A 72,089-nucleotide genomic window follows, 5' to 3' on the forward strand; every position below is an offset into this window, starting at 1 on the left:
TTCCCAAGGGTAGTGGAGTCCATAACTAGATGGGATTGAACTGCAGAAGGATAAGGTGTTAGCAATTCTGGCAAGTGCAAAAAAAGGTCCCCTGGGCCAGATGGGATTTATTCTTGGCTTCTCTGGGAGGCCAGTAAGGAGGCTGCTGAGCCTTTGGCTTTGATCTTTATGTCGTCATTGCCTTCAGGAATAGTGTCAGAAGGCTGGAGGACAGCAAATGTTGTCCCCTTAACCAAGATGGGGAATAGAGACAACCCTGGGTAATTATAGAGCTGTGAGCCTTCCTTCAATTCTGGGCAAAGTGTTGGAAAGGCTTGTAAAGGCTAGCATTTATAATCATCTGGAGATGAATACGTTGATGAGGGATAGTCAGCATGGTTTTGCGAAGGGTAAGTCATGCCTTACAAACCTTGTTGACTTCTTTGAGTGGACCAAACAGGTGGATGTGGGTAAAGCAGAACTTGGTAGTGCAGATAAGCAGAGAGATTACTGTGTCCATGTACTGAGATGGCTGAAAGTTGCCACCCATTTTGATAGGGTTGTTAAGAAGGCATTCAGCGCGTGAGCTTTTATTGGTACAGGGATTGAGTGTCGGAACCATGAGATAATACTGCAGCTGTACAAAACTCTGGTGCGGCCACATTTGGAGTGTTGCCTAAGGTCCAGGTCACCGCTTTAGAAGAAGGATGTCAAAATATTTGGAAAGGGTTCCGAGGAGTTTTACTACAATGTTACCTGGTACGGTGGGAGGTGTCATGAGGAATGCTGAAGGACTTGAATCTGTTTGTGTTTGAGAGAAGAGTTGAAGGCCAATTGATTGAGACATTTAAGATAATCAGAGGGTGACATGGGTTGGACAGTGAGAGCCTTTTCCCTCGGATGGCGATGCCTAGCATGAGGCCAAATAGCTTTACATTGAGGTAGCAATTAATATTAGTATTAATTAATAGATATGGAACAGATGCCAGAGGTAGGTTCTTTACTCAGAATAGTAGCCTGGCACACTGACCTCGACACCACTGAAGCCAAACGCCAACTCGAGGACACCTCTTCCTATTGCCCCCTTGACCATGACCCCAACACCCATCACCAGACCATCGTCTCCCAGACCATACAGAACCTCATCACCTCAGGAGATCTCCCACCCACAGCTTCCAACCTCATAGTCCGGGAACCCCCCACTGCCCGGTTCTACCTTCTTCACAACATCCACAAGCCTGACCGCCCTGGCCGACCCATTGTCTCAGCATGCTCCTGCCCCACTGAACTCATCTCTACCTACCTCGATACTGTCTTATCCCCCAGTCCAGGAACTCCCCACATTCGTTCGAGACACCACCCACGCGCTCCACCTCCTCCAAGACTTCAGTTTCCCCGGCCCCCAACGCCTCATCTTCACCATGGATATCCAATCCTTCTACACCTCCATCCGCCATGACCCGAGCCTCCAAGCCTGCCGTTTTTTCCTCTCCAGACGTCCCCAACAGTGCCCAACCACTCCCATTCGTTTGGCCGAACTGGTCCTCACCCTTAACAATTTCTCCTTCAAATCCTCCCACTTTCTCCAGAACAAAGGGGTAGCCATGGGCACACATATGGGCCCCAGCTATGCCTGTCTCTTTGTTGACTACGTAGAACAGTTGATCTTTCGTAATTACACCGGCACCACTCTCCACCTCTTCCTCCACTACATTGATGACTGCTTTGGCGCCACCTTGTGCACCTGACCTTAAATTTACCTAGACCATCTCTGACACCTCCCTACCCTTCCTGAACCTCTCCATCTCCATTAATGATGCCCGACTTGACAGTGACATTTTTTATTACAAACCCACCGACTTCCACAGCTACCTGGATTACACTTCTTCACAGGAGAAAGTGAGGACTGCAGATGCTGGAGATCAGAGCTGAAAATGTGTTGCTGGAAAAGCGCAGTAGGTCAGGCAGCATCCAAAGAACAGGAAATTCGACGTTTCGGGCATAAGCCCTTCATCAGGAATGAAAGGCTTATGCCCGAAACCCACTTCTTCCCACCCTACCTCTTGCAAAAATACCATCCCGTATTCCCAATTCCTCCGCCTCCCCTGTATCTGCTCCCAGGAGGACCAATTCCACCACAGAACACACCAGGTGGTCTCCTTCTTTCGAGAACGCAATTTCCCTTCCCACGTGGTTAAAGATGCCCTCCAATGCATCTCGTCCACATCCCGCACTTCCGCCCTCAGACCCCACACTTTCAACCATAACAAGGACAGAACGCCCCTGGTGCTCACCTTCCACCCTCCAATCTTCGCATAAACCAAATCATCCTCCGAAATTTCTGCCACCTCCAAAAAGACCCCACCACCAGGGATATATTTCCTTCTCCATCCCTTTCCACCTTCTGCAAAGACTGTTCCCTCTGTGACTACCTGGTCAGGTCCATGCCCCCCCCCCCCCCAACAATCCATCCTCCCATCCTGGCACTTTCCCCTGCCACCGCATGAACTGTAAAACCTGTGCCGACACATCCTCCCTCACCTCTATCCAAGGCCCTAAAGGAACCTTCCACATTCAATGTTTTACCTACACATCCACTAATATCATTTATTGTATCCATTGCTCCCTATGCGGTCTCCTCTACATTGGGGATACTGGGCGCCTTCTAGCAGAGCGCTTTAGGGAACATCTCTGGGACACTCAGACCAATCAACCACACCACCACTCCGTGGCCCAACATTTCAACTCCCCTTCCCATTCTGTCGAGACATGGAGGTCCCGGGGCTCCTTCACCACCGCTCTCTCACCACCAGATGCCTGGAGGAAGAATGCCGCTTCTTCCGCCTCGGAACATTTCAACCCCAGGGCATCAATGTGGACTTCAACAGTTTCCTCAATTCCCCTTCCCCCACCTCACCCTAGTTCCAAACGTCCAGCTCAGCACTGTCCCCATGACTTGTCTAGACTTGTCCTACCTGCCTGTCTCCTTTTCCACCTATCCACTCCACTCTCTTCTCCCTGACTGATCACCTTCTTCCCCTCCCCCACTCACTTATTGTATTCTATGCTACTTTCTCCCTACCGCCCCCCCACCCTCCTTTAGCTTATCTCTCCAAGCTTCAGGCTCTCTGCTTTTCTTCCTGATGAAGTGCTTTTGCCAGAAACGTCGATTTCGCTGCTCCTTGGATGCTGCCTGAACACCTGTGCTCTTCGAGCACCACTAATCCAGAATCTTTACTCGGAATAGTCAGGGCATGGAATTCATGGCCTGAAACAGTGGTAGACTCGCCAACTTTAAGGGCATTTACACAGTCATTGGATAGGCCTATGGATGAGAATGGAATAGGGAAGGTTAGATGGGCTTCAGATTGGCTCCACAGATTGGCACACATTGAGGGCTGAAGGACCTGTACTGCACTGTCATGTTCTACGTTCTGTGTTCTGGAGGGCATAAGCAGGAGATGGAAGAGGAATAAACTAAAAAGGGTTTGGAGGAGAACATTTTCCACACAGAGTATGGTGCAGGTATGAAATGGGTTTCGAGGGGAACTGGTAGAGAAAAGTACAATAACAACATGTAAAAGACATTTGGGTAGGTACATGGGGAGGAGAAGGTTTGCAGGGATATTGGTCAAGTGCAGGGAAACGCAACTCGTTCAGGACTCTGGTCAGCATGGACCAGTTGGATGGAAGGAAATGTTTCCGTGCTGCATGACCCTGTCTCCTGTTATTGGAGGAGGAGACTACTGCGATAAGGCACGTTATAGACACTGAAGCAAGTTACAGCGAAAGGGATGGTAGTCTGCAATGCAGTACAATTCAAATATGTGGAGGGAGTATAGGGAAGGGAGGAGGTTACCGGGACAGGAACTGTTATAGGAGTTACAAATTATTGAAGATATTAGTCACCAACACATGCCATAGATAGAGAGTGTTGCAGAGTAGTGAGTCTTAGCACAACAGAACTTACTATAGGGGTGTTGATTGAGCCTGGCGTGTGTCTGTTCTGTGCTCCCCTTCCAGCACTGTATCTATGTCATGTTTTGTTAGCCGATGTTTGGAGGTCTGTCTTTGCTCTCTGCTGTGTTCACTGTGAGTGATCTTACCTCACTTCCAGATTTATTGAAGACTCCAAATCTCCCTTCCCTTTGTCTCCCTGGCTGATCAACCATCTTCAATGTGGCGATTAGCAAGACACCCAGCAGCTGGGAAGTCTATTGAATCAGGACCTTCGTAATACCTACAGGAGTCAGAGGAATATACAGTACGGGAAATTAGACTGATCCAGTGAGAGATACACATGAAGAATGGCACTAGGTCCAACAGAGATCTGAAAAACCCTGTCTCCATCCCTGGCCTGTGCTTTTGTGTCTCTCTGGAGTGAAGACTTCAATTGGCTCAGAATCCAGAGTAGATGCAAGAGTGAGAGATGCTGACAGAGGCAGCAATTAGACCCTCACAGTGAGGGATACCACATAGAGAGAGTCTGAGTGATATCACCAGAGGGCAGGAAGATTTCATTATGAAACAATCATGTAGGAAGAGCAGGTTTAGGTTCCTGATGCCCTGGTATCAGTGCTCAGGAATGAGCAACCTTTGAGCAGGTGAAGTGATGATCTCGTGGTCTTATTGAGAGAGCATGTATCCAAAAGCTCACCCAATGTTCAGTGGAGGCAGGTTTAAATCCCACCATCAGAAATGGTGGAATTTGCGATCATCATTTATTTTTAAAACATTGTTATTAACAATCCATGAATAAGTACAAAAACATTGCTGATGTCCAATAAAATGTTTGTTCATCAAAAGTACACTTGGGGACATCTCCCATCCTCGCGTGGTCTGTACGACATCCCCACAGCAAAGTGTTTGCCTCTGAAATGGCCGAGCATGTTACTCAGTTCAAGGGCAGCTAGGGCTGGGCAGGAAAGGCTGGTCAGCCAGAGACACCAACATCCCATACCTGAGTTGAAAAATAAACCATTCGGATGGTCTCGCTGGAAGTGTGCTGGGACCAGGGTCCTGGCCAATCACGTTGGTAGGTTTAGGGACAGGGCTTGAAATTGACAGAGAGGATGCAGGGACAGGGTTCAGGTGAGAGGAGCTTTCCAAATCCAAATAGAAAAGGTGAAGCTTTGGAACAGCATGGGGATGTGGCTGAAGGCAAGCAGAAAGGAACAGGATGGGACCAAGTTTAACCAAAACTGTACGTCAACGAATCAATTTGTGACAGGAAATTGTAGGAAACAGGAAATTATGGTGTTTTTTTTGTGGAATAGACAAAGTCTCTGCCATAAGGTAGATGGATTTGTGACACAGAGATAAAAGAGAATTAGACACCAGGGTGACGTGGTTACAGGGTGAAAAAAGGTGGACATCAATATTCAATGGTTCAAAACCATGTGCAAACTCAGGCAAAGTGGACAACGCTAACAATAATTGATAACAACGGCATTACAGGGAAACCATTTGGCAGCAGATTATGAACTAGAGTCAGTCTGAATGTAAATTCTGGCTACTACTTCCCAAGGACAAAAGCAGCAGAACAGTGTTAGGCCACTGAACAACATTTCATTGCTCATCACTGCATTAAACAGGAACTCATTGGAATTTTTAATAAAGGCATTATGACAATTCAGTGAAAATTCAAAATTCGTATAATCGTGACAATCACACTGACAACATTGATATTGGAAGGGACGTTCGGAGGTTTTTTTTTCAGTGTTTCTTTAAAGATCATATTGTGCAACTGGCTAGGGATGTAACTATGTCAGATCGACAGTTGTGTAATGAAACTTAGTGAATGAGTAATGTCACCTGGAGAGATCCTCTGGGAAATTGTGATAAAGTGCAGTTAAAGAAATATAAAATTTTTAAGTGAATCACAGAAAGGACAAGCTACAACTAGAAACAAAAATTGCCAATTACATGAGTTTGAGAGGAGAACTGACCAAGCTACACAATCTAAACAGACTGAAACATCTGTGTGCATAAATGAACAGTGGTAAACATTTGAAGGATATTGCATTGAAACAGACAAAACATCAACAAGAAACTCACACCTGTCCCTCACTCAGGACAAAATGGATCACATTAGATTATGAGGCTGAGAAGATCACCAAAAAGTACTTAAAATCCTGAAGTGCGAGTGTGCTTTAGGAGTAAGTTTTAAAGGGTTTGCAAAGGGTCTGTTAGCAGGAGGAGGGCAGTTGGCAGAGGAATCCCTGTGAGGGTATAATGTCACAATAGGAACAGGGAGAGGTGAAGGTGCTGGAGGTGGTGAGAGTGTTACAGAGAGTGGTCAGGGACTGAAGTGTGTTTCAAACTAAGTACGGGTTGTTGCAGCTGGAGGGGGTAGGGAGGGACATATGTATTTTTATTTATTCATTAATGGGATGTGGGTGTCACTGCCTGGACTAGCATTCTCTGACCCCACTCTTAATTACCCAGAGTCGGCCCTCTTGCTATGGGTCTGGAGTCAAATGTTGGCCAGACCAGGTGAGAATATTTATTGTTCTTCCCTAAAGCAGGAAGTGAACCTGATGAGTTCTTCCTACTGATCAGCAATGCATTTATGGTGGTCTCACCAATGTCTTGTACAGATACAACATGACATTCCAACTCTTACTCTCCATGCTCTGCCCAATGAAGGTAACCATCCCAAACGCCTGCTTCAACAGCCTGCCTGCCTGTGACGCAACTTTCAAAGTACTGTCTACCCGCATCCCTGGTAACTGATTGACAACACTACCCAGGGCCTGAACATTAACTGTACAAGTCCCACCCTGGTTTGTTTCACCAAAATGGAACACTTCACATTTATCTAATTAAATTCTATCTGCTATTTTTCAGCCCACTCTCCCAGCAGTGCTGTTAATCTTGTTGTATCATAGATAACCTTCTTCACTGTCCACTTTACCACCAATTCCAGTGTCACCCAAGAAACTTACTTACCAGGAAACAAATATTCCCATCCAAACCATTTACCCAAATGACAAACAGCAGGGGACCCACTACACCGCTGGTCACATGCCTCCAGTCAGAAAAACAACATGTCTCCCATCACCCTCTGTCTCCAACCATCAAGCCCAATTTTGTATCCAGTTGACTAGCTCCTCCTGAATGCCATATCCTTTTACACTGATCGGAGGTTGTTACCCATTTACCAAACAGAACATAGAACACAGAACAGTACAGCACAAGACCCTTCGGCCATGATGCCATGCCAACCATTTATCCGACTATAAGACCAAACTAACTTCCATACCCTTCATTTTACTATCATCCAAGTGCTTCTCCAAGAGTCTATTAAATGTACCGAAAGTATCTAATTTTACTACCACCATTGTCAGTGCATTCCAACCACCTACCATTCTCCATCCTTTATCCATCCTCCATTCACCTTAAAATTATACCCCTTGTATTAGCCATTTATGCCATAGGGGAAAAAGTCTCTTACTATTCACTCTCTCTCTGTGACTCTCTTCATCTTGTTCACCTTTACCACGTTGTCCCACCCCTTTCTTCACTCCAATGAGAAAAGCCTTAGCCCCCTCAACCTTTCTTCATAAGAAATACCCTCCATTCCAGGCAGCATCCTGGTAAATTTCCTGTGTATGCTCTCTAAAACTTGCACATCCTTCCTGTAAACAGGGGACCAGAACTGAACTCAATTTTCCAAGTGTGGTCTCACCAGGATGCTATAAAGATGCAGTAAAACCTCGCTGTTCTTAAAATCAATCCCCTTGCTAAGGAAAGCCAACACAATATATGCTTTTTAACAACCCTATCAATGTGTGAGGCAACTTTGAGGGATCTATGGACATGGACCCCTTAATCTCTCTGATCCTCCACACTGCCAAGTGTTCTGCCTTTCACACTGTATTCTGTATTCAAATTCCACCTTCTAGAATAAATCACTTCACACTTTTCCAGCTTGAACACCATTTGAGATTTCCAGCCCAGCTCTGTGTCCTGTCAATGTCCCATTGCAACCTACAACAGCCCTCCACATTACCCACCACTCCACCAGATTGGCAAATTAACGAACCCACTCTCCAACATCCACATACAAGTCATTTATAAAAATCACAGAGAGCAGCGTCCCAAAGCCGACTGTTACAGAACCCCACTGGTCACTGAGCTCCAGGCTCAATACTGTCCATCTGCTGCCATACTCTGTCTTCTCTGGGCCATCCAAGCATGTATCCAGACAGATAGATTTCCCTGTATCCCATGCCTCCTTATTTTCTGTATGAGCTTCAACATATTCTGCCATATCTTCAAAGAAATCAATAAGGGTTGTGATGCATGACCTGCCCCTCACAAACCCCTGCTGACTGTCTAAAATTTAACTAAGATTTTCCAATTCAGTCTGTCAGAGTCCTCTCCAATAATCTGCACACCACAGACATTAGACCAAATCTGCAATTCCCAGGATTCTACCTCCGTAACATGGCCCGGACTCTACAAATCTTCCCTCCTCTGCCATGTTCCCAAAAAGGGCACTGGAGGGTGGTGGGGGTTACAGAGATCTGGAAGAATATAAGGACAGGAGAGTTTTGCAGACCGTCGGAGGGTTGCAGTGCAAAAGGAGAATTCAGTAATTGTGTGGTTACATGGTAATGAACGCATTTGAGGAGGGAGGGAGGGAGGATTGTAGCGAATTGAAAGCTTTCAAAGTTAAGGTGTTTTATTAGGACTGCAAGAGGTTACTGAGTTGGGGAAGGTTTAAGTACTGGTGGATAATACAGAAAATGTCGTTTTGATTGCAATTTCAGGAAGAGGATGCAGGAAGCTGGAGAGTATGGGGTCTGAACGAGGTTACACAAATGAGAAGAGTTGTCAGGGGTGGAGGTGTTTACAGAGACAGCAATGGTCTGATCTGAAGCAGAGGAGCCAGATTGGGAGGGATGTGGGGACTGCAGGTGGTTTGACAGGGAGGGAGGACCATAGGCGCACAGGAGGTTGCAGAAATGTGGAGAGCTGTAGGGCCTGCAGGAGTTCATGGAGATGAGGAGGTTGGGAGGGATGGATCAGTTTACAAGGATAAGGATAGTGGGAGGACAGTGCTGGTTTATACTGACAGGTACTATTTAGGGAATGGAGCAGATTACAGAGATAATGTAGGTTGTCTAGGCTGGAAGAAAAAAAACACACATATGGAGGGTAGTCGTGACTGAACAGGTGGAGAGATGTCGAAATTCTTAGGTTCTGGTGTTATTTAGACATGGAGGATGTGGAATCGGACAGATTTTCCTGGAGATGAGAACAGCAATTTTGATTGGAGACAGTTACACAGAAAAAGGAGCATTAGTAATCTCCTCCAGTTTGGCCTAAGTGGGAAAGTGTTGTTGGGGAGGTTATCGTTAACACAGATAGGGGTGTAAGAGTTGGAGAAGTTTATGCAGATGAGTAGATGGGTGGAAATACTGGAAAAGCTTACACTGACAGGGTGGGTGATAGTGATGAGAGCATGTTACACAGACCGCAGTTCCTTTAGGAACTGAATTGGAACAGTCACAGGGCCTGGAGTGGGTTCAACAGATCGATGTGTGGCATAGACCTGATAGGGTCTCCACAGATTGATTCTGTCTTTAGGGCCGGAAGAGGTTCGGTAGATACGGAAACCTTAAACCCAATGTATACCATCTTCAATTGCCAGATCAGAGCCTCAATATCCGTCATCAGCCAGGGATCCCTAAACCTGCCATTTTCCTTTCACCCTAACAGGTACATACTGACCGTGGATTTTCAGTATCACACTTTTAAAAGCCTCCCATTTTCCAGTCGTTTCTTTTCCTTCAAACAGACTCACCCACTCAACCTCTGCTAGATCCTGCTTCATGGCCCCAAAACTGCCAGTGTTTCAGCATAGCTCCTTAACCTGTGGACCTCTCCTATCATTTTCTGTAGTTATGTTAAAACTAACACAGTTGCGGTCACTGGACCCAAAGTGCCCTCCGACTGACACTTCAGTCACTTCCTCATCTTGTTTTCTCAGGGGATGTTCAATGTTGCGCCCACCTGAATAGAGTAGGACAGCCTATATATTGGTCAAGGAAACTTTCTTGGACCCATTTGACAAATTGTTACCCATATGGTATTCTGAGGTCCCAAGTCAATCCAGGGGAAATTAAAACCTCCAATCAATACTACTCTCTTATTACTTATTCAACACCTATCTACAATCTCTCTACACATCTGCTCTTCTCATACCCGCTGGCTATTTGCGAGTCTGTAATACAGTCCCAACAAAGTGACCGCCCCCCTTCTTTCTAACTCCCAACCATATGGCCTCATTTGATTACTCTTTAGGAGTATCCTCTCTGAGCACTGTTGTTATGCTCTCATTTATCAAAAGCGCACTCCCCCTCCTCAATTACTTGTCTTTCTGTCACACTTGTACCTTCTGTATCCTGGAACACTGAGCTGTTATTCCTGCCCTTCTCTCAGCCATGTTTCTGTTATGGCTATAACATCCCAGTCCCCAGAGCCAATCCATGCTCTGAGCTCGTCTGCCTTACCAGTCAGGCCTCATGAAATAAATGTACTTTAAACCAGAAGTCTTTTCCTCCCTTGACTGTGCCCCTGGATATCCTGAATAGGAAACGTGCTCTCGGTGGCTGGTGGATTTTCCTCTGACTGGCTGATGGTCTCTTTAGTTTTCATAATCCCCATTGTCCAGGTCACTTCTACCCCAGAAGAGACCCCAATGATCCAAGACGTAAAAACCCTTCCCCCTCCACCAGCTCCTCAGGCACTCATCCATCCGACTCGTCTTTTTATTTCCATATTCACTACGAGCGGCACTGGGAGTAATCTGGGGCTCACTACCTTTGTAGTCCTGCTTTTTACCTTCTTACCTAACTCCTAATACTCACTTGACCAGATCCCATCCAACTGTATCTATGTCATGTGTACTGATGTGCACAATTACCACTGGTTGCTTGCCCTGTCCCTGGAGAAAGTGGCAAAACCTGACCTCCCTTTGGGAACAAGGCAGGGAAAGGGACTGAGGTGTAAGTTGGGAAGCACTTTGACAAAGTGACCACAACTGTATTAATTTGAAAACAGTTATGGAAAATGACAGGCCTGATCCACAAGTGAAAGACCAAAATTGGTCTGCTCCAATCCAGACGGTATTGGGCAAGAACTTTTAGCAGTTGATTGTGGAGAGTATTTGCAGGTAAATGGACCTCAGGCAGGTGGGAAACTATCAAAAGAAAGATAAAATGAGAGTTCAGTGTGAGGATATTTCTGTTAGTGTGAAGGACAATGCTGATTACAAGAAGGAAATTCTGGATGATTGGGGGTATTGAGGTTCTGGTCAAGATAAAGGCGTCCATGTCACATATGGCCAGCTGGATTCCTCAAAGAACATTGTGGGTTCAGTAATACACTGAAGAGGGAGAGCAGGAGGGCAAGCAGGAGACCTGAGAAACCTTTGGCTGATAATGCTGAGGCAAATCCAAAGGAATTCGACATGAATACTAACGAGAGACGATTAACTAGAGACAGAATATGTCCCTTGAAGATCAATGGGATAATCCATGTGTGGAACCACAGGAGATGGGTGAGATTCTTGACGAAAATTTCACATCAGAACTTAAAGACTGGGGAAGTCAGGGAAATGAAGTCTTCAAAAGACTCCGCATAACAAAACGGGAGGTGCTGGAAATTTTAAAACGCCTAAAAAAAAGTCAAATTCCTGGAGCTAATCATGTATATCTGAGGACACTGGGGGAAACTCTGGAAGAATTGTCCCTTAAAGAGATATTTATATCAGTGACAGCCACGGGTGATGAGCTGGAAGCCTGGAGGGTGTTTCACGTTGTGCCATTATTTAAAACTTTTGCGAGGGAACTCAAGGCACCTAAAGACCAATTGGCTTGATGTTAGTGGTGCGTACGGTGTTGGAGGGGGCTCTGAGGGACAGTAGTTACATGCATTTCGAACGGCGAAGGTTAATTAGGGACAGTTGACACAAAGTACACAAGTAGTGTCTCACAAACTTGCCTGAGTTTGTTGTAGAGGTGACTAAGAAGATAGAAGAAGACAGAACAGGAGACTGTGTCTATACTGACCACAGCAAGGCATTGGACAGGGTTTAGCGTGGAACACTGGTTAGTAAGGTTAGATCACATGGTTTCAGGGAGAACTAGCCAACTGGATACAACATTGGCTTGACAATAGGAGACAGAGTGGTGGGAGAGCGTTGTTGTGCAGACTGGGGGCCTATGACCAGCAGTGTGCCATAAGGAACAGTGCTGGGTCCACTGTTATGCATCATTTACAGAAAACATTTCAGTAAGAGCATAGGAGTCATTGTTAGTCAGTTTGTTGATAAACGTCCGGATAGAACACGGGTTATAGTGGGCAGGGAATACAGTTCTTGAAGGGGATCTCGAACAACTGAGCCAGTGGCCAAGGAATGACCGATGGAGCTGAATTCAGGTGATGGATTCTGTCAAGACAAACCAGGGAGGACTAACACAGTTAATAGTCGGGCCCTGGGCAGTGCTGTCGAACATAGATAGACCAAGGAATGCAGTTCCTTGGATGGTGCATCACAGGTGGACAAGGTGGGGAAAGTGGAATTTGGCACACTTGCCCTCATGGGTCAGAGAATTGAATACATACGTTGGCACATCATGGTACGGCTGTACAAGGCATTGCTGGGTCCCCAGTTGGAGTACTGTGGAGAATTCTGATCATCCTGCTTTAGGAAGCATTTCCGGAAACTGTAAATGGAGCAAGGATTGACGAAGATGTTACTGATACTGGAGGGTTTTAGAGAAACGGAGAAGCCGGATAAAGCTGGAAAGCAAAATGGGGGATGAGATAGCTTTGGCAGATAAGGTTAAGGAGATTGCAAGAAAATTCTACAGCACACAAGTACAAAAACGCAACTAGAGAGACAATAGGGCCCTGCAAAGATCAATAAGGACATCCATGTGTGGAAACCACAGGAGATTGGTAAGACCCTAAATGAACATTTTGTCAGAAATTACTGCAGACAAGTCAGTTAAAGAGACAGTGATGGCTTGAAAAGAGTTCCCATTATAGAAGAGGTAGTGCTGGAGGTCTTCAAACACAAAGGTAGAGAATGCCTTAAGTCCTGAATAAGTGTATCCCAGAACATTGTGATAAGTAGTGGCAGGGACAAGAGCAGAACTATTTGTATCATTGTCCTTCGATGATACAAGTCGCAGGACGATGATTAAAAACACGAGGGATACAGGTAAGGTGATTAGCCAGGGCAGTGGAGTCCATAACTAGATTGAATTGAAGTACAGAAGGGGGAGGTGTTAGCAATTCTGCAAAGTCTAAAAATAGATAAATCTATTGGCCGGATGGGATTTATCCTCGGATTCTCTGGGAAGCCACGAAGGAGATTGCCAAGCCTTTGATTTTGATCTTTTTGTCATCATTGTTTACAGGAATAGTGCTAGAAGGCTGGAGGATAGCAAATGTTGTCTCCTTAGATTAGATTACTTCCAGTGTGGAAATAGACCCTTCGGCCCAACAAGTCCACACTCACCACATCTGATGAGATTTATTAGAAAGTTACCTGGTACGGAGGAAAGGTCTTATGAGGAAAGGCTGAGGGACTTTAAGCTGTTTTTGTTCAAAAGAATGTGTTTGAAGTCAATTAATAGAGACATATAAGATAATCAGCAGGTGAGATGGGTTGGACAGTGAAAGCCTTTTCTCTTGGGTGGCGATGTCTACCAGGAGGGGAGATAGCTTTAAATTTAGGTTGATGCTAATATTAATAAATAGATATGGGACGGATGCCAGAGGTAGGTTCTTTTTTCAGAATAGTCGGGGCATGGAATGCATTGCCTGCAACAGTGGTAGACTCGCCAATTTTAAGGGCATTTAAACGGTCGTTGGATAGGCATATGGACATGAATTTGAATAGTGTTGGCTACTTGGGCTTCAGATTGGTTCCACAGGTTGGTGCAAAATCGAAGGCCGAAGGGCCTGCATTGCGCTGTCATGTTCTGTGTGCTAGTGGGCATAAATATGAGATGGGAGAGGAAGCACTTAAAAGAGATTTTAGGAGAAAATTTTCTACACAGACGATGGTGCAGTTATGGAATGAGCTTCCAGGGGAAGTGGTAGAGAAAAGTACAATTACAACATTAAAATACATTTGGGCAGGTACTTGGGAGGAGAAGGTTTGAAGGGATCCGGTCAAATACAGGGAAACGTGACTTGTTCATGGACTCTGGTCAGCATGGACTAGTTGGATTGAAGGATTGTGCTGCATGCCTCTGTCTCCAGTTATTGGAGGAGGAGACTACTAAGATAAGGCATGTTGTCGACACTGAAGCAAGTTACAGCGATAGGGATGGTAGTCTGGAATGCAGTACATTTCAAATATATCGAGGGACTATTGAGATAGGAGGAGGTTACAGAGATATAAACTGTTATAGGAGTTACAAATTATTGAAGACACTGGTGTACAAGACATGCCATAGATAGTGATGCAGAGTAGTGAGTCTTAGTACAACAGAACTTAGAATGGGGCGATGATTGAGCCTGGGGTGTGTGTGAACTGTGCTCACCCTCCAGCACTGTATCAGTGACATATATTGTCTGCCGATGTTTGGAGCCCTCTCGTTGCTCTCTGCTCTGTGCACTGTGAGTGATCTTACCTCACTGCAGGATTTATTGAAGGCTGCAGATCTCCCTCTCTTTTGTCTCTCTGGCTGACCAACTATCTTCAATGTGATGATGGACGAGACACCCAGCAGCTGGGAAGTTAATCGAGTCTGAACCTTCCTGAGTACCTACACGAGACAGGAATAGGCAGAATGGGAATTGTGCTGCCTCGTCTTTCTTCAGAAGAGTGAAACAGACAGAGACAGAGACAGACAGAGACAGACAGAAAGCAAGATCCTAAGTGATATCACCAGAGTGCTGGGAGATATCAGGATCACACAACTGTGTTGGATTGACAGGTTTTGCTTCATGATGCACTGGTATAACCGGTCAGGAATGAGCAACCTGTGAGCAGGTGAAGTGATGGCCTCGTGGTATTATTGCTGGAGCATGTATCCCAAACCTCTGCTAATGTTCGGGGGATACAGGCTGGAATCCCAGCATCAACAATGGTGGAATTTGAAATCACTAATTTTAAAAATAGTAATTAACAATCGACAAGTAAGTATGAGACCATTGCTGATGACCAAAAAACCCAAACACTTGCCCTTTCGAGAAGGACATCTGCCCATCCTCACCTGATCTGCACGACATACCCACAGCAAAGTGGTTGCCTCTCACTGACCCGCTGAACTGGCTGAGAAAGATATTCAGCTCAAGGGCAGCTCCGGCTGGGCAAGAAAGGTTGGTCAGCCAGAGATACTTCATCCCATGCCTGATTTTAAATATAATCCTTTTGGATGGCCCCACTGGAACGGTGCTGGGACCATTGTCCTGGCCGATCATGTCGGTAGGTTAATGGCCAAGGGTTTAAACTGCCAGAGAGGATGCAGGGACAGCGTTCAGGTGAAAGGAACTTTCCGAATCTAAAGGGAAAATGTGACACACGAAAACAGCATGGGGATCTGGCTGAAGATAAGCAAAAAGGAACAGGATGGGACAGAGTTTAAGTAAAATTGTACGTCAGTGAATAGATTTGTGACAATAAATTAAGGAAAGGAATACTTTTAATTGAATGGACAAAGTCGATGCAATAAGGTGGATTTGTGACAGAGATAAAAGAGATTTAGACACCAGGGAAATATGGATACAGTGTGAACAAAAATATTCAGTGGTTTACAACCTTGCCGATACTCGGGCAAAATGTGTAATGCTAACAATAATGGATAACGAAGACATCACAAAGAAAGCATTTGGCATCAGAGCATGAAGTCGAGTCAGTCTGAATGTAAATTCTGGCTACTACTTGCCAAGGACACAAGCAGCAGAACAATTTTAGCCAACGAACTTTATTCCATTGCTCATCACTGTATTACACAGGAACTCATTGGATTTTTAATAAAGGCATTGTGATAATTTTGGAAAACTTCAATATTTGTATAATCTGGACCAATCACACGGAGAACATTGATATTGGAAGAGGAGTTCGGTTATTTTTTTTTCAGTGTTTCGCTGTGCAACAGGCTAGGGATGTAACTATGTCAGAGCGACCGTGTGATGAAACTTAGTGAATGTGTAACGTCACCGGGGGAGATCCTTCGGGAAATTGTGATAACGTACAGCTAAATACACAAAATGTTTTAAAGTGAATCACAGAAAGGACGAGCTGCAACTAGAAACAAAAATAGCCAATTACATGAGTTTGAGAGGAGAACTGACCAAGGTAAACAGCCTAAACAGACTGAAATATGTGTTTGTAAATGGACAGTGGAAAACATTTCAAGGAACAGTATAAAACACTCAACAGAAGGACATTCCATTGAAACAGTAAAACCCTCAGCAAGAAATCCCCACTGGTCCCTCACTCAGGACAAAAGGGATCATACTAGATTATGAGGCTGAGAAGATCAGCACAAAATACTTAAAATCTTGAAGTGAGAGAGTGCTTTAGGAGTAAATGTTAAATGGATTGCAAAGGGTCTGGTAGCAGGAGGAGGGCAGTGGGAAGGGGAATCATTGTCAGGGTTTAATGACACGATAGGAACAGGGAGAGGTGAAGGTGGGAGGTGGTGAGAGTGTTATAGAGAGTGGTCAGGTCTAGAATGGTGTTACAAAACCAGTACGGATTGCTGCAGCTGGACTTGTTTCCAGAGGTACGGAAGTGCATAGGTCTTTTTATTTATTCATTCGTTGGATGTAGTTGTCACTGCCTGGACGAACATTCTTTGACCCGACTGCTAATTACCCAGAGGGTAGCTTAGAGTCAGCCATATTGCTGTAGGTCTGGATCAGATTCCTAAAAGGAGGTAAGTGAACCAAATGAGTTCTTCTTACTGAACAACAATATTTTTATGATAGCCTCACCAATGTATTTTACAGATGCACCATTACATGCCAACTCTTACTCTCAATGCTCTCCCCAATGAAGGTAAACATCCCAAATGTCTGATTCACCAGCCTGTCTACCTGTGACAACACATTCAAAGAACTGTGTACCTGCATCCCTCGGTCTCTGACTGACAACACCACCCAGGGCCCAAACATTAACTGTACAGGTCCCACCCTGGTTTGTTTCACCAAAATAGAACACTTCACATTTATCTAATTAAACTCCATCTGCTATTCTTCAGCCCACTATCCCAGCAGTACTGTTCATCATGTTGTAATATATACGATCTTCTCCACTAACCACTTTACCTCCAATGTCAGTATCACCCAAGAAGCTTACTTACCAGGAAACCAATATTCCATCCAAACCATTTATCCAAATGACAAACAACAGGGGACCCACTACACCGCTGGTCACATGCCTCCAGTCAGAAACACATGTCTCCCATCACCCGCTGTCTCCTACCATCAAGCCAATTTTGAATCCAGTTCACTAGCTCCTCCTGAATGCCATATGATTTTACACTGATCTGAGTTTATCACCCAGCTTACCAGACAGAACATAGAACGCAGAACAGTTCAGCCCAAGACCCTTCGGCCATGATTTCATGCCAACCTTTTATCCAACTATAAGATCAAAATTACCTACATACCCTTCATTTTACTATTATCCATGTGTCTGTCCAAGAGTCTATTAAATGTCCCGAATGTGTCTAATTTTACTACCACCATTGGCAGTCCATCCAACCACCTACCATTCTCTATCCTCTTATCCATCCTCCATTCACCTTAAAATTATGCCGCCTTGTTACAGCCATTTATTCCATAAGAGGAAAAGTCTCTGACTATTCACTCTCTTTGTGCCTATCATCATTTTGTTCACCTCTACAGGGTTGCCCCACCCCCTTCTTCACTTCAATGAAAAAAGCCTTAGCTCCCTCAAACTTTCTTCATGAGAAATGTCCTCCATTCCAAGCAGCACCCTGGTAAATTTCTTGTGTACCCTCTCTGAAACTTGCACATCCTTCCTGTAAACAGGGGGCCTGAACTGAACACAATATTCCAAGTGTGGTCTCAGTAGGAGGCTATTAAGATGCAGTAAAACCTCACTGCTCTTAAAATCTACCCCCTTGCTAAGGAAAGCCAACACAATATACGCCTTTTTAACAACCCTACCAACGTACGTGGCAACTTGAGAGATCTATGGACATAGACCCCATGGTCTCTCTGTTCCTCCACACTGCCAAGTATTCTGCCTTTTAACCCTGAATTCTGTATTAAAATTCAACCTTCCAGAATGAATCACTTCACACTTTTCCAGATTTAACTCCATCTGCAACTTTCAGGCCAGCTGTGTACTGTCAATGTCCCTATGCAATCTACAATAGCCCTCCACATTACCCACCACTCCAACAATCTTCGTATGATTAGCAAACTTACATAAAACATAGAAAAATACAGCGCAGTACAGGCCCTTTGGCCCTCGATGTTGCGCTGATCCAAGCCCACATAACCCACACTCGTCCACTATCCTCCATATGCTTATCCAATGCCCGTTTAAATGCCCAGAAAGAGGGAGAATCCACCACTGCTACTGGCAGGGCATTCCATGAACTCACAACTCGCTGAGTAAAGAATCTACCCCTAACATCTGTCCTATACCTACTACCTCTTAATTTAAAGCTATGCCCCCTTGTAATAGTTGACTCCATACGTGGAAAAAGGTTCTCATGGTCAACCCTATCTAAACCCCTAATCATCTTATACACCTCTATCAAGTCACCCCTAAACCTTCTTTTCTCCAATGAAAACAGCCCCAAGTGCCTCAGCCTTTCCTCATATGATCTTCCTACCATACCAGGCAACATCCTGGTAAACCTCCTCTGCACCCGTTCCAGTGCCTCCACATCCTTCCTATCGTATGGCGACCAAAACTGCACACAATACTCCAGATGCGGCCGCACCAGAGTCTTATACAACTGCAACATGACCTCAGGACTCCGGAACTCAATTCCTCTGCCAATAAAAGCCAGTACGCTATATGCCTTCTTCACAGCACTATTTACCTGGCTGGCAACTTTCAGAGATCTGTGTACATGGACACCAAGATCCCTCTGCTCATCCACACTACCAAGTATCTGATCATTAGCCCAGTACCCCATCTTCTTGTTACTCTTACCAAAGTGAATCACTTCACACTTAGCTACATTGAACTCCATTTGCCACCTTTCTGCCCAGCTCTGCAGGCTGATCTATATCCCGCTGTAACCTGCCACATCCTTCCTCACTGTCAACAACTCCACCGACTTTCGTATCATTCACAAACTTGCTCACCCAACCTTCTAGCCCCTCCTCCAGGTCATTTATAAAAATGACAAACAGTAATGGTCCCAAAACAGATCCTTGCGGAACACCGCTAGTAACTACACTCCAAGATGAAACTTTACCATCAACTACTACCCTCTGTCGTCTTCCAGCCAGCCAATTCCTAATCCAAACCTCCAACGCACCCTCAATGCCATAACGCCGTATTTTTTGCAGTAGCCTACCATGGGGAACCTTATCAAATGCCTTACTAAAATCCATATACACCACATCTACTGCTTTACCCTCATCCACCTCCTTAGTCACCTTCTCAAAGAATTCAATAAGGTTTGTGAGGCACGACCTGCCCTTCACAAAACCATGCTGACTATCCTTGATCACATTATTCCTATCCAGATGTTCATAAATTCTATCCCTTACAATTCTCTCTAAGACTTTGCCCACAACAGAAGTGAGACTCACCGGACTATAGTTACTAGGGTTATCCCTACTCCCCTTCTTGAACAAGGGAACCACATTTGCTATCCTCCAGTCTTCTGGCACTATTCCTGTAGACAACGAGGACATAAACATCAAGGCCAATGACTCTGCAATCTCCTCCCTTGCTTCCCAGAGATTCCTAGGATAAGTGCCATCAGGCCCAGGGGACTTTTCACCCTTTCCAGAATTTCCAACACCTCTTCCCTACATACCTCAAAGCCATCCATTCTAATTGTGACTCAATATTCACTTCGGCAACAATGCCCTGTTCCTGAGTGAATACTGACGAAAAGTATTCATTCAGTATCTCCCCAATCTCTTCAGCCTCCACATGCAACTTCTCATTACTATCCTTGACTGGACCTATTCCTACCCTAGTCATTCTTTTATTCCTGACATACCTATAGAAAGCCTTTGGGTTTTCCCTAATCCTACCAACTCAGGACTTTTCATGTCCCCTCCTTGCTGCTCTTAGCTCTCTTTAGATCCTTCCTGGCTACCTTATAACTCTCAATTTCCCCAACTGAACCTTCACGCCTCATCTTTACATAGGCCGCCCTCTTCCCTTTAACCAGGGTAACCAATTCCATATTAAACCACGGCTCCCTCACATGACCCTTTCCTCCCTGCCTGACAGGTACATACTTATCAAGGCCACTCAATAGTTGCTCCTTGAACAAGCTCCATATATCGATTGCACCCTTCTCTTGAAGCCTACTTTTCCATCCTAAGTCATGCCTCACCGCACATAATTTCCCTGCCCCCAGCTATAACTCTTGCCCTGCAGTGCACACTTATCCCTCTCCATCACCAGATTAACAGTCACCGAATTGTGATCACTGTCCCCAAAGTGCTCACCTACCTCCAATTCTAACACCTGGCCTGGTTCGTTACCCAGAACCAAATCCAGTATGGCCTCACCTCTTACTAACCCACTCTCCAAACTCCACATCCAAGTCATTTATAAAAATCACAGAGAGCAGAGTCCCAGAGCCGACTGTTACAGAACACCACTGGTCACTGAGCTCCAGACTCAATACTGTCCACCTGCTGCCACCCTCTGTCTTCTCTGGGCCATCTAATCCTGTAACCAGACAGACAGATTTCCCTGTATCCCATGCCTCCTTATTTTCTGAATGAGCCATCAACGTATTCGCTCATATCCTCAAATAATTCAATAAGATTTGTGAGGCATGACCTGCCCCTCACAAACCCGTGCTGACTGTCTCTAATGAAACGATAGTTTTCCAAGTAGTCATAAATCCTGTCTTTAGAGTCTTTGCCAATAATCTGCACCCCACAGACATTAGACTAAATCTGAAATTCCCAGGATTGTACCTCTGTAACATGGCCCGGACTCTACAAAACATCCCTCCTCTGCCAGGTTCCCCAGAAGGGCACTGGAGGGCGGTGGGGGTTACAGAGTCAGGGAGGGATATCAGGACAAAAGGATTTTGCAGACATTAGGAGGGTTGCAGTGCCAAAAGGTGACTTCAGTGATTGTGATGTTTCATGGTGATGAAGGTAGTTGAGGAGGGAGGGAGGGAGGATTGTAGGGAATTAAGAGGTTTCACAGTTTAGGTGCTTTGTTAGGGCTGCAAGTGGTTACTGAGTTGGGGAGGTTTAAGCACTGGTGGATATTACATAAACATGTGGTTTTAGTTGCAATGCAGGAAGAGGATGCAGGAAGCTGGAGAGTATGGGGTCTGAACGAGGTTACACAAATGAGAAGAGTTGTCAGGGGTGGAGGTGTTTACAGAGACAGCAATGGTCTGATTTGGAGCAGAGGACCCAGATTGGGAGGGATGTGGGGACTGGAGGTGGTTTCACAGGGAGGGAGGACCATAGGCCCACAGGAGGTTACAGAAATGTGGAGAGCTGTAGGGCTGACGGGTTCAAGGAGTTGGGAATGCTGGGAGGGATAGAGAAGTTTACCAGGATAAGGATGTTTGTACGACAGGGCTGGATCACACAGACAGGGACTGTTTTAGGGAACTGAGCAGATTACAGAGATAAAGAGGTTTGTAACATCTGGCGGAACAAACAGAGATATGGAGGGTCATTGTGACTGAAGATGTTTATAGATATAGGAAGGCTTAGGTTCTGGGCGTTAAGGAGGGTGTGGAATCTGGATTCGTTTTTCAGAGATTGGGGTAGCAAGTTTGGTTGGAGACAGTTTCACAGATAAGGGAGCATTACACAAACAGGAGGAAGTTCCTGCGGTAGGGAGGGTTCGAGTGGAGAGTGATGTTTACACAGATAGGGATGTAAGAGCTGGAGAAGGTTATGGAGATGCGTAACTGGATGGAGATACAGGAGGAGCTTACATTGACACGGTGGGTGATAGTGACGGGAGAATGTTACATAGTTAATGAGTCTTGTAGGATCAGGACCGGGTGAAACACAGGCATTGGAGTGGGATCTACAGATCGGGAGTGTTGCAGGGACCTGAGAGGATAACACAGATAGGGATGCTGGTAGGGTCTCCACAGACTGATGGCGTTTTAGGGACTGGAAGAGGTTATGTACACAGGGAGGGCTGTAAGACTGCAGGAGCTTATGGAGAGTTGAAGATTTGGAGCAGTTCACAGAGGGAGGGTTCTCCGACAGGAGTAGGTCACAGATAGTGAGGGTTGTGTTGCCTGAGTAAGTTAAAGAGAGGGGAGTTTTCGGGTCCAGAAGAGATTACACTGACAGGGACAGTTGAAGAGAGCGAAGCAAAAATGCCTGGAGAAGGTTACACAGATAGGGAGGTGAGTAGGGACTGAAGGTGAATACACAAACATGGAGGGTTATATTGTTAGACGGAGCTTAGAGGGATAGGGACTGGTGTCGGGATTTACACAGATAGGGAAGGTTGTGTTTTTGGAGAAGGTTACAATGACACAGATAGTGGGAGGGAGTGTTTAATGGACTACAGAAGAGCTCAGAGAGAATGAATTCTGGGGAGTGGAATAGATTACAGACACAGAGATGGCTGGCGGGTTGAAGAGAGCTTCTAAAGATCCTCAGTGCTGTAAGGCTGGAGGGAGGTTACAATAATAAGGGTTTCCTACACTTATTGACGTTTTTGATATAGAGAAAGTCTCAGAACGGGACTGTCAAAAGGAGGTACACACAGTCCAGATGGGTTTACAGAGATATAAATGTTTTGGGGGTGGGGGGGGGGGGGTTCAGGATGGAACAGTGATTGGGAGTGATGTAACCAATGACAACAGTTATAAGGATTGTTCTAAAAGCAGGAAGAGGTGACAGTCATATCGATCATGGTAAGGACTGGAGAAGCTGACATCGCCAAGGAGTGTTTTAGAGACTGTTGGAGATTACACATATAAGGAGAGTATTGGGGATGAGGCAAGGTTCAAGAGACAGGGATGGTTGACAGGACTGGACAATAACCTGAATAGAACCTCCACAGTGTGGAAAAAGGCCATTTGGCCCAACAAGCCCACACCAACCCTCTAAAGAGCATCCTAACCAGACCCATCCCTCTCCCTGTCCATTAAACCCTGCATTTCTCACGATGAACTCACCTAAAGCACACTTGCCTGAATACTACGGTCAATTTATGATCGACAATCACTTATCGTGAAAATGTCGAGCTATGGCAGGAAACTAAAGCACCCGGAAGAAACCTACACAGTCAAGGGGGAGAACATGCAAAGTCCACACAGACAATCGGCCAAGGCTGGAATTAAAGCCAGGTTCCAGGCACAGTGAGGCTGATTATACAGAGCACTGCAGAGATTGGACTAGGTCACAAAGTTCACAAGGTTTATTGGAACAGGAAGAGAATATAGTCAGGGACAGGATAAGGTTCCATAGATGGTGTCCATGAGAGGGACAGGAGGAGGTGAACGCAATAGGTAGGGTTGTGGATTCTCTCTACAATTAGAGTTAGGGACAGTTGGGGAGACTGGATGAAGTTAGTCATACTCAGAGTTGTATACATTGGGTGAGGTTACTGAGTTAGCAAGGATTCTTTGGACTGGCTGAGGTCATCGACAGAGGCAGTTGTGAGAATGAGAGTTGTTACAACAACTGAGAGGATATTTCAGGTACATGGATGGTTTTAGTGGCTGCAGGATGTTCGAGAGCTAGGAAGGCTAGTACTGACTGGAGGTGGTCAAAGGTACGGAACATTGTAGTGTTGGGAGTTAGTCACAGAGACAGAGAAGATTGAAGAGAGAGAGAGAGGGGGCATGGTTACAGATCTCGGGAGCGTTCAGGAAGCTTCAGAACATTACATAATGGGAGGGTTGGTAGGAAACGCTGTACAAACAGTGAGGTGAATTGGATGATGGAAGGTTAGAGATAATGAGGTGCTGTAGGACAGGATGGAGGACTGCTGTTGGGATTGGAAAAGGTTACAGCAACGTGATTGGGCTGTAGTGCTGGACAAGATGACAGACATAAGGATTTTTAGAGTGTTTCGGTGATAGTAGTCCTAACACTAGCTTTCAAAGTCATTTTGGTAAAATAAGGATAGGGCAGAAGTGACGACGCCAAATTTGTGGAAGCCCCATCATCATTAGAATATTACTGTCACTGGGCATTATCACTACCACGAGACAGGATCTGGCAAACACAGACCGGGAGGAACTTTTTGATGTTGGGTTCACACTCAGAAACAGGAAGTATGTTAAATTGATACAGGGAGAATTCAAGGCCAGTGTGTTCTGCGAAGAGTGAATGACAAAGGCAGTAACTCCAGTGAATACTGGTCAAGCGATATCCTGAGCTTGATGAAGGAAATACAAGGCGATGAAAACAGGCAAAGACCGACCAACATATAGATAGTGCAAGGCAATCCTTAAAATGACGGGCAAATAATGAGCATGAAATATCCTTGGCAGATACTGTTAAGGAGAGGCCACAGGGAATTTAATGAGTACAGTTCGAGGAAGAGGATTCCCAGGTAAACAGCGAGGCTTGTTAGAAACCAAAGGGCCAATCTGTAATGGAGCCAGTGGAAATTGGTGAGAACTTCAATGAATACTTCCCATCTGTATTCACACAGGAGAAAGACATTGTCACCGGGGATTTCAGTTGGGACGGTGAGGTTCGAGAACAAGAAAAGATGAATAAGGAGGAGGTATTAAATGTTTTCACAGGCATAAAGGTGGAGAAATCCCCAGTGCCTAATGAAATGTATCCCAGGCTGCTATGGGAGGTAAGGGAGGAGATTGTTGGGCCCCTGGTGGATATATATAAAACTTTGCTGGCCACAGGTGAAGTGTTGAATGACTGGAGGGTCGCTAATGTGGTTCTTTTGTTCAAGAAGGGCAGCAGGGATAGGCCAGGTAATTACAGAGCAGATAGTCTGACAGCAGAGGGAGGGAAATTATTGGAATGAATTTTGAGGATGAATCAACACTTCCAAAGGCAAAGATCACCTCTGCAGCGTCATCACAGATTTGGAAGAGTGAGATACTGTCTGAGGAATTCAGTTCAGTTTTTTTGAAATGGTGTCGAAAAATATTGATGAGGGCAGTGCAGATGATGTGGTTTACATGGACTTGAATAAGGCCTTTGACAAGGTCCCTCGTGGAAGGCTGGTCCAAATGTAAAGAGCCAATGGGATCCAAGGCAAGTTGGTAATGTGGATTAAAAAAAACAGTGGATAGACTTCTCGTGTTTGGAATTCTTTCATCAGTGGGTGCACCACAGGGATCTGCGCAGGAAGCATTGCTGGTTATTTTGTGGAATAATAACTCCCATGTAAAAACAGAAGGAATCATTAGTAGGTTTGCAGATGACATGAAAGGTGAGGGATGGTCTCAGATTGCAGTCAGATATCAATCAGATGATAAACTGAGCAGAGTAATGGCAGATGGAGTTTACTTCTGATCACTGTGAGGCAATGCACTATGGGAAGTCTCATAAGTGAACGATATACATCATGAATAGTAGGTCCTCCTGGAGTACTGAGGAACACAGGGACATTGGTGAACAAGTTTCTGGACGTCTGAAGGTGTCAGCATAAGTGGACCTGAACTGGGAGCAGGAGCGGGACCCATATCCTGGTGGGGCGATTGTTAGAGCTGCTTGAGAGGATATAATCTGATCTGGCAGGATGTTGCAACTTAAACAGTTGGAAGGCCAGAAAGAAGATTGAGGTTGGTGCACAAGTTAAAGAGAGCAATTTCAGCAGACAAGGCAGGCACGAATATAGCAAGAAATGGGGGAGGGGTGGAAACTGATGATTAAGCTGCATTTACTTCAATGCAAGGGACCTGATAGCTAAGGAGAATGACCTCACGACATGGATTGGAACATGGGACTGGGAGATTATAGTTACTACAGAAACACAACTGAGGGAGGTTGAGGACTGGCAGCTCATTGTTTCAAGTTGGAGATGCTACAGGAAGCATTGAAGGGGAGGCAAGAGAGGACGTGTGGTGGTGGGTTTTGATTGCATGAATCATCCCAGTAGTACTTAGAGAGGATATTCCGATGTTATCACCCAGTGAACCTATGTTTGGGAACTGAGAAATAAGAATGGGTCATCACTCTGACACGATTGTCCCACTGACCCCGAATAATCAGTGGCAGAGTGAGGAATAAATATATCAGGAGATCTCAAATATCAATCATAATAATAGGACTGTTATGGTTGGGGTTTTCAAATCTTCCAAACCTAGACTGGGACTGTCAGTGTTCAGTGTTTGCAAGGGAGGAATTTGGTAATTGTGTTCCAGAAACTCCCAATTAATATGAAAATGGTCTGAAAAGAGAAAGGGGCAAAACCTGACCTTCCCTTGGGTATTAAGGTCGGGAAAGGGACTGAGGTGTGAGTGGGAAAGCATTTTGCCAAAGTGACCACAATTCTATTAATTTGAAAAGAGCTTCGGAAAAGGACAGGCCTGGTCCACAGGTTCAAGTCATAAAATGGGGCCTGACCAATCTTGATCGTGTTAGCCAGGAACGTTCAAAAGGTGATTGGGGAGTCTATTTGCAGGGAAAGGGATGTCTGGCAAGTGCGAATATTTCAAGATTGAGACAAATTGAGCGATCACTACCAGCAGGTTCCTGTTTGTGTGCAACTCAATGCTGACAGCATTAGGAGACACTGGCTGTCTACTGAGGGTCTGGTCAAGGAATATAGGCTACGTGTCAGGTATAGCCAGCTGGATCAAGGGAACCTCTGAGGATCACAGGGGCTGTAGGAATATACTTTGGGTGGAAATCAGGAATGCAGAAAGGGTACATGAAATAGCCTTGGCAGATAATGAGAATAAGAATCCAAAAGTGATTGTATTAATATATTGAGTAAAAGAAAACTCGAGACAAAATATTGCTCCTTAAAGATCAATGAGGGCATGGATGTGTGGAACAGCAGGATATGGCTAAGACATTAAACACATTTTTTACTCCAGAACTTACTGTGGACAAAAACTGGGGAACTCAGGGAATAAGAGTAATACGTTAGTCCATATTTGGAGTTCGCTGCAATTCCAGTATCCCCAAGATAGGAAGGATGTTGTGCAATTTGAATGTGTTCAGAAAAAAATCACAAGATGTTGACAGGGTTGTTGCTGAATAAGTTGTGGTTATTTTCTCCGGACCGTCGGAGACTGAGGGGTGACCTGACAGAGGTTTATAGAAACATGAGGGGCATGGATTGGGTAAACATTCAAGGTCTTTGCCCAAGGGTTGGGAAGTCCAAAACTAGAGGGCAGAGGTTTAAGGTTAGAGGGGAAAGGAATAAAAAGGGACAGCCTTTTCATGCACATGGCGATGTGTGTATGGAATGGGCTTAGAGAGAAAGTAGCAGATATTGATACTATGACAACTTTTAAGAGATATCTGGATGGGTTTATGAATAATAAGGGTTTAGAGGTACATGGGCCAAGCGCTGTAAAATGAGATGGATGTACTTACATCTTCTGGTCAGCATGGGCGAGTTGGACTGAAGAGTCTGTTACTATCCTGTACATCTCTATGCCTTGAAAAGAGGGCATGTTATAGAAGAGGTGGTGCTGGAGGTTTTAAAACACAAATTTATGGAAAGCCCCAGGACCTGATTAAGTGTATCACAGGACATTGTGTGATGCTAGGGAATAAATTGTGAAGCCCCGAGCAAAGATATTTGTACCATTGACAGCCATGTGTGATGGGCTGAAAGGCTAGAGGGTGGCATTGTCAGCAGTGAAGGAGGTTTTTTGAGATTACAAAGGGATCTTGATGAAATGGGTGAATGGGCTGAAAAACTGTAGATGGAATTCTATCTGAATAAATGCAAGGTAAAATAAACAATTGCAGAGCTTATACAATTAATGTTAGGGCCTCGGTTAGTGTTTTAGAGCAGAGGGACCTCTGGGTTCAGGTACATAATTCTTGAAGTTTGCATCACAGGATGGATAAGACAGTGCTTGGCATGCCTGACTATTGCTCAGTCCATTGAGTGTAGGATTTGGGACGTCATGTTGAGATTGCACAGACATTGGTGAGGCCTGTTCTGCAATACTCTGCCCAGGCCTGGTCGCCCAGTTATAGGGAGGATATTATTAAGCTGCAGGGGATTCGGAAAAGATTAACCAGGGCGTTGTTGAATATGGAAGGCTTGAGTTCTGAAAAATGATTGGATCGGGTGAGTCTTTTTTTTTACAGGAGTCTGGATGTTGAGACGTGATGTTATAAAAGTTTATTTTAAAAAATGAGTTTTTTAGATCGATTAAATGGTAATTGTCTTTTCTGTAGGATGGGGGAGTCTCAAAAGGAGAGACCACAATTTAAAGGTTAGAAGAGTGAGATGTTCAAAAAAAAGGCATGGGGGCAAATTGTTACACAGAGGGTGTTTTGATTGTGGAATGAACTTCCTGAGGAAGGGTGGATGTGTTTACAATTACAACGGTTAAAAGACAGAGATACTAAACGAGTATTTTTCATCAGATTTTACTGTGGAAAAGGATATGGAAGATATAGAATGGATGGTGACACCTTGCAAAATGTCCATATTACAGAGGAGCAAGTGTTGGATGTCTTGAAATGCATAAAGGTGGATAAATTCCCACTTCCTGATCAGGTGTAATCGAGAACTCTGTGGGAAGTTAGAGAAGTGATTACTGGACCTCTTGCTGAGATATTTGTATCATAGATTGTCATAGGTGAGACGCCAGAAGACTGTAAGTTTGCAAACGTGGTGCCACTTTTTAAGAAGAGTGGAAAGGACAAGCCAGGGAATTGCAGAGCAGTGAGCCTGACCTCGGTGGTGGGCAAGCTGTTTGGAGGGAATCCTGAGGGAGAGGATGTACATATATTTGGAAAGGCAAGGACTGATTAGGGATAGTCAACATGGCTTTATGCATGTTTCACAAACTTGATTGAGTTTTTTGAAGAAGTAACAAAGAGGATTGATGAGGGCTGAGCGGTAGATGTGATCTATATGGACTTCAGTAAAACGTTCGATAAGATTCCCCATGGGAGACTGATTCGCATGGTTCGATCTCATGGAACACAGGGAGAACTAGCCATTTAGATACAGAGGTAAAAACAATGACTGCAGATGCTGGAAACTAGATTCTGGATTAGTGTTGCAGGAGGAGCACAGCAGTTCTGGCAACATCCAAAGTGCAGCAAAGTCGACGTTTCGGGCAAAAGCCCTTCATCAGGAATAAAGGCAGTGAGCCTGCAGCGTGGAGGGACTCCCTGAGATTCTTGCAGAGAGAGGAGGAAAACTTCTTCAAGGCAGGCATCCTTGCAAGAGGATTCGCAGTCCGGTTAAAATCAATGAGGTAAAAACAATGACTGCAGATGCTGGAAACCAGATTCCGGATTAGTGGTGCTGGAAGAGCACACAGCTTCCATGTCTTTCTCCACAGTAAATCCGAACACAAAATATTTGTTCAGTATCTCCCCCATCAGCAGTGATTCCACACAGACAGCCGCATTGACCTTTCAGGGGCTCGATTCTCTCCCGAGCTCATTTTTAGCCCTTGTTGAAACTTATCGAAATTTCAAATATCCCTCTACTGCAACTAGCCTTCCCTACCCTTATCTATTCTGCATTTATGGTCACACCAAAATGCAGAATCCAACAGATTTAAAATATTCCCTTTTTCTAAAATCATGTGTCTCCCATTGTTTCTAAGCATCCAGTTATCATTTGTTGTCATATCCTTTAAAACACATTCCAGCACGTTCCCGACTTACTGTCAGGCTAACACTATTTGGTTTCAGATTGACAGCAGAAAGGGGTGAGGGAGTTCTTGTTTATCAATCTGAAAAATGTAGCTTACGGATCAGCAGGTAATAGAGAAGGCAAATCAAATGGTGGCACTTGTTACAGAGGGAATGTCTGAAAATAGGGAGGTCTTGGTAAAATGATGCAAGGTACAAGTCAAACCACACCTAGGTTATAATGAACAGTATGCGTGCCCTAAGGAAAGACATTCTTGTGTTGGAGGCAGGCCAGGGAAGGTTCACTCGGCTGATCCTGAAGATAGTGGGATTTTCCAATGAGCAGAGGTGGAGAAGATTGACTTGGAACCCATTGGGGTTTTGTAGAATAGGAGAGAAATTGAATGAAACATCCAGGATTGTGAGGGGCTTTGACAGGGTAGATGCCGTTAAGTTAGAAAATAGAACAGTACAGCACAGTAATAGGCCCTTCGGCCCACCATGGCTGTGCTGACCATGATGCTATTCTAAACTAATCCCACCTGCCTGCACATGGGCGATATACCTATATTCTCTGCCTGTTCATGTTTCTGTCTAAATGCCACTTCATAACTTTGCTCTCATTGCCGCCTCTCCCACCTCCTGAGCAGCTTCCACCCTCTCGGTAAAGAAAACTGGCCTCATTCATCTCACTTAAAACTTCTCACTCTCACCTTAAACCGAGGCGCCCTGGTATTTGATATTTCGACATTGGAAGAAGGAGTCCAACTATCCACGCCTCTCCTAACGCTATATACCTGTACCAGGTCACCCCTCATTCTCTGATATCCACGCACAACAATTCAATTGGGTCCAACCTCCTTACAGTAAACACATTCTCGTTCAGGCAACATGCTGCCAACCCTCTGCTGCAACCTCCCCAGAGCCTCCACATCCTTCCTGTAGTGTGGCGATGAGAACAACACGCAGCTTTCCAAACATGGCCGAATGAAGTTCATTCAGTCACAACATGACATGCAAACGTCTGCACTCAATACTGTGACCAATGAAGGTAACCATACCATACTCCTCCTTTACCACCACATCCTCCTGTGTTGTTATTTTCCGGGAGCTACGGATTTCCATCCAAGGTCATCTGTTTATCAATGTTTCCAATGAGTCAATTAGTGTACCTCTCTCTTCCATTTGACTTGATAAATGTATCACTTCACACTTGTCCCGATGAAATTTGATTGGCCATTTCTCTGCACAGCGTTCCAGCTGACCTACACACTGCTGCAACCTTTAACACTCCTCCTCACTATCCACAATTCCCCTAACTATCCCTAATCATTACATGCCTTTCCAAATGTATTCTGCAAAATTCGAATCAAACTGTTGACCTTTTCATCTGAATCACAGATATAAATTACACACAGACATCGTAGCACTGATCCTTGTGAAACACCATTGGTCACAGACTTCTAATTAGAAATTGATCACTCCACATGCCTCTGTCTACTATCACCAAGACAATATTGCATCCAACTTACCAACGAGCATGGATTGTGATTTGTTCTTCCAGATGCCCCTTGCTATTTGTAAGCTGTCCATTCAAAATGACTCTATGTTTTGATTCCCAGATTAAATTGGCTGTCTCACTAATGCACTGATTGCATCCTTTCTTCACAACAAAATGGGACATTGTTTGGTTTTTTGTTGATCTGCCTAAATCCGTACAACCCCTTCAATAATCACATTGCTGTCATGGTCATTGTGCAGCCACCGCTCACAATAACAGTTCGATCATATCTGTTCTCTTCTGTTAATGCTGTCGTTCCATCTGCCTTGTTGCAAATGCATGGCGCGTGTCACCGAGAGAGGGCCTTGGAGGGATGGATAGAGGTCACACAGTGGGAGGGATGTTTGGGGGCACGACAATGTTGCAGGGTTAAACATAGTTACAGTTGCTACAGAAGGTTTGCAGGAGAAAACATTTCATTGTTTGGAGGAAGTTAGAGAGATAAAGCGTCTTTGATTAGACTTCAGAGAAAGGGATGTGTGTAGGGTTGTGGATCGTTACATGGACTTTGTTGATCAGGGTGTAGAAACATTCACATGATTCCAGGATGTCATACATTTAACGACAGTTGTGGGATCTGGAGAATATCGCAGTGATAGGGAGGGTGGTATGGACTGGAGAATGTTACAGGGAAAGGGAGGGTGGTATGGACTGGAGAATGTTGCAAGCACATGGAAGATGATACAAACAGGAGAATGTTGCACGGATATGGAGGAAGCTGTAGACCGAATAAACTTAGAAGGAGAGGTAATTTTATGCACTGGAAGGTATGTCAGAGAGAGTGAGTGGTGTGCATGTTGCAAAACACTACAGGGATAAGGAAGCTTGTAGAGACTGGAGGAGAGAGTCATAGAGAGGCTTGTGAGAGACCAGCTTCACTTATGAGCATAGGATGTGCTAGAGTAAGCAGAATCTTTTGCAGATATAAACGACGATACAATGGCCACAAAGCAGTCACACCTATACATAGGTATATAGGAACTGAAGGACTTAAAGAGGTTACACAGACTGGGAGTGTTGTATGCAGTGGAGGAGATTAAACTGATAGGGACGGTTTTAGAGATTCAACAATGTTAGGAAATAATGAGAGTTGCAATGGTGATAGCGGGTTTCAACAATTCAGAGGATATAGATCTGAAGGAGCTTTGTCAGTTAGTGATGGTACAGTAGAGGGAATTGTAGTGGCTTCCGTTTCATAAGCAATCCATAAGCACTTAAAACAGCCTGTTTGACATGTGCATTATCTCTCGACCATTCATCAGACAGCACTGCAAATACTTCACTGCCTCCGCCTACCAGCTTAGACTGAACTAGCATTACCCAGAAGACCTTGGGCCACTCTATCTGTCTGTGCAATTTTTCAAATGAAATACAGAGTTCCTTGACAGTAGAGTCACAGGAAGTCACTTGGTATGCATTCCTTTACTGGTCAGAGTATTGAATACAGGAGTTGGGAGGTGATGTTGCGGCCGTACAGGACAGTGGTCAGGCAACTTTTGGCATACTGCATGCAACTCTGTTCTACTTCCAATCAGAAGAATGCTGTGAAAATTGAAAGGTTTCAGAAAAGATTTACAAGGATGTAGCCAGGGTTGAGCTATAGGGAGAGTTGAACAGCTGATGGTTGTTTTCCCTGGAGAGTCGGAGGCTGAGGGGTGACCTTATAGGGGTTTATAAAATCAAGAGGGACATGGATAGGGTAAATAGACAAAGTATTTCCCCTGGGGTGTGCGAGTCCAGAATTGTAGGGCAAGGTTTAGGGTGAGAGGAGAAAGATATAAAAGAGAACTAAGGGGCAACTTTTTCACGCAGAGGATAGTACACGTATGGAATGAGCTGCCAGAGTAAGTGGTGGAGGCTAGTACAATTGCAACATTTAAAAGGCACCTGGATGGGTGTATGAATAGGAAGGGTTTAGAGGGAGATGGGCCGGGTGTTAGCAGGTGGGATTACATTGGGTTGGGATATCTGATCTGCAGGATGAGACCGTGAATGGGTTGTGGAACCTGGATGATGTTATGATTTGAACAACAGGTAACTTTTGATTGGATCTTTCAGCCAATCTTACAGATGGTACAATTGCAACATTTAAGAAACGTTTGGATGGATATGTGAGTAGAAATAGTTTGGAGGGATATAGGCCAGGTACTGGCAGGTGGGACTAGACTGGGTTGGAAAATCCTGTTGGCATGGATGCGCTTGACTGAAGGGTCTGTTTCCATGCTGTACGTCTCTATAACTGTAAGATCGGCTGAATGCTCCATTCAAAAATTACCTGTGGTTCAAATCATAATACCCTCCAGGTTCCAAAACCCATCCTCGGTCACATCCTGAGGTTCTATGAATCCCCCAACCTCCTGCAGGTCCCAAGTCCCTTCCTACATTTGTACCACCCTCCAGGTTCTGCAGCCCTTCATACCTCGTAACATGGCCCAGACTCTCCAACTCCTCCTTTGTATGCAATGTTCCGCAGAAGGGCATTGGAGAATGGTGGGGGTTAGAGAGATATGGAGGGACATCAGGATTTTGCAGACATTAGGAATGTAAGGACCTGAGGAGGTTTCACGGTTTATGAGTGTTGTAGGGACTGGAGCAACTTACAAAGGTAGGGATAGTTTGAGATTGGAGGATTCTGAAGAAAACCTTTATGTGGTTAAAGGCAGAATTCTTAGCAGCGTGCAGGTACAAAGGGATCCTGTGTCCTTCAGGACACCACCCAAGTTGACAGGGTGTTAAGAAGGCGGATGGTGGGTTGGCTTTCATTAGCAGGGGGATTGAGTTTAAGAGATGCGAGATTTTGCTGCAGTTCTACAGAACCCCAGCTAGACCACACTTGGAATATTGTGAACAGTTCTGTTCGCTTCATTATAGGAAGGATGTGGAAGCTTTAAAGACGGTGCAGAGGAGATTGAGCAGGCTACTGTCTGGACTGGAGGGCATGCCCATAGAAGGTAGGTTGTAGAAGCTGGGGCTTTTCTGATCAGAGTGAAGAAGGAAGAATGGTGACATGATAGAGGTGTACAAGGGAATGAGAGGCATAGATGGAGTGGATAACCAGAGACTGTTTCCCATGGAGAAATGGCTATCACAAGGGGACATAAGTTTAAGGTAATTGGCGGAGTATTTAGCTTAGCTATCAGAGGGATACGGGCCAGGTGCTGGCAGGTATGGGTTGGGATATCCTGTCGGCATGGACAGGACTGGTATGTTATTACACAGAGTGTGATGGGTGCATGGAATGGATTGCCAGCCGTGGTAGTAAATTGCAGACACATTACAGACATCTAAGCAACTCTTGGATAGGCACATCAGTGACAGTAAAATGTCAGGTATGTAGGTTCGCTTCGTCTTCAGAGTAGGATAAAAGGTCAGCACAATATTGAGGGCTGAATGGCTTGTACCGGAATGTGCTATTCCTTGTTCTAAATAGCAAGGGTTATGATGGCAGCAAGAGGTTCCGGGAAGTGGGAGAGGATGTGATCTGAATGAAGTGACACAAATAGGAGGCGTTGCTAAGGTTGTATGGGGTAACAGAGACAGCAATGGTCTGATCTGGAGCAGATGACCAGACTGGGAGGTGCTTTCACAGGGAGGGAGGAGCACAGAGCCACAGGAGGTTACAGAGATGTGGAGAGCTGGCGGGCCTACAGGAGTTCATGGAGATGGGGAGGTTGGGAGGAATGGAGCAGTTTACAGGGATAAGGATAGTGGTAGGATGGGGTGTTTTACACAAACAGGAACGTTTCAGGTGAATGGAGCTGAGTACAGAGGTAAAGTGGGTTGTACAGATTGGAAAAACAAATAGACATATGGAGGGTAGTCGTGACTGAAGATGTTTATAGATACAGGAAGGCTTAGGTTCTGCCACTTATTTAGATAAAGAGGGTGTGGAATCAGACAGATTCTCCAAGTGACAAAGACAGCAATTTTGGTTGGAGACAGTTTCACAGATTAGGGAGCATTAGTAACCTCCTCCAGTTTGGTCAAAGTGGGAAGGGTTGTAGGGGAGGGTTAGGTTTACACGTGTAAGAGCTGGAGAAGATTATGGAAATGAGTAGATGGATGGAGACACTGGAGGAGCTTCCATTGACAGGGTGGGTGCTGGCAATGAAAAGATATCACATAGATAGTGGGTTTTGTAGGAACTGGATTGAAAGGGTCACAGGCATTGGAATGGCTTCTGCAGACTGGGAGTATTACAGGGACTGAGAGGATTGTAGGGTCTCCACAGATTGATCATGTCTTTAAGAATAGAAGAGTTTATGTAGATATGGAAAGCTTAAACCCAATGCATGCAGTCGTCATTTCAAGACCAGACCCTTATTATCCCTCACCAGCCAAGGATCCCTAACCCTGCCAGCTTTTCCCTTTATGCCAATGGGGCAGACTGGTCCTGGATTCTTGAGATCACACTTTGAAAAGCCTCCCATTTGCCAGTTGTTCCTTTTACTTCAAACAGACTCACCCAATCGACTGGAATCATAATATGGAGGTGCTGGTGTTGGACTGGGGATGTACAAAGTTAAAAATCACCCAACACTCGGTTCCAGTCCAACCGGTTTATTTGAAAGCACTAGCTTTCAGAGCACTGCTCCTTCATCAGGTGGTTGTGAAGCACAATCCTAAGGCACAGAATTTATAGCAACAGGATGGCAGGGTCATGGAATATAATATCAAACAAATTTAGTTGAAGCCTTTCATCTGTTACGGTGATCACCAGCGCTTCCAAAGCGAGTTGGATTATAACTGGGCATTGTGCAATTTTAAATTCACAGCATTGACGCTGGCCAGATCCTGCAGAATGGTCCCAAACCTGGCCCTGTTCCAGTTTTCCTCTTCAATCTGGGGACCTGCTGATCCTTCTCCATAACTATGTTAAAAAGAAGACAGTTGTGGGCACTGGACCCAAAGTGCTCTCCGAATGACACTTCAGTCACTTGCCCGACCTCGTTTTCTGATGTGGGGGAGGTCCAGTGTTGCACCTGCCTGAGTAGAGTAGGGCCCTCTGCATATTGGTTTAGGAACCTTTCTTGGACATATTTGAAAAATTGCACTCTGTCCAGATCTTTTATCCTCTAGGTGGCCCAGTCAATACAAGGAATATTAAAATATCCAGCCTGTACTTCTCTATTATTCCTATAGTTATCTGCAATCTCTACACACATCTGCTCCACTGGTACCTGTTGGGTCTACAACAGTCTACAATACAGTCCCAACAAAGTGACCACCCCTCTTCTTCTTTCTAACTTCTAACCATGTGGATTTTAAAGGAGTATATGTTTTGAAAATTGGAATTAACATTCCATAAATAAGTATTGGTAAATATCCAAACACTTGACCTTCAGGGAAAGACAACAGTTCACTCTCACGTGGTCTGCACGACATACCCACAGCAAAGTGATTGCCTCTCAATGACCCTGTGAGATGGGCGAGCCAGCTGCTTAGCTCAAAGGCAGCAAGGGACGGGCAATAAAGGCTGGTCAGCCAGAGACACCCGCCTCCCAGACCTGATTTAAAAAAAAAATCCATTCAGATTGGTCCCAGCACAGTTCCAGTGGAACAATGTCCTGGCCAATCACGTCGGTAGGTTTATGGACAGGACTTTAAACTAACAGAGAGGATACAGTGACAGGCTTCATGTGAAAGATGTTTTCCAAATCCAAAGAGGAAACGTGAAGCATCAGAGTAGCGTGGGAATGTGACCGAAGACAACAGAAAGGAACAGGATGGGACAAAGTTTAACTAAAACTGTAGATCAACAAAACCATTTGTGACAGGAAATTGTGGGAAAGAGTAAATTATGTTTTTTATTAATGGACAAAGTCCCTGCAACAAGGTAGATGGATTTGTGACACAGAGATAAAAGAGATTTTGACACCAGAGAGATGTGGTTACAGGGTGAACAAAAGGTGTAACATAAATATTCAATGTTTCACAACCTTGCGGAAATTCAGGCAAAATGGGTAACACTAACAATAATGGGTAAGAAAGGCATTACAGAGAAAACATTTTGCATCAGATCATGAAGTAGAGTCAGTATGAATGTAAGTTCTGGCTACTACTTGCCAAGGACACAAGGAGCAGAACAGTTTTAGCCACCGAACAGCATTTCATTGCTCATCACTGCATTAAACAGGAACTCATTGGAATTTTTAATACAGGCATGGTGATCATTTAGTGAAATGTCAATATTCGCAAAGTCTGGGACAATCACACTGACAACAGTGATATTGGAAGAGGAGTTCAGAGAATTGTTTTTCAGTGTTTCATAGAATAACACATTGTGCAACTGGGTAGGGATGTTACTGTCTCAGAGCGACTGTTGTGTGTTAAAACTTAGTGAATGAGTTAAGTCACCTGGAGTGATCCTCTGGGAAATTGTGATAAAGTGCATTTTAAAGAAATATAAAGTTTTAAAGTGAAACACAGAAAGGACAAGCTACAACTAGAAAAAAATAGCCTATTACTTGGTTTTGATTGGAGAACTGAACAAGGTAAACAGGCTGAGCAGACTGAAGTATGGGTGTCTGGAAATGAACAGTGGAAAACATTTGAAGGAACAGTGTAAAACACTCAACAAAAGGACATTTGACTGAAACAGACAAAAACTCAGCAAGAAATCCTCACCGGCCCCTCATGCAGGACAAAATGGATCACATCAGATTATGAAGCTGAGAAGATCACCAAAAAGTACTTAAAATCCTGAAGTGAGAGAGAGTTTTAGAGTAAGTTTTAAAGGGATTGCAATGGGTCTGCTAGAAGGAGGGGGGCAATGGGAAGGGGAATCATTGCCAAGGTTTATTGACACGTTAGGAACAGGGAGAGATGAAGGTGCTGGAGGTGGTGAAAGAGTTACAGAGAGTGGTCAGGGCCTGAACGGTGTTACAAAGCCTATACGAATTGCTGCAGCGGGAGGGGTTTGCAGAGTTAGGAAGGGACATCTGTATTTTTATTTATTCATTCATGGGATGTGGGTGTCACTGCCTGGACCAGCATTCTTTGACCCCACTGCTAATTACCCAGAGATTGTTGGGCCCCTGGTGGATATATATAATACTTTGCTGGACACAGGTGAAGTGCTGAATGACTGGAGGATCGCTAATGTGGTTCCTTTGTTCAGGAAGGGCAGTAGGGACAGGCCAGGTAATTACAGAGCAGATAGTCTGACAGCAGGGGGAGGGAAATTAATGGAATAAATTGTGAAGATGAATGGACACTTGCAAAGGTAAGGATCAACTTGGTTTAGTCATCACGGATTTGGCAGAGGAAGGTACTGTCTGAGGAATTCAGTTCAGTTTGTTTTTTAAATGGTGCTGAAGTATATTGATGAGGGCCGTGCAGATGATGTGGTTTACATGGACTTGACTAAGTCCTTAAACAAGATCCAACGTGAAAGGCTGGTCCAAATGGACTGGGTTCCAAGGCAGGTTGGCAAATTGGATGCAAAATTGGTGTATACAATACTTTCACCAGCGGGTATACCACAGGGATCTGTGCAAGAACCATTGAACATTAATAACTCGGATATGAAAGCAGAAGGTATCATTAGTAGGTTTGCAGATGATATGAAAGGTGAGGGTGTTATCCACAGTGAGGGGGATGGTCTCCGTCTGCTGTTCGATGTCGATCAGATGATAATCTAAGCAGAGTTTAGTTCTGATTGAAGTGAGGTAATAGTCTGTGGGAGGTACGATAAGCGAAGGACAGACATAATGAATGGTAGGACCTTGCGGAGTACTGAGGAATACAGGGATCTTGGTGGACAAGTCCATAGATCCCTGAAGGTGTCAGCACAGGGAGACAGGGTGGGAAAGGCACCTCAACTGGGAGCGGGAGAGGGACCCACATCCTGCTGGGGTGAATTGCTAGAGCTGCTGGAGAGGATATAACCTAGTCTGGCAGGGTGTTGGACCTTAAATAGACGTAAGGCCAGAAAGAAGATTGATGCTGGTACATGAGTTAAAGACAGCAATTTCAGCAGACAAGGCAGGCAACAACATAGCAGCGAATTGGGGAAAAATGATGATTAAACTGCATTTATTTCAATACAAGGGGCCTGACAGCTAAGGAAGATGAGCTCAAGGCATGGATTGGAATATGGGACTGGGATATTATAGTTATTACAGAAACACAGCTGAGGGAGGGGCAGGACTGGCAGTTCATTGTTTCAAGGTAGAGATGCTACAGGAAGGGGAGACAAGAGAGGAGGTGTGGTGGTGGGTTTTGATTCCATGAATCATCACAGCAGGATTTAGTTCTTTGAGAAGGTGACTAAGGAAGTGGATGAGGATAAAGCAGTAGATGTTGTGTATATGGATTTTAGTAAGGCGTTCGATAAGGTTCCCCATGGTAGGCTAATGCTAAAACTTCGGAGGTATGGCATTGAGGATACATTAGAGGTTTGGATTAGGAATTGGCTGGCTGGAAGGAGACAGAGGGTAGTAGTTGATGGATTATGTTCATCTTGGAGCGCAGTTACTAGCGGTGTACCACAAGGATCTGTTTTGGGACCATTGCTTTTTGTTATCTTTATAAATGATCTAGAGGAAGGACTTGAAAGCTGGGTAAGCAAGTTTGCGGATGACACAAAAGTCGGTGGAGTTGTGGATAGTGAGGAAGGAAGTGGTAGGTTACAGCGGGATATAGATAAGTTGCAGAGCTGGGCGGAAATGTGGCAAATGGAATTCAATGTAGCTAAGTGCGAAGTCGTTCACTTTGGTCAGAATAACAAGATGATGGATTACTGGGCTAATGGTAGGCTACTTGGTAGTGTGGATGAGCAGAGGGATCTTGGTGTCTATGTACACAGATCTCTGAAAGTTGCCACCCAGTTAAATAGTGCTGTGAGGAAGGCATATGGTGTACTGGGCTTTATTGGCAGAGGAATTGAGTTCCGGAGTCCTGAGGTCATGTTGCAGTTGTATAAGACTCTGGTGAGGCCTCATCTGGAGTATTGTGTGCAGTTTTGGTCGCCATACTATAGGAAGGATGTGGAAGCTTTAGAACGAGTGCAGAGGAGGTTTACCAGGATGTTGCCTGGAATGGTAGGAAAATCTTATGAGGAAAGGCTGAGGCACTTGGGGCTGTTCTCATTGGAGAAGAGAAGGTTTAGGGGAGATCTGATAGAAGTGTATAAGATGATTAGGGGTTTAGAAAGGGTAGATACTAAGAACCTTTTACCGCTAATGGAGTCAGGTGTTACTAGGGGACATAGCTTTAAATTAAGGGGTGGTAGGTATAGGACAGATGTTAGGGGTAGATTCTTCACACAGCGGGTTGTGAGTTCATGGAATGCCCTGCCCGTATCAGTGGTGAACTCTCCTACTTTATGGTCATTTAAGCGGGCATTGGATAGGCATTTGGAAGTTATTGGGCTAGTATAGGTTAGGTAGGATTCGGTCGGCGCAACATCGAGGGCCGAAGGGCCTGTACTGCGCTGTATCCTTCTATGTTCTATGTTCTATGTTCTATGATTTAGAGAGGATATTCCTGTGGGATCGCCCAGTGAAGCTATGTTAGTGGAACTGAGAAATAAGAATGGGTCATCACGTTGATACGATCTGACTGCTGACCCCAAATAATCCGTGGCAGACTGAGGAACAAATGTATCGGGACATCTTAAATATCAACCATAATAATGGGGCTGTTTTGGTAGGGTTATTGAACTTTCCAAACCTAGACTGGGACTGCCAGTGTTCAGCGTTTGCAAGGGAGGAATTTGGTAAGTGTGTTCCAGAAAACTCCCAATCAATATGTCAATGGTATGAAAAGAGAAAGGGGCAGAACCTGACCTCCCCTTGGAATCAAGGTAGGGAAAGGGTCTGAGATGTGAGTGGGCAAGCATTTTGCCAAAGTGACCACAGTTCTAGTAGTTTGAAAACAGCTTTGGAAAAGTACAAGCCTGGTCCACAAGTGCAAGTTATAAAATGGAGCCAGACCAATCTTGATCGTATTAGCCAGGAACTTTCAAAATGTGATTGGGGAAGGGAATTATTTACAGGGAAAGGGAAGTTTGGCAAGTGAGAATATTTTTAAAGTGGGATAAACTAATCGATTAGCGCCAGCATTTTCCTGTTTGTGTGCAGCTCAATGCTGACAGCATTCGGAAACACTGGCTGTCTGTTGAGGGTCTGGTCAAGGAAAAGGGGGCACATGTCAGGTATAGCCAGCTGGATCAAGGGAATCCCTGAGGATATACAGGGGCTGTAGGAATACACTTTGAGTAGAAAACAGGAATGGAGAAAGGCTCAATGAAATAGCCTCAGCAGAGAAGGAATGGGGAATCCAAAAGTGATTGTATCAGTATATTAAGAGTGCATAAGGAACTCGGGACAAAATAGTATCCATTAAAGATCAATGAGGTCATCGATGTGTGGAACTGCAGGATATTTGCTAAGATCCTAAACAATTTTTTCACTCCAGAACTTTCTGTGAACAAAGACTGGGGAACTCAGGGAATAAGAGCAATACATTAGACCACAATTGGGAGTCCTCTGCAATTCAGGTCTCCCTGCTACAGGAAGGGTGTTGTGAAACTAGAAAGTGCTCAGAAAAGATAAACAAGATACTGCCCGGGTTGTTGCTGAATAAGCTGGGGTTACTGTCACTGGAGAATCGGAGACTGAGGGATGACCTTACAGAGGTTTATAAGAACATGAGCGGCATTGAGATTGCACAGACATTTGTGAGGCCTGTTCTGCAATACTCTGTGCAGGGCTCTGGTCGCCGAGTTATAGGGAGGATCTGATTAAGCTGCAGGGAGTTCAGAAGTGATTTACCAGGATATTGCTGGGTATGGAAGGATCGGGTTCTGAAAAATGGCTGGATAGGCTGAGTCTTTTTCACTGGAGCCTGGAGGTTGAGACATTATACTATAAAGGTTTATGAAAAAAAATGAGGTATATAGATCAATTTAATGGTCGTTGCCTTTTCCTCAGGATGGGGGACTCTCAGGAGTAGGGACCACATTTTTAAGGTTAGAGGAGAGAGCTGTTCAAAAAAAAGATATGGGGCAATTTGCTACAGCGAGGGTGGTTTGAGTGTGGAATGAACTTGCTGAGAAAGGGGTTGATGCGGGTACAATTACAACATTTAAAAGATATTTGGATAATCAGGTGAATAGGAAATGGTTGGAGTAATATGGACCAGCAACAGGCAGCTGGGAAGAGTTGAGTTTTAGATGATGGTGGGTATCAGCTGAAGGGTCAGTTTCCATGCTGTTTTGCTTTATGACAAGAATATGGTTTTATTCCATTATTGAAGGAAGGATCAGGGCTGGGTCCACTGATGTGCATCATCTATATAAATGATTTGGTTGAAAATATAGGAGTGATTGTGCGAAAGTTTGTTGATGATCAAATTAATGGTGTAGTGGGCAGTAAATACGGTTATCAAAGGGGATCTTGACCAACTGGGCCAGTGGACCAAGGAATGAAAGATGGAGTTTAATTCAGCTGTTGGATTTTGTAAAGACAAACCATAGAGGACTAATATAGTTAATAGAAGGGCTCTGGCCAGGGTTGTCGAACAGAGAGAGAGAGAGAGAGAGAGAGAGAAAGAGAGAGACCAGGGGTGCAAGTTTCATTGTTCCTCGGAAGTGGCATACCAGGTGGACAGGGTGGGGAAAGCGGCATTTGGCACATTTGCCGTCATTGGCTAGCACTTTGTTACATACGTTGGAGATATTTGTAACATTGTCGTCAATATTTCCCTTGGGCTGAGGAATCCACGGGGTGACCCTAAGAATGGTGAATAACCAAGGGTAGGTGAGTCCAAAACTAGAGGGTATAAACAGTAGGTGACAGCGCAAGGATTTAAAGAGGGAGCTGAGGGGGAACGTTATCCACAGAGGATGGTGCATAGACGGAATAGGCTGCCTCAGGCACATGGGAGAAACGTGAACAATTACAGCATGGAACAGACATCTGGGAGGTACATGGAGAGGAGAAGGTTTGAAGAGATAAGGGCCAAATGCAGGCAAATGAGACTCATTCAGTTTAGGTAACATGGGCAGTATTGAGGAGTAGGACCACAGGTTCTGTTTCCGTGCTGTATCACTCTGTATCCAGTTAAAGAGGATTAGTGTACCAAAATAAGGCATGTTGTAGACACTGAAGCAAGTTACAGCGATAGGGATGGTAGTCTGGAATGCAGTACGTCTCAACTATGTGGAGGGACTATCGGGAATGGAGCAGGTTACAGGGACAACTACTGTGCACAAGCCATGCCACAGATACAGTGTTACAGATTTGTGAGTCTTAGTACAGTGTTGGCGGGAGAACACAGAACAGAAAGATCCCAGGCAGCATTCCCAACCTCTTGTCGGAGGCCTACTCTCCCCTCTGTTCTACTGATGCTCACTAAGACATCACAGGACTGGATTGATAACTATGAACTCCCGATGTGTCTCAGTGCAACTAAAGTTAAAGTAGACGTGGTGATTGAGCATGGGGTGTGTCTATACTGTGCTCCCCATCCAGCACTGCATCTATATTATGTATTGCTGGCCAATGTTTGCAGCCCTCCCATTGCTCTCTGCTCTGTGCACTGTGAGTGATCTTACCTCACTGCAGGATTTATTAAAGGCTCCAGATCTCCCTGCCCTTTGTCTCCCTGGCTGACCAACCATCTTCAATGAGGTGATGGATGAGACGCACAGCAGTTGGGAAGTCTATTGAGTCAGGAACTTCCCGAGTACCTACAGGAGACAAAGAAATGGACAGAATGGGAAATTAGACTGATTCAGTGAGGGTTATACATGGAGAATGGAAATGAGCCCCACAGATATCTGGGAAATCCCAAGCTCCACCCCTGGCCTGTGCTGTTGCGTCTCTCTGGAGTGGAGAATTCTGTTGGCCCAGGATCTGGAGTAGCTGCAAGAGTGAGAGACACTGACAGAGGCAGCAATTAGACCCACACAGTGAGGGATACCACATGGACAGATACTGAGTGATATCACCGGAGTTCTGGAAGGCTTCAGGATCACACAGTCATGTTGGAAGAATGGGTTTAGCTTCATGTATCAGTGTTCAGGGATGAGCAACCAGTGAGCAGGTGAAGTGATGGCCTAGTAACATAATTGTTAACGCATTTGTACAAAACCTCAGCTAATGTTCAGGGGAGGCAGGTTTGAATCCCATCATAAGATATGGTGGAATTTAAAATCAATAATTTTAAAAATAGCAATTAACAATCCATAAACAAATATGAAACCATTGCTGATGTACAAAAATCATAATCCCTTAGATTAGATTCCCTCCAGTGTGGAAACAGGCCTTTCGACCCAACCAGTCCACGCCATCCCTCCAAAGAGTAACCCACTAATACCCATCTCCCTCGACCTAATACACCTAACATTATGGGCAATTTAGCATGGCCAATTCGCCTGACCTGCACGGCTTTGGACTGTGAGAGGAAACCGGAGCATCCGGAGGCAATTCACGCAGACACAGGGAGAATGTGCAAACTCCGCACAGTCGCCCAGGGCTGGAATCGAACCTGGGACCCTGGTGCTGTGAGGAAGGAGTGCTAATCACTGAGCCATCCCGTGGCGCCCACTTGTCCTTTCGACAACGAGATCTGATCATCCTGACGTGGTCTGCACGACATCCCCACAGCAAAGTGTTTGCCTCTCAATTACTCTCTGAAATGGTCGAGCAAGCTATTCAGTTCATGGGCAGCTCGGGATAGGCAATAAAGGCTGGTCAGCCAGAGACACCCACATCCCATACCTGATTTATATAAAAAATCCAAGAGGATGGTCCCCCTGGAACCGTGGTGGGACCAGTGTCCTGGCCAATCATGTCGGTAGGTTTATGGACAGGGCTTTAAACTGACAGAGAGGAGGCAGGGACAGGGTTCAGGTGAAAGGAGCTTTCCAAATACAAAGAGAAAAGGTGAAGCATCGGAACAGCATGGGGATGTGGCTGAAGGCAACAGAAAGGAACAGGATGGGACAGAGTTTAACTAAAACTGTACATCAGTGAGTAGGTTTGTGATAAGAAATTTTGGGAAAGAGTAAATTATGGTTTTGTTTGAATGGACGAAGTCTAATCAACAAGGCAGATGGATTTGTGACACAGAGATAAAAGAGATTTAGACACCAGAGAGATGTGGTTACAGGGTGAACAAAAGGTGACATAAATATTCAATGGATCACAACCTTGTGGAAACTCAGGCAAAGTGGGTAACGCTAACAATAATTGAGAACAAAGGCATTACAGAGAAAGCATTTGGCCACAGATCATGAAGTAGAGTCAGTCTGAATGGAAATTCTGGCTACTACTTGCCAAGGACACACGCAGCAGAGCAGTTTTAGCCACCAAACAGCATTTCCTTGCTCATCACTGCATTAAATAGGAACTCATTGGAATTTTTTAACAAACACATTGTGATAATTTTGGGAAACATCAATATTCACAAAATGTGTGACAGTCACACCGACAACAGTGATATTGGAAATGGAGTTCAGATAATTAGTTTTCACTGTTTCTTAGAATAACACATTGTGCAACTGGCTAGGGACATAACTATCTCAGAGTGACCATTGTGTGATGAAACTTAGTGAATGAGTAATGTCACCGGGAGAGATCCTCAGGGAAATTGTGATAAAGTGCAGTTTAAAGAAATATAAAGTTTTAAAGTGAGTCACAGAAAGGACCAACTACAACTAGAAACAAAAATTACCAATAACATGAGTTTGAGAGAAGAACTGACCAAGGTAAATAGGCTAAACAGACTGAAATATGTGCCTGTAAATGAGCAGTGGAAAACATTTGAAAGAGCAGTGTAAAACACTCAACAAAAGGTCATTCCCTTGAAACAGACAAATCCTCAGCAAGAAATTCCCATCGGTCCCTCACTCAAGTAAAAAGGATCATATTAGATTATCAGGCTTAGAGGATCACCAATAAGTATTTAAAATCCTGAAGTGAGAGAATGTTTTAGGAGTTAGTTTTAAAGGGATTGCAAAGGGTCTGCTCGCAGGAGGAGGTCAGATGGAAGACGGAATAATTGTCAAGGTTTTATGTCACAAAAGGAACCGGGAGAGCTGAATGTGCTGGAGGTGGTGAGAGTGTTACACAGAGTGGTCAGGGTCTGAACGGTGTTACAAAGCCAGTACAGATTGCTGCAGCGGGAGGGGTTTGCAGAGGTAGGGAGGGACATAGGTATTTTTATTTATTCATTCATGGGATGAGGATGTCACTGATTGGACAAACATTCTTTGCCCCACTGCTAATTACCCAGAGTATAGCACAGAGTCAGCCATATTGCTGTGGGTCTGGTGTCCCGTGCAGGCCAGACCAGGTTAGAATGTCAGATGTTCTTCTCTAAAGGACGTAAGTGAACCAGATGTGTACTTCCTACTGGTCAACAATGCTTTTATGTACAGCCACAACATGACATCCCAACTCCTACTCTCAATGCTCTGCCCAAAGAAGGTAACCATCCCAAAGGCCTGCTCCACCAACCTGTCTACCTGTGACACCACTTACAAAGAACAGTCTACCTGCATCCCTGGGTCTCTGACTGACAACACTACTCAGGGCCCGAACATTAGCAGTACAAGTCCCACCCTGGTTTGTTTCACCAAAATGGATCACTTCACATTTATCGAGTTAAACTCCATCTGCTATTCTTCAGCCCACCGTCCCAGCAGTACTGTTCATCCTGTTGTATCTTGGATAAATTTCTTCACTATCCATATTATCAATTTCAGTGTCACTCAAAAAAACGTACTTACCACAAAACCGATATTCCCATTCAAACCATTTATCCAAATGACAAACAACAGGGGACCCACTTCACCGCTAGTCACATGTCTCCAGTCAGAAAAACAACATGCCTCCCATTGCCCTCTGTCTCCCACCATCAAGCCCAATTTTGTATCCAGTTGACTAGCTCCTCCTGAATAGCATATCATTTTACATTGATCTGAGCTTATCACCTAGTTTACCAAACAGAACACAGAACACAGAACAGTTCAGCCCAAGACCTTTCGGCCATGATGTCATGCCCATCTTTGACCCAACTGTAAGATCAAACTAACTTACATAACCTTCATTCTACTATCATCCATGTGCCTATTCAAGAGTCTGTTAAAATATCCCGTTCTACCCACCCACCACTCTCTGTGTAAAGGACCTACATCTGAAATCTCCCCTTACCCATCCTCCAATCGCCTTACAATCATGCCCCCTGGTACCATGTATGCCATGGGATAAAGAGGTCTCTCACTGTTCACTCTCTCTTTGCCTCACACCACCTTGTTCACTTCTACCAAATCACACCACACTCTTCTTCACTCCAATGAGAAAAGCCTTAGCTCCCTCGACCTTTCTTCATAAGACATGCCCTCCAGTACAGGCAGCATTCTGGTAAATCTCCTCTTTACCCTCTCTCAAGCATCCACATCTTTCCTGTAATGAAGGGATCAAAACTGAACACAATATTCTAATTGGGATCTAAACAGGGCTGTATAGAGCTGCAGCATAACCTCATGGCTATAAAACTCAATCCTCCAGCTAATGAAAGCCAATGCAACATATTCTTTCTTAACAACACTATCAGCTTGGTGGCAAATTTGATGGATCTCTGGTCATGAAATCCAAGATCCATCTGTTGCTCCACACTATCCAGTATTCTGCCTTTATCCCTGTATTCTGCATTCAAGTCTCACCTTCCAAAATGCATCACTTCACACTTTTCCAGATTTGACTTTATCTGCCACTTCTCAGCCCAGCTCTACATCCTGTCAATGTCCCATTGCAACCTCTAGCAGACATCCACACTATTCACCACTCCACCAACCTTCGTCTCATTGGCAAACTTACTAACCCACTCTTCCACTCTCAAATCCAAGTCATTCATAAACTCACCAAGAGCAGAGGTCCTGTAACCTCTCCGTGCAGAAAACCACTGGTCAACGAGCTCCAGGCTGAATGCTTTCCATCTGGCATCACCCTCTGTCTTCTATGGGCCAGGAATTCTGTATCCAGACAGACAGGTTTCCATGTATCCCATGCTCTGTACTTTCTCAATGAGCCGTAAATGGGTTTTGTCACATTCTCAAAGGATTCAATAAAATTTGTGAGTCATGACCTGTCCCTAACAAAGCCATGATGACTTTCTCTAATCAAACTATGGTTTTCCAAGGAATCATAAATCCTGTATCTCAGAGTCTTCAATAATTTGGACATCACAGACAGAAGACTGACAGGTCTGTGATTCGCAGGATTATCTCTATTCCCTTTCTTGAACAACGCATGGCTGATTCACCTAACCTGCACATCTTTGGGCTGTGTGTGGAAACCGGAGCACGCGGAGGAAACCCACGCAGACATGGAGAGAATGTGCAAACTCCACACAGACAGTCACCTGACGCTGGAATTGTGATCGCGCCCCTAGTGCTGTGAGGCAGCAGTGCTAACCACTGAGCCACCGTGCTGCCCCATGTAACTCTCTAGAGCCCTCCTACTGATCCTTGGTTCCTCAACCTTAAGTCAGCTTCCTTCTTCCTCTTGACTAGATGTTCTACATCCCTTGGAACCTTGTCAAATGCTTTGCTGAAGTCCATGTACACAATGCTTGACTGCTCTGCCTTCATCTATCTCTTGACTCGAAGAGTCAATCCAGTTTGTGAAACACGGTTTCCCACTCACAAAGCCATGCTGAATATTTCGAATCAGCCCTTGCCTTTCCAAATATATGGAGCTCCTTTCTTTCAGAATCTCCTCCAACAACTTACCCAGCACTGGCTCACTGGGCTGTGATTTCCTGGCTTTTCCCTGCAGCCCTTAAGTGATGGAGTAACATTAGCCACACTCCACTCTTCCGGTAACTCATTGTGTCTGTTGATAATATAAATATCTCTGTTAGGGACAATGCAATCTCTTCCCTAGCTTCCCATGAATATTCAGGCATAGACCCAATGAGCTACTGAGGATTAATTAACCTTTAATTGTTTTAAGATTCCAGCACTTTCTCTTCTCTGGAGAGGATTCTTTCCAAGACATCGCTATTTATTTCCCCAAGTTCCCGAGATTCCATGTCTTCCTCCACAGTAAATTCTGACATCACTATTTTGTATAATATCTCAACCACCTCCAGTTATGGTGCCCTATTCTCTCCCAAGTTACTCTTTAGCCCTTATTGAAACTTGTATAAAGGTTTCTGAAAATTCAAATAAATCGTATCTTCGGTACAGCCACTCCTACACCTGTATCTATCCTGCCATCTATGCTCACACCAATAAAAATACAATCCTACAGGCTCAAAGCAACATTCTCTTTTTATTAAAAGTGTTTCTAAGGGTCCAGTTATTGTTCACTGACATATCCTTTCAAACACATTCCAGCTCCCGACCTACTATCAGGCCAACACTGTTTGGTTTCAGACTGGCAGCAGAAAGGGTTATGGGAGTTCGTGTTTAACAATCTGAAAAAGGGAGCTTACAGGTTCAACAGGTAATAGATGTTTTGGAAATAAGGAGGGTCATGGGGACTGAAGGGACATTATGGAGATAGGGAGTGATGTGGGGACTGTATGAGATTATGGACATAGAGAGTGCAGTGGTGACTGAAGAACATCATGGAGATAGGGAGTGATGTGGGGCCTGAAAGAGAACAAAGAGGTCGGAGGGCTGTTGGGCCTGAAGAAGGTTGCATAGATCAGGAGGATCATGGGAATTGAAGGAGGTTACTCTGAATGGGAGGGTCGTTGGGTCAGGATGAGATTATGGAGTTAGGGAGGTTTGTGGGGAAGGATTCAGGTTACATTGATAGGAAGAGTCATGGGGACTGAAGAGTTTATGGAGATAGGGAGGACTGTGGGGACTGAAGGAGGTTATATAGATAGTAAGCTTATAGAGAACCACAGGAAAGAAGAGCAGATATCGACCATTTGACCACAGAGTCGGTCCCACCATTCAATATGATCAGGACTGATATCTAACCCAGTCCAGTGTTCCTGCTTTGACACCTAACCCTGATATTATAGTGACGACTGGCATTCAGTGATACAGCAGGCTGTAGTAACTGGGACGGGGTGGGGTGGGGGTCTTACAGAGATAGGGAGGGTTGTGGAAGCTGGAACAGATGACAGATACAGGGCGGGTTTTAGGAATGGGAGGACTTTACACGGATTTGGAGGAATGCAGGGATGGAACGTGGTAACAATCACAGGGAGGATTTTGAGAGCTTGATCTGAGACAGGTACAGCTGAGAACAGAAGTGAGTCAAACAGTCAGGACAGGCAGGGACAAGGTAGGATTAATAAATTAAATTGCATTTATTTCAATGCAAGGTGCCTAACAGGGAAGGCAGATGAACTCAGGGCATGGATAGGAACATGGGACTGGGATCTCATAGCTATTACAGAAACATCGCCCAGGGATGGGCAGGACTGGCAGCTTAATGTTCCAGGATACAAATGCTACAGGAGGGTTAGAAAGGGAGGCAAGAGAGGAGGGGGAGTGGCATTTTTAATAAGGGATAGCATTACAGCTGTTCTGAGGTTGGATATTCACAGAAATACATCCAGGGAAGTTATTTGGGTGGAACTGAGAAATAAGAAAGGGGTGATCGCCTTATTGGAATTGTATTATAGACCCCCCAATAGTCAGAGGGAAATTGAGAAACAAACTTGTAAAGCGATCTCAGCTATCTGTAAGAATAAGAGGGTAGTTACGGTCGGGGATTTTAACTTTCCAAACATTGACTGGGACTGCCATAGTGTTAAAGGTTTAGATGGAGAGGAAATTCTTAAGTCTGTACAAGACAAGTTTCTGATTCAGTATGTGGATGTACCTACTAGAGAAGGTGCAAAACTTGACCTACTCTTAGGAAATAAGGCAGGACAGGTGACTGAGGTGTCAGTGGGGGAGCACTTTGGGGCCAGCGACCATAATTCTGTTTGTTTTAAAATAGTGATGGAAAAGGATAGACCAGATCTAAAAGTTAATGTTCTAAATTGGAGAAGACCAATTTTGACGGTATTAGGCAAGAACTTTTGAAAGCTGATTGGAGGCAGATGTTCGCAGGTAAAGGGATGGCTGGAAAATGGGAAGCCTTCAGAAATGAGATAACAAGAGTCCAGAGAAGTATGTTCCTGTCAGGGTGAAAGGAAAGGCTGGTAGTTATAGGGAATTCTGGATGACTAAAGAATTGAGCGTTTGGTTCTGAAAAAGAAGGAAGCATATGACAGGTATAGACAGGATAGATCGAGTGAATCCTTAGAAGAGTATAAAGGAAGTAGGAGTATACGTAAGAGGGAAATCAGGAGGGCAAACACGGACATGAGATAGCTCTGACAAATAGAATTAAGGAGAATGCAAAGGGTTTTCACAAATATATTAAGGAAAAAAGGGTAACTCGGGAGAGAATAGGGCCCCAGAAAGATGTGTGGAGCCTCAGAAAATGGGGGAGATATTAAATGAATATTTTGCACCAGTATTTACTTTGGAAAAGGATATGGAAGATATAGACTGTAGGGAAATCGATGGTGACATTTGGTAAAATGTCCACATAACAGAGGAGGAAGTGCTGGATGTCTTCAAACGGTTAAAGGTGGATAAATCCCCAGGACCTGACCAGGTGTACCCGAGAACTCTGTGGGAAGCTAGAGAAGTGATTGCTGGGCCTCTTGCTGAGATATCTGTGTCATCGATCGTCACAGGTGAGGTGTCAGAAGACTGGAGGTTGGCAAACGCGGTGCCACTGTTTAAGAAGGGTGGTAAAGACAAGCCAGGGAACTATAGGCCAGTGAGTCGGAAGTCAGTGGTGGGCAAGTTGTTGGAGGGAATCCTGAGGGACAGGATGCACATGTATTTGGAAAGGCAAGGACTGATTAGGAACAGTTGACATGGCTTTGCGCATGGGAAATCATGTCTCATAAACTTGATTGAGTTTTTTGAAGAGGTAACAAAGAATATTGAGGAGGGCAGAGTGATAGATGTGATCTGTATGAACTTCAGTGGGGCATTCGACAAGGTTCCCCATGGGAGACTGATTAGCAAGTTTAGAACTCATGGAATACAGGGAGAACTAGCCATTTGGATACAGAACTGGCTCAAAGGTAGAAGACAGAGGGTGGTGATGGAGGGTTGTTTTTCAGACTGGAGGCCTTTGACCAGAGCAGTGCCACAAGGATCGGTGCTGGGTCCTCTACTTTTTGCTATTTACATAAATGATTTGGATGCGAGCATAAGAGGTACAGTTAGTAAGTTTACAGATTGGAGGTGTAGTGGACAGCGAAGAAGGTTAGAACAGGATCTGGACCAGGTGGGACAATGGGCTAACTGGCAGATGGAGTTTAATTCAGATAAATGCGATATACTGCATTTTGGGAAAGTAAGATTTAGCAGGACTTATACACTGAATGGTAAGGTCCTAGGGAGTGTTGCTGACCAAAGAGACCTTGGAGTGCAGGTTCATAGCCCCTTGAAAGTAGAGTCGCAGGTAGATAGGATAGTGAAGGTGGTATTTGGTATGCTTTCCTTTATTGGTCAGAGTATTCAGTACAGGAGATGGAAGGTCATGTTGCGGCCATACAGAACATTGGTTAGGCCACTGTTGGAATATTTTATGCAATTCCGGTCTCCTTCCTATCGGAAGAATTGTTGTGAAACTTGAAACGATTCAGAAAAGATTTACAAGGATGTTGCCAGGGTTGGAGGATTTGAGCTACAGGGAGAGGCTGAACAGGCTGGGTTGGTTTTCTCTGGAGCTTCCAATCGAAGGCATAGGTTTAGGGTGAGAGGGGAAAGATATAAAAGAGACCTAAGGGGCAACTTTTTCACGCAGAGGGTGGTACGTGTATAGAATGAGCTGCCAGAGGATGTGGTGTAGGCTGGTACAATTTCAACATTTAAGAGGCATTTGGATCGGCATATGAATAAGAAGGTTTTGGAACAATATGGGCCGGGTGTTGGAAGGTGAGACTAGATTGGGCTGGGATATCTGGTTGGCATGCACGGGTTGGACCGAAGGGTCTGTTTCCGTGCTGTACATCTATATGACTATCACTCATGGAAGTTATAGAAATAAACTGCGTGGTCGCGTCTGGAGGAGATTAAAGGTATAAAGGTTTGTAGTCAATGAAAGAAATTACATCAATATGGACCAGCAGAGTTTACAGAGACTGAGTGCGTTTTAGAGACAGGAAGAGTTGATAGTCATCATTAGAATTGCAGAAACTAATTTATGAGAGAAGCAGGGTCACTCTGCTTTGTGCCCAGAGACAAGGAGGAGTCTAACAGCTGGAGGTGGTTACTAAGGTACAGAGCTTTTTTGTTGGCGTGACGGGAAGGTTACAGAGATCATGAAGGTAGCAGGAGTTCAAAAAAGTCACAAAGACAGGGAGGTTTTTCAGTTCTGGAAAGGACTACACTGACAGGGATGGCTTAAGGAACTGAAGAGTTAATTTCCTTCAGTTAAGGAGAGATGTGACAGAACACAGGATTAAAGGCAAAGGCAGAAACTTGGAGAGTTTTACTGATATGAGGAGCTTACAGGGATAAGCAGGATTGTAGGGGCTGATAGAGATAGGGGAAGGTGGTATCGATGAAACAGACAGTGGAGAAGCTGGCAGACATAGGGAGGGTTCTGTGGAACAGATGAATTTACAGACAAGATGGTGATAATGAAGCCTGAGATTTTTCTCATGTTCCTTGCCCAGCATTGTTCCTACATCATGCCCTCAGGGACTGAATTAAAGCCCATGAACCCCTCCCTGTGCTGTTTACTGTGAGTGGTCTTACCGGCTGCAGGATTTACTGAAGGCTCCAGACCTCACTCTCCATCTCTCTCTGGCTGACCAACTGTCTTCAAAGTGGTGATGGACGAGACAAGAATTGGGAATTCTGCTGAGTCAGGGACTTCAGGAATACCAACAGGAGACAGAGAAATAGACAGAATGGGAAATTAGACTGATGCAATGAAGGTTAGCCATGGAGAATGGCACTGAGTCCCACAGAGATCTGGAAAATCCCAGTCTCCATCCATGGCCTGTGCAGTTGCTTCCCTCTGGAGTGGAGAATGTTGTTGGCTCAGGGTCTGGAGTAACTGCAAGAGCGAGAGACACTGACAGAGGCAGCAAGTAGACCCACACAGTGAGGGATCTCACATGGAGAAAGACTGAGTGATATCAGCAGTGTGCTGGAAGGTGTCAGGATCACACAATGGTATCATCAGAAGTGGTTCTGACCAGTGAGCACTGCTCCCAGTACTCAGGGAGGACTGAGCTATTTTATTGGGATAGGCTCCTCTGGTACCAGGATTATGCAGTGTGCTATAAACGGACACAGATGAGGAGGGGGACAGGTCTGAGGTGAATGGAAATTCCCAAGTCCAAAGAGAAAGGTTGAAATATTGGAACACCATGGAGATGTGGATGAAGACCAAAAGAAAGAATCATTAAGGGACTGAGTTTAATTAAAATACGACATTATCAAATAGATTTATGACAGGAAATTATTGGTTAAAATAAATATCCGCCCCTCATAATTCCTCATACACCACAAGTGACATCACTTCCGCCCCTCACACTATCGCTGATGTCACACACTCAGTGACTTCCGCGCCCCCCCACTGCCGTGTTTGGCACCAATTCCACCCCCACCAACACCATCACCTGCATTCTGCTGACACCACCCCCAAGTCCCACCGTCACCATCCCCGCACCCCAGAACCCTGAGGGGAACACCACCCCTGCTCATGACTCCATCCCCATTTCCCCTAACACCACACCCACTCCAGTTACAGGCACCGTCCCCTCCCCCAGCTCCACACCTACGCCTGGTCCCAGCTCCCAGTCCTGCTGAGTTTTCACCATTCCCCCTGACCTCCCCCTCACTGAGGACGAATGATCAGTCCTCAGCAAAGGCCTCATCTTTATCCCCCTCCGTCCACACATCAATTAATTTAATACACGCCGTGACATTGAGCACTTCTTCCACCGCCTCCGCCTCAGAGCTTATTTTGACAATGAATACTCCTGCCTATTTTCTGAGGACCCCTTTTCCGGCCTCCAATACACTCCATCCACCTGGACACCCCGTGCTGGCCTATTATCTGCCTTCAATCTCTTCATTTCCAACTTCCACCGAGACATTAACCGCCTCAACCTATCTACCCCCTCCCTCACTTCAACCTCTCACCCTCACAACGCCCAGCCCTCCACTTCCTCTGCTCCAATCCCGACCTCACCATCAAACCAGCAGATAAAGGGGGTGCAGAGGTAGTCTGGTGCACTGACCTCTACACCGCTGAAGCCATGATGCCAACTCAAAGACACCTCCTCCTACCACCCCCTCTACCATGACCCACCTCCCATCACCAAACCTTCATCTCCCAGGGCATACAGAACCTCATCACCTCAGGAGGAGATCTCCCACCCACAGCTTCCAACCTCATTGTCCGGGATCCCCCACTTCCCGGTTCTACCGGCTTCCCAAGATCCACAAGCCTGACCACCCTGGCCGACCCATTGTCTAAGCATGCTCCTACCGCACCGAAATCATGTCTGCCTACCTCGACATTGTCCTATCCCCCAGTCCAGGAACTGTCCACATACGTTTGAGAAACCACCCACACCCTCCACTCCTCCAAGACTTCCGTTTCCCTGACACCCAATGCCTCATCTTCACAATGGATATCCAATCCCTCTACACCTCCGTCCACCATGACCAGGTCCTCTTTCTTCATCTCCCGACGTCCACAACAGTACCCTTCCACCGACACTCTCATTCGTTTGGCTGAACTTGTCCTCACCTTTAACAATGTTTCCTTCAAATCCTCCCACTTCCTCCAGACCAAAGGGGTAGCAATGGGCACCCGCATGGGCACCAGCTTTGACTGTCTCTTTGTTGGCTACGTAGAACAGTCCATCTTCTGAAGTTACAATGGCACCACTCCCAACGTCTTCCTCCGCAACATTGATGACTGCATTGGCACCACCTCGTGCTCCCTTGAGGGGTTTGAGCAATTCATCAACTTCACCAACACATTCTACCCTAGCCTTAAATTTACCTGGACCATCTCTGATACCTCCCTCCCCTTCCTGGCCCTCTCCATCCCCTTATGACAACTGACTTGACACCGACATTTTTTACAAACCTACCCACTCCCACAGATGCGTAGATTACATATCTTCCTATCCTACCGCCTGCAAAATTCTCAACCCCTATTCCCAATTCCTCCGCCTCCGCCTTCCCTCTTCCAATGGGGCCAGTTCCACCACAGAACACATCAGATAGCCTCCTTCTTTAGGGATCGGAATTTCCCTTCCCACTTGGTAAAAGATGCCCTCCAACGCATCTCGTCCACATCCCGCACCTCCGCCTTCAAACCCCACCCCTCCAACCGTAACAAGGACAGAACGCCCCTGGTGCTCACCTTCCACCCTACCGACCTTCACCAAAACCAAATCATCCGCCGCCATTTCCGCCACCTCCAAACGGACCCCACCACCAGGGATATATTTCCCTCCCCACCCCTCTCCACTTTCCGTAAAGACCATTCCCTCAGTGACTACCTGGTTAGTTCCACGCCGCCCAAAAACCCACCCTCCCTTCCTGGAACTTTCCCCTGCCACCGCAGGAACTGTAAAACCTGTGCCCACACTTCCTCCCTCACCTCTATCCAAGGCCCCAAAGGAGCCTTCCACATCCATCAAAGTTTTACCTGCACATCCACCAATATCATTTATTGTATCCGCTGCTGCTGCTGCGGTCTCCTCTACATTGGGGAGACTGGACACCTCCTAGCAGAGCGCTTTAGGGAACATCTCTGGTACACCATTCCAATCAACCCCACCGCCCTGTGACCCAACATTTCAACTCCGCCTCCCACTCTGCTGAGGACATGCAGATCCTGGGCTTCCTCCATCGCCGCTTCCTCAACACCCGAAACCTGGAGGAAGAACGCCTCACCTTCCACCTCGGAACACTTCAACCCCAGGGCATCAATGTGGATTTCACCAGTTTCCTCATTTCCCCATCCCCCATCTCACCCCACCTCCAGCCTTCCAGCTCAGCACCGCCCTCATGACCTGTCCTATTGGCTTATATCCCTTCCCACCTATCCACTCCATCCTCATCTCTGACCTATCACCCCCATCCTCACTCACATTCACCCACTGTACTCATTGCTACCTTCCCCCATCCTCCACTCTGACCTACCACCTTCTTCTGCACCCCATTCACCTATTGTTGCCCCCTCTCATTTATCTCCCCACTCTGCAGGCACCCTGCCTCTGTTCCTGATGAAGGGCTTTTCAAATACATTTCAAATATGTGGAGGGACTATCAGGAAGGGAGGAGGTTACAGCGATAGGATCTGTTACAGGAATTAAAAATCATTGAAGACTCTGGACCACAAGACATGCCAGAGATACAGTATTGCAGATTGTGAGTTTTAATATAGAACTTACATTGGGGCGGTGATTGAGCCTGGGGTGTGTGTGTACTGTGCTCCCCTCCAGCACTGTATCTATGTCATGTTGTGTTAACAGATGTTTGGAGCCCTCTCACTGTTCTTTGCTCTGTGCACTGTGGGGGGCCTTACCTCACTACAGGATTTATTGAAAGCTCCAGATTTCCCTGCCCTTTGTCTCCCTCTGGCAGACCAACTGCGTTCAGTGTGGTGATGGATGATCCACCCCGCAGCTGGGAAGGCTATTGAGTCAGGACCTTCCTGAGTAACTACAGGAGACAGAGAAATAGACAGAATGGGAAACTAAACAGATGCAGTGAGGGTTACACATGGAGAATGGCACTAAGTCCCACAGAGATCTGTAAAATGGAGTGATATTAAGTAATAGCCCCAGATTGCTGGAAGATGTCAGGATCACAGAGTCATGTTGGAGGAATGGGTTTAGCTTCATGATGCCCTGGTATCAGTGCTCAGGGATGGGTAACCCAGTGAACAGGTGAAGTAATGGCCTAGTGGTATTATTGTTAGAGAATGTATCCAAAACCTCAGCTAATGTTCAGGGGAGACAGGATTGAATCCCGCCATCTGAAAAGGAGACATTTGAAATCAATAATTTTAAAAATAATTATTAACAATCCACAATTAAGTATGAAACCATTCCTGAAGCACAACAAATCCAAACACTTGTCCTTTCGAGAAGGACATCTGCCCATCCTGACGTGGTCTGCACGACGTACCCACAGCAAAGTGTTTGCCTCTCAATGACCCTCTGAAATGGCCGAGGAAGTTACTCAGTTCATGGGCAGCTAGGGCTGGGCAAGAAAGGCTGGTCAGCCAGAGACACCCACATCCAGACCTGATTATAAAATGAAATCTACCAGGATGGTCCCCCTGGAACTGTGCTGAGAGCAGTGTCCTGGCCAATCATGTCAGTAGGTTTATGGACAGGGCATTAAACTGACAGAGAGGATGCAGGTGAAAGGAGCTTTCCAAATCCAAAGGGAAAAGGTGAAGCAATGGAACAGTATGGGAATGTGGCTGAAGACAAGCAGAAAGGAACAGGATGGGACAGAGTTTTACTAAAATTGTACATCAGCAAAGAGATTTGTGACAGAAAATTGTGGAAGAGAGTATATTATGTTTTTTTAATGGACAACGTTGCTGCAATAAGGTCAATGGATTAGTGACACAGAGCTGAAAGAGATTTAGACACCAGAGAGACATGGATAAAGGGTGAACAAAAGGTGGAACAAAAATGTTCAGTGGTTCGTAATCCTGTGCAAACTCAGGCAAAATGGGCAACCCTAACAGTAATGGATAACAAAGGCATTACAGAGAAAGCATTTGAACGCAGATCATGAAGTAGAGTTAGTCTGAATGTAAATTCTGGCTACTACTTGCCAAGGACACAAGCAGCAGAACATTTTTAGCCACCAAACATTATTTCGTTGCTCATCACTGCATTACACAGGAACTCATTGGAATTTTTTAACAAAGGCATTGTGATAATTTTGGAAATCTTCAATATTTGTATAATCTGGGACAATCACACGGAGAACCTTGACATTGGAAGTTGAGTACGGTTATTTTTTTTTTCAGTGTTTCTTTGAAAAACACATTGTGCAACTGGCTCGGGAGATAACTCCCGCAGAGCAACCGTGTAATGAAACTTAGTGAATGAGTAATGTCACCTGCAGAGATCCTTCGGGAAATTGTGATAAAGTGCAGTTTAAATAAATATAAAGTTTTAAAGTGAATCACAAAAAGGACAAGCTACAACGAGGAACAAAAATAGCAAATGACATGAATTTGAGAGGAAAACTGACCAAGGTAAACAGGCTAAACAGACTGAAATATGTGCCTGGAAATGAACAGTGGTAAACATTTGAAGGGACAATGCAAAACACTCAACAAAAGGACATTCAATTGAAACAGTAAAAACCTCAGCAAGAAATTCCCACTGATCCCTCACTCAGGACAAAAGGGATCATACTAGATTATGAGGCTGAGAAGATCACCAAAAAGTACTTAAAATCCTGAAGTGAGAGTGTGTTTTAGGAGTAAATGTTAATGGATTGCAAAGGGTCTGGTAGCAGGAGGAGGGCTGTGGGAAGGGGAACCTCGGTCTGGATTCATTGACACGATAGGAACAGGGAGAGGTGAAGGTGCTGGAGATGGTGAGAGTATTACAGAGAGTGGTCAGGCTGTTACAAAGCCAGTCTGAATTGCTGCAGCTGGAAGGGTTTGCAGAAGTAGGAAGGGACATAGGTATTTTTATTTATTCATTCATGGGATGTGGGTGTCACTGATTGGACCAGCATTCCTTGTCCCACTGCTAATTACCCAGAGGGCAGCTCAGAGTCAGCCATATTGCTGTGGGTCTGGAGTCCAATGTTAGCCAGACCAGGTTAGAATATTTGATGTCCTTCCCTAAAGGAGGCCAGTGAACCAGATGAGTTCTTCCCACTGATCAACAACGCTTTTATAGTGGTCTGACCAATGTCTTGTACAGATACAACATGATGTCCCAACCCCTACTCTTAATGCTCTACCCAATGAAGGAAACCATCCCAAACACCTGCTTCACCAGCCTGTCTGCCTGTGACACCACATTCAAAGAACTGACTACCTCGGTCACTGGATCTCTGACTGACAACATACCCAGGGCTCGAACATTAACTGTACAGGTCCCACCCTGGTTTGTTTCACCACAATGGAACACTTCACATTTATCTAATTAAACTCCATCTGCTATTCTTCAGCCCACTCTCCCAGCAGTACTGTTCATCCTGTTGTATCATAGATAACCTTCATCACTGTCCACTTTACCACCAATTTCAGTGTCACCCAAAACAATTACTTACCAGGAAACCAATGTTCCCATCCAAACCATTTATCCAAATGACAAACAAGAGGGGGACCCACTCCACCGCTGGTCACATGTCTCCAGTCAGAAAAACAACATGTCTCCCATCACCCTCTGTCTCCTACCGTCAAGCCAATTTTGTATCCAGTTCACTAGCTCCTCCTGAATGCCATATCCTTTTACACTGATCTGAGCTTATCACCCAGTTTACCAGACAGAACACAGAACACAGAACAGTTCAGCCCAAGACTCTTCGGCCATGATTTCATGCCAATATTTTATCCAGCTATAAGATCAAACTAACCTACAATACCTTCATTTTACTATTATCAATGTGTCTGTCCAAGAGTCTATTAAATGTCCCGAATGTGTCTAATTTTACTATCACCATTGGCAGTCCATCCAACCACCTACCATTCTCAATCCTCTTATCATCCTCCAATCACCTTAAAATTATATCACCTTGTAATCGTCATTTATTCCACCAGAGAAAAAGTCTCTGACTATTCACTCACTCTGTGCCTCTCATCATCTTATTCATCTCCACAAAGTCGCCCCGCCTCCTTCTTCACTCCAATGAAAAACGCCTTAGCTCCCTCAACTTTTCTTCGGAAGAACTGCCCTCCATTCCAGGCAGCATCCTGGTAAATCTCCTGTGTACGCACTCTAAAACTTGCACAGCCTTCCTGTAAACAAGGGACCAGAACTGAACACAATATTCCAAGTGTGGTCTCACCAGGATGCCATAAAGATACAGTAAAACCTCACCGCTCTTACAGTCTAAGTTGAGCGAACACAACATATGCCTTGTTAACAACCCTATCAACGTGTGTGGCGATTTTGAGGCATTTATGGACACGGACACCATGATCTCTCTGTTCTTCCACACTGCCAAGTATTCTTTCACCCTGTATTCTGTATTCAAATTCCACCTTCCAGAGAGAATCACTTCACACTTTTCCAGATTTAACTCCATCTGCCACTTCCAGCCCAGCTCTGTGTCCTGTCAATGTCCCATTGCAACCTACAACAGCCCTCCACATTGCCCACCACTCCACTAACCTTCATGTTATTGGCAAACTTACTAACCCACTCTCCAATATCCACATCCAAGTCATTTATAAAAATCACAGAGCAGAGTCCCAGAGCCGACTGTCACATAACACCACTGGTCACTGAGCTCCAGGCTCAATACTGTCCATCTGCTGCCATACTCTGTCTTCTCTGGGTCATCCAATCCTCTATCCAGACAGACAGATTTCCCTGTATCCCAATTTTCCTCCTTTTCTGAATGAGCCATGAACATATTCTGCCATATCCTCAAAGAATTCAATAACGTTTGTGAGGCATGACCTGCGCCACACAAACCCATACTGACTGTCTCTAATTTAATTATGGTTTTCCAAGTAGTCATAAATCCTGTCTTTAGAGTCCTCGTCAATAATCTGCACACCACAGACATAAGACTAAATCTGTAATTCCTAGAATTCTACCTCCGTATCATGGCTCGGACTTTACAAATCTTCCCTTCTCTGCCATGTTCCCCAGAAGGGCACTGGAGGGTGGTGGGGGTTACAGAGGTAGAGAGGAGTATCAGGACAGGAGGGTTTTGCAGACATTAGGACGGTTGCAGTGCCAAAAGGAGGATTCAGTAATTGTGAGGTTTCATGGTGATGAAGGTAGTTGAGGAGGGAGGGAGGATTGTAGGAAAATGAGAGGTTTCACAGTTTAGGTGTTTTGTTAGGGCTGGAAGAGGTTACTGAGTTGAGGAGGGTGTAAGTACTGGTGGGTATTACACAAACATGTGGTTTTGGTTGCAATGCAGGAAGAGGATGCAGGAAGCTGGAGAGTACGGGGTCTGAACGAGGTTACACAAATGGGAAGAGTTGTCAGGGGTGGAGATGCTTACAGAGACATCAATGGTCTGATCTGGAGCAGAGGACCCAGATTGGGAGGGATGTGGGGACTGGAGGTGGTTTCACAGGGAGGGAGGACCATAGGCTCAGAGGAGGTTACAGAAATGTGGAGAGCAATAGGGCTGACAGGGGTTCATGGAGATGGGAATGTTGGGAGGGATGGAGAAGTTTACAGGGATAAGGATGTTTATAGGACAGGGCTGGATCACAGACAGGGACTGTTTTAGGGAGCTGAGCAGATTACAGAGATAAAGGGGTTTGTATCGACTGGAGGAACAAACAGAGATATGCAGGGTAGTTGTGACTGAAGATGTTTATAGATATAGGAAGGCTTAGGTTCTGGGGGTTACAGAGGCTGGGGAATCTGGATTTCTTTTCAGAGACTGGGATAACAATTTTGGTCAGAAACAGTTTCACAGATAAGGGAGCATAGCACAAACAAGAGGAAGGTGATATTTAAACAGATAGTGCTGTAAGAGCTGGACACGGTTATGGAGATGGGTAGATGGTGGAGACACAGGAGGAGCTTACATTGACAGGGGGTGATAGTGACAGGACGGTGTTAAATAGATAGTGGGTTTTGTAGGGACTGGATTGGGAGAGGCACAGGCATGGAGTGAGTTCGACAGTTCAGTAATTCTGCAGAGACCTGAGAGGATGACACTGATAGGGATGGTGGTCGGGTCTCCACAGACTGTTGGTGTTTAGGGAATGGAAGGGAATGGAAGAGATTTGGTAGATAGGGTGGGATGTAAGAGCTGCAGGAGCTTATGGAGAGTCGAAGACTTGGAGCAATTTGCAGAGGTACGTTTCTCATACAGGAGTAGGTTATAGATAGTGAGGGTTGTGTGGCCTGAGTAAGTTAAAGAGAGGGGAGTTTTCCGGTCTGGAAGAGGTTACACTGACAGGGACAATTGAAGAGACTGAAGCAAAAATGCATGGCGAAGGTTACACAGATAGGGAGGTGAGTAGGGACTGAAGGTGAATACACAAACATGGAGGGTTGTATTGTTAGATGGAGCTTAGAGGGATATGGACTGGTGTAGGGATTTACATAGATAGAGAAGGTTGTGTTTTTGGAGAAGGTTACAATGATACAGACAGTGTGAGGGAGTGTTTAATGGACTTACAGAGGAGCTCAGAGGGAATGAATTCTGGGGATTGGAGGAGATTACAGACACAGAGATGGCTGTCGGTTTGAAAAGAGCTTCTCCAGATCCTCGGTGGCGTAAAGCTGGAGGGAGGTTATAACAGTGAGTGTTGCCAAGACTTAATAACTTCACTGATATAGAGCAGGTCTCAGCACGTAACTGTCAAAGGGAAATTGCGACAGTCCAGATGAGTTTTCAGAGATACAAATGTTTTTTTGGGAGTTTCAATAGGGAGCAATGATTGGGAGTGCTGTACCAATTGGTAATAGTTATAGGGAGGGTTCTAAAAGCAGGAAGAGGTGACAGACATATCGATCTTTGCAAGGACTGGAGAAGCTTACATAGGCAAGGAGTGTTTTAACGACTGGAGGAGATTACATTGTTAAGGAGAATATTGGGGATAAGGCAAGGTGTAAGAGACAGGGATGGTTGACAGGGCTGGACAATAACCTGAATAGAATCGCCATAGTGGGGAATCAGGCCATTCGGCCCAACCAGTCCATTCCAAATCTCTGAAGAGCATCCTACCCAGACCCACCCCTCTATCTGTCCATTAAACACTGCATTTCTCATGGTGAACTTAAACCACACATTCCTGAATACCACAGTCAATTTATGATGGCCAGTTCACTGATGGTGCAAATATTGGACACACACAGCAAGGGAGCGACACGCAAACACACACAGGGAGGGAGATACCCGCAGGCACACAGCGAGGGAGGGACACACACACATACAGCGAGGGAGGTACACGGACACACACAGCGAGGGGGGGAACATGCATCCGCGCGCACACACATAGACAAAGCGAGGGAAGGACACTCACACATAGTGAGGGGTGGACATGCAGACACACACACACACACGAGTGCGGGACACGCACACAGCGAGGGAGGGACAAGCACATACAGCGAGGGAGGGACACGCACACATACAGGAGGGAGGGACATGCACATACAGCGAGGGAGGAACACGCACACATACAGGAGGGAGGGACATGCACATACAGCGTGGGAGGGACACGGGCACACACCGAGGGAGAGACAAACACATACACAGCGAGGGAGGGGGACACGCACAGATATGCAGCGAAGGGACACACACACACGCACGTGAGGGACACGCACACACAACGAGGGAGGGACACACACAACACGGGGAAGGGACACGCACACGCAACATGTTTTAGGGACACGCACACACACAGCGAGGGAAGGACACACACAGACACGCAGCGAAGGGGGACAGACACACACACACACACACACACACACACAGGGAGGAAGGGACACGGACACACACAGCGAAGGGGGGATCATGCATCCGCACACACACACACACACACAGACACAGCGAGGGAAGGACACACACACAGAGAGGGGAGGACATGCACACACATGCACACACAGCGAGGGGGGAACACGCACAAACACACACAGCGAGGGGGGGACACACACAGCGAGGGAAGGGGGCACACACACACACACACAGCGAGGGAGGGACAAACACACAGACAGCGAGGGAAGGACACGCACAGACAGCGAGGGGGCGCGCAAACAGCAAGGGAGGGGGACATACACAGCGAGGGAGGGGATGCGCACACGGCGAGGGAGGGGGACACACACACACATACACACACACACACATACACAGCGAGGGATGGACACACACACACAGCGAGGGGGACACACACACACAACGAGGGCAGACACACACACACACACACATACACAGCGAGGTATGGACACACGCACACAGCGAGGGGAGACACACACACACACAGCTAGGGGGGTCACGCACACAGCGAGGGGGGTCACGCACACAGCGAGGGGGGTCACGCACACAGCGAGGGATGGGGGGACACACTCACAGTGAGGAAGGTACACACACACACACACAGCGAGCGGGTGGGACACACACACTGACGGGGAGGGACACACACACAGCGAGGGAGGGACACACACACACACGCACGCACGGCGAGGGAGGGACACGGACATGCCCACACAGCGAGGGAGGGGTCACTCTCACACACACACACACAGCGAGTGAGGGACACACACACACTCAGCGAGGGAGGGACATGCGCACACACACAACATGGGAGGGGACACACACCCGCACACACACAGCGAGGGATGGGGACACACACACACACACACACACAGTGAGGGAGGGACACGCACACACACACAGCGATGGAGGGGGATACTCACGCACACAGCGATGGGGGGTCACGAACAGCGTGGGAGGGGACATGCGCACACACAGCAAGGGAGGGGGACACGCACACACAGCGAGGGAAGGGGACACGCACACACACAGGGAAGGAGGGGGACACGCGCACACACAGCGAGGGAGGGTCACAGGCACACACACAGCGAGGGAGGGGACACACGCACACACACACACACACACACACACAAAACAAGTGAGGGGGATACACACAGCGAGGGGGGACCATCATCGAGGGGGTGGGACGCACACACAGCGAGGGAGGTACACGTGCACACACACAGCATGGGAGGGGGGACACACACGCAGCTAGGGGGGACACGCACACAGCGAGGGGGACACGCACACAACGAGGGAGGGGGATATTCACACACACAGCGAGGTGGGGGTCACGCACATCGAGGGAGGGGACACACGCACACACACAGCGAGGGAAGGACACGCATACAGCGAGGGAGGGACACGCACACACACAGCAAGAAAGGGGACACACACACAGCGAGGGAGGGGGACACACACAGCGAGTGAGGGGGGACACACAGCGAGGGGGGACACACACAGTGAGGGGGGGACACACACAGCGAGGGGGGGGACACACACAGCGAGGGGGGGGACACACACAGCGAGGGGGGGGACACACACAGCGAGGGGGGGGGACACACACAGCGAGGGGGGGGGACACACAGCGAGGGGGGGGGACACACAGCGAGGGGGGGGGACACACAGCGAGGGGGACACCGACACACACAGCGAGGGAGGGGGACACACACAGTGAGGGAGAGGGTGCGCACACAGCGAGGGAGGGGGACACACACACACACAACGAGGGAGGGGGACACACACACAGCGAGGGAAGGGTGCATACACACGCACACACACAGCGAGGGAGGGACACGCACAGACAGGCAGCGAAGGGGGACAGACACACACACACACACACACACACACACACACAGCGAGGAAGGGACACGGACACACACAGCGAAGGGGGGAACATGCATCCGCGCACACACACACACACACACACACACACACACAGCGAGGGAAGGACACTCACACACAGTGAGGGGAGGACATGCACACACACGCGCGCGCACACACACACACACACACACACACACACACAGTGAGGGACACACACACAGCAGGGAGGGACACACACAGCGAGGGGGGCCACATACACACACACACACAGCAAAGGGGACACACACACACACGCACACACACAGCGAGGGAGGCACACGCACAAACACACACAGCGGGGGGGACACACACAGCGAGGGGGCACGCAATCAGCAAGGGAGGGGACACACACAGCGAGGGAGGGGGACACACACAGCGAGGGAGGGGGACACACACAGCGAGGGAGGGGGACACGCACACAGTGAGGGAGGTGGACACACGCACACAAACAGTGAGGGAGGGACACGCGCGCGCACGCGTACACACACACACACACAGCAAGGGAGGGACATGCGCACACACACAACAAGGAAGGGGGCACACACCCGCACACACACTGCGAGGGATGGGGACACACACAGCGAGGGAAGGGGGCGCACACACACACACACACACACACAGCGAGGGGGGAACACGCACAAACACACACAGCGAGTGGGGTGACACCCACAGCGAGGGGGGACACACAGTGAGGGGGGACACACACAGCGAGGGGGCACACACAGCGAGGGGGGGGGACACACACAGCGAGGGGGCGACACACACAGCGAGGGGGGGGACACACACAGCGAGGGGGACACAGACACACACGAGGGAGGGGGACACACAAAAAAACAGCGAGGGAGGGGGACACACACAGTGAGGGAGGGGGTGCGCACACAGCGAGGGAGGGGGACACACACACACAACGAGGGAGGGGGACACACACACACAACGAGGGAGGGGTGCATACACACACAACGAGGGAGGGGTGCATACACACACACACACACAGCGAGGGAGGGACAAACACACACACAGCGAGGGAAGGACACGCACAGACAGGCAGCGAAGGGGGACAGACACACACACACACACACACACACACACACACACACACACACACACACAGAGCGAGTAAGGGACACGGACACACACAGCGAAGGGGGGAACATGCATCCGCGCGCGCACACACACACACACACAGCGATGGAGGGGGATACTCACGCACACAGCGAGGGGGTGTCACGAACAGCGTGGGAGGGGACACGCGCACACACAGCGAGGGAGGGGGGACACGCACACACAGCGAGGGAGGGGGACACGCGCACACACAGCGAGGGAGGGGACACACTCAGCGAGGGGGGGACACACTCAGCGAGGGGGGGACACACACACACAGCGAGGGAGGGGGACACGCACACAGCGAGGGAGGGGGACACACAAAAACACAGCGAGGGAGGGGGACACACACAGTGAGGGAGGGGGTGCGCACACAGCGAGGGAGGGGGACACGCACACACAACCAAGGAGGGGGACACACACACAGCGAGGGAAGGGGGCATACACACACACACACACACAGCGAGGGAAGGACACGCACAGACAGGCAGCGAAGGGGGACAGACACACACACACACACACACACACACACACACAAAGAGCGAGGAAGGGACACGGACACACACAGCGAAGGGGGGAACATGCATCCGCACACACACACACACACACACTGACACAGCGAGGGAAGGACACTCACACAGTGAGGGGAGGACATGCACACACACACAGACACACACACACACACAGCAGGGAGGGACACACACAGCGAGGGGGGACACATACACACACACACACACACACACACACAGCGAGGGAGGCACACGCACAAACACACACAGCGAGGGGGGCACACACAGCGAGGGTGCACGCAAACAGCAAGGGAGGGGACACAAACAGCGAGGGATGGGGACACACACAGCGAGGGATGGGGACACACACAGCGAGGGATGGGGACACACGCACACAAACAGTGAGGGAGGGACACGCGCACGCATGCATACACACACACACACACACACACAGCAAGGGAGGGACACGCGCGCGCACGCATACACACACACACACACAGCAAGGGAGGGACACGCGCGCGCACGCATACACACACACACACACACAGCAAGGGAGGGACACACACACACAGCGAGGGAGGGGACACACACACACAGCGAGGGAGGGGGACAGGCACACAGCGAGGGAGGGGGACAGGCGCACACACAGCGAGGGAGGGACACGCACACACAGCGAGGGAGGGACACGCACACACAGCGAGGGAGGGACACGCACACACAGCGAGGGAGGGACACGCACACACACAGCGAGGGAGGGACACACACAGACATATACAGCGCGAGGAAGGGACACGGACACGCACAGAGAAGGGGGGAATATGCATCCACACACACACACACACACACACACAGACACACAGTGGGGGGGGGGGGAGGGACATGCACACACAGCAAGGGAGGGACACGCACACACACAACGAGGGAGGGACAAACACACGCACAGCGAGGGAAGGACACGCACAGACACGCAGCAAAGGGGGACAGACACACACAAACACACACACACACACAGAGCGAGGAAGGGACATGGACACACACAGCGAAGGGGGGAACTAGCATCCGCACGCGCACACACACACACACACACACAGACACAGCGAGGGAAGGACACACACACAGTGAGGGGAGGACATGCACACACACACACACACACACACACACACACACACACACACACATTGTTGGACACACACACAGCAGGGAGGGACACAGCGAGGGGACACACACACACACACACACACACACACACACACACAGCAAAGGGGACACACACACACACACACACAGCAAAGGGGACACACACACACACACACACACACACAGCAAAGGGGACACACACACACACACACACACACACACACACACACACACAGCAAAGTGGACACAGACACAGACACACACACACACACACACACACACACACAGAGCGAGGGAGGAACATGCACAAACACACACAGCGAGGGGGACACACACAGCGAGGGAAGGGGGCACACACACAGCGAGGGAAGGGGGCACACACACACAGTGAGGGAAGGGGGCGCACACACACACACGCACACAGCGAGGGGGGACACGCACACATACAGCGAGGGAGGGACACCCCCACAGCGAGGGACAGACAAACACACACAGCGAGGGGACACACACACACACACACACACAGCGAGGGAGGGGGACACACACACACACACAGCGAGGGGGGGGACACACACACACACACACACACACACACAGCGTGGGGGGGGACACGTACACACCGAGGGGGAGACACGCACACAGCGATGGGGGTACATGCACACAGCGAGGGGGGTACACGCACACGGAAAGCGAGGGAGGGACCGGACACGCACACACAGCGAGGGAGGGAGACACACGCACACAGCGAGGGGAGACACACACACACACAGCGAGGGATGGACACACACACGCACACACAGCTGGGGTGGACACGCACACAGCGAGGGGGGGACACACTCACAGCGAGGGGGGGACACGCAGAAAAGCGAGGGATGGGGGGACACACTCACAGCGAGAAAGGGACACACACACACACACACAGCGAGGGAGGGGGGACACGCACACACAGCCAGGGAGGGACACGCACACAGCGAGGGAGGGGGACACGCACACAGCGAGGGAGATACGCACACAACGAGGAGGGGACACGCAGACAGCGAGGGGGAGACACACACACAGCGAGGGACGGGGGCACACACACACACACACACACATACACACAGTGAGGGACGAACACGCACACATACACAGTGAGGGAGGGAAACGCACACAGCGAGGGAGGGACAAACACACACACAATGAGGGAGGGGGACACGCGCACACCGCGAGGGGGGACACACCCAGCAAGATGGGACACACACACACACACATACACAGCGAGGGAGGGGGACACGCACACAGCGAGGGAGGGGGACACGCACACAGCGAGGGGGACACGCACACAGCGAGGGGGACACACACACAGCGGGGGGAGGAACACGCACACACAGTGGGGGGGGGACACGCACACAGCGAGGGGGGTGACACGCACACACAGCGAGGGAGGGGGACACGCACACAGTGAGGGAGGCGGACACATGCACACAAACAGTGAGGGAGGGACACGCGCGCGCACGCATACACACACACACACAAACAGCAAGGGAGGGACATGCGCACACACACAACAAGGAAGGGGGCACACACCCGCACACACACTGCGAGGGATGGGGACACACACACGCACACACACACAGCGATGGAGGGGGATACTCACGCACACAGCGAAGGGGTGTCACGAACAGCGTGGGAGGGGACACGCGCACACACAGCGAGGGAGGGGGGACACGCACACACAGCGAGGGAGGGGGACACGCACACACACAGCGAGGGAGGGGGACACACTCAGCGAGGGGGGACACAGCGAGGGGGGGACACACACAGCGAGGGGGGGACACACACACACAACGAGGGAGGGGGACACACAAAAACACAGCGAGGGAGGGGGACACACACACACACAACCAAGGAGGGGGACACACACACACACAACCAAGGAGGGGGACACACACACAGCGAGGGAAGGGGGCATACACACACACACACACACAGCGAGGGAAGGACACGCACAGACAGGCAGCGAAGGGGGACAGACACACACACACACACACACACACACAAAGAGCGAGGAAGGGACACGGACACACACAGCGAAGGGGGGAACATGCATCCGCGCGCACACGCACACACACACACACACACACACTGACACAGCGAGGGAAGGACACTCACACAGTGAGGGGAGGACATGCACACACACACAGACACACACACACACACAGTGAGGGACACACACACAGCAGGGAGGGACACACACAGCGAGGGTGGACACATACACTCACACACACACACAGCGAGGGAGGCACACGCACAAACACACACAGCGAGGGGGGGCACA

General features: G+C 46.8%; 1 long non-coding RNA gene across 2 annotated transcripts; it reads right to left on the bottom strand.

The window, feature by feature from the left end:
- Positions 1–4,133: 4,133 nt before the first annotated feature.
- On the bottom strand, positions 4,134–48,385 carry LOC132813121 (uncharacterized). Of its 2 annotated transcripts, none has more exons than XR_009643944.1 (4): positions 48,343–48,385; positions 44,028–44,162; positions 14,643–14,777; positions 4,134–4,219 (listed from the first exon to the last, which is right to left on the bottom strand). It is a non-coding gene; the product is annotated as an uncharacterized LOC132813121 (long non-coding RNA). The 2 variants fall into 2 exon arrangements; XR_009643945.1 differs by lacking the exon at positions 4,134–4,219 and adding an exon at positions 12,629–12,719.
- Positions 48,386–72,089: the final 23,704 nt, after the last annotated feature.

The sequence above is a fragment of the Hemiscyllium ocellatum genome, unplaced genomic scaffold, assembly GCF_020745735.1.
Source record: "Hemiscyllium ocellatum isolate sHemOce1 unplaced genomic scaffold, sHemOce1.pat.X.cur. scaffold_325_pat_ctg1, whole genome shotgun sequence".
Taxonomy (NCBI): Eukaryota; Metazoa; Chordata; class Chondrichthyes; order Orectolobiformes; family Hemiscylliidae; genus Hemiscyllium; species Hemiscyllium ocellatum.